The sequence below is a fragment of the Muscardinus avellanarius genome (assembly GCF_963383645.1).
Source record: "Muscardinus avellanarius genome assembly, chromosome: 2".
In the NCBI taxonomy this organism is placed as follows: Eukaryota; Metazoa; Chordata; class Mammalia; order Rodentia; family Gliridae; genus Muscardinus; species Muscardinus avellanarius.
In genome coordinates this window covers 111,344,693-111,416,781 of record NC_137787.1, presented here as the reverse complement: position 1 = coordinate 111,416,781, position 72,089 = coordinate 111,344,693, and the positions used below count along the sequence as shown (strand labels likewise).

At 41.8% G+C, this 72,089-nt stretch overlaps 1 protein-coding gene across 3 annotated transcripts; it reads right to left on the bottom strand.

Annotated features, from left to right (window-relative positions):
* Positions 1-26,644: 26,644 nt before the first annotated feature.
* On the bottom strand, positions 26,645-71,886 carry IWS1 (interacts with SUPT6H, CTD assembly factor 1; the record flags this gene model as incomplete). 3 transcript variants are annotated; one of them, XM_080689087.1, is made up of 14 exons in its annotated part: positions 26,645-26,776; positions 34,265-34,376; positions 37,698-37,754; positions 38,570-38,681; positions 42,731-42,848; positions 43,675-43,804; positions 44,441-44,523; positions 48,034-48,184; positions 50,113-50,210; positions 54,422-54,479; positions 55,209-55,398; positions 57,732-58,878; positions 66,621-66,739; positions 71,853-71,886. In XM_080689087.1, the coding sequence occupies 14 exons, from the start codon at positions 71,884-71,886 to the stop codon at positions 26,645-26,647; spliced, it is 2,541 nt and encodes an 846-aa protein (XP_080545213.1). The 3 variants fall into 3 exon arrangements, with proteins under 3 accessions (XP_080545213.1, XP_080545214.1, XP_080545215.1); XM_080689088.1 differs by having other exon boundaries at positions 66,621-66,736; XM_080689089.1 differs by lacking the exon at positions 26,645-26,776 and adding an exon at positions 33,646-33,774 and having other exon boundaries at positions 66,621-66,736.
* Positions 71,887-72,089: the final 203 nt, after the last annotated feature.

Below are 72,089 nucleotides of genomic sequence, written 5' to 3'. Positions count from 1 at the left end.
GAGATCCTGTTTCAAAAAATAAAAAGACTAAAAAAATAGGGCTGGGGGTGTAGCTCGGAGGTACAATGCTCCTGGGTTCCATCACCAGTAATGAAAAAAAAAAAGGGCTGAGGGTGTAGCTCAGAGGTAGAATGTCCTTGGGTTCAATCCCCAGTGCAAAAACAAATGGGGATGGGGGAGAATGAGAGGTGGATTTGTAATCCCAAGTACTTGGGAGGCTGAGACAGGAGTGTAGGTTCACGGCCAGCCTCAGCAACTTAGTGAGGCTTTCAGCATTTTAGCCAGATCCTCTTTTCTTTTTGTGGTACTGGGGACTGATCTCAGGGGCATTCTACCTCTAAACTACACCTCTAGCCCTATTTTATTTTTTAATTTTGAAGCAAGGTCTCACTGAGTTGTGGAGGGCCTCACTAAGTTGCTGAGGCTGGCTGCAAACCTGTGATCCTCCTGTCTCAGTTTCCCTCTGTTTACCAAGTACTGGGATTACAAGTGTGTGCCAATATGCTAGGCATGTGAGACCTTGTTTCAAAGAAAAAAGTAAAAAGACTGGTCTGGGGGTGTAGAATGCCTCTTGGTTCAATTCTCAGCAACACACACACACAAAAAAAATCAAGCCAGGCATGGTAGTCACCTCTGTAATCTCAGTACTTGGGAAGCTGCGATGGGGATTGCAGGTTGGAGCCAGACTTAGCAATTTAGCAAGACTTTCAGAAACTTAGGGAGACCCTATTTCAAAATAAAAAAAAGCTGGTTCAATCCCCAGTATTAAAAACAAAAATAAAAAGAATAAAAATGTGTATCAAACTGTGAGAAAAAACCTTTCTTAAGGCCATAGGTCCCAGAGCTGACAGGAGCCACTTCCCAGTGGAGCTGGGAGGCAGGTAAGGACCCGCAGGTTCCCGGGGCGGAGCTGAGGGTTCATTTAGGACTGCTGCAAAACCCAGGGATATCTCCATTCTGCACTGTTTTTGGAGGGTAGCAGGCTTGTCACCGCAGGGTATGGAGGCCATCCTCCACTCTGTGTGGGAGTGGAGCCAGACCCAATTCGGGGGGACTCAAAGGTTGGATGAAGACGCCATTCAAGAACAATGTTACAAGCCCAGGCTGCACCTGTAGTCCTGCGTCCAGCCATTGGGAGGCCTCACCTGAGTTCCAGAGTTTGGAAAAGGAAGGAAAAAAATAAAAAAGTCAGGTATGGTGGCACATGCTTGTAATCCCAGTACTTGGGAAGCTAAGACCAGAAGATTGCAAGTTCAAAACGAGCCTCACCAATTTAGCAAGACTCTATCATCTATCAACCAATCTATCTATCATCGATCTATTTATCTATCATTCCTTCCTTTTCTTTCTCTTTCTTTCTTTCTTTCTTTCTTTCTTTCTTTCTTTCTTTCTTTCTTTCTTTCTTTTTTTTTTGTGGTACTAGAAATTGAACCCAGGGGCATTCTACCTCTGAGCTACACCTTCAGCCCTATTTTATTCTTTCATTTTATTTTATTTTATATTTATTTATTTATTTATTTATTTATTTATTTATTTATTTATTTTTTGGTGGTACTGGGGTTCCTGGAAGCCCTTCTTCCTCCGGGCTACACTCCCAGACCTATTTTATATTTTTGAAACAGGGTCTCTTACGCCAGCGCGGCTGGCTTCGAACCTGCGCGATCCTCCTGTCTCCGCCTCCCAAGCGCGGGGATTACAAGCGTGTGCCACCACGCCTGGCTTATTCTTTCATTTTAAAATAGGGTCTCACGCCGAGCGTGGTGGCGCACGCTTGTAATCCCTGCTCTTGGAAGGCTGAGACAGGAGGATCACACAGGTTCAAAGCCAGCCTCAGCTATTTAGTGAGGCTCTCAGCAACTTAGAGAGACCCTGTTTCCAAATAAAATATAAAATAGGTCTGGGAGTATAGCCCAGAGGTAGAAAGCCTCTGGGTTCCACCCCCAGTACCACCAAATAAAATAAAATAAAATAAGGTCTCACTAAGTTGCAGAGGGCCTAAATTGCTGCAGCTGGCCATGAACCTACGATCCTCCTGTCTCAGCTTCCCAAGTACTGGGATTACGAGTGTGTGCCACCATGAATTTACCCTGGTTCACAATAAAAAATAAAGAAGGCTGGGAATATGGCTAGATGTAGAATGCCCCTGGACTTAATCCCTAATCCAAAAGAAACAAAAATTTTAAAAGGTGACTATTAGTCATTGTTAAAGCTAACAAGTCCAAATCCACAGGATGGAGACTTGGGGCAGATTTGCAGGACAAGTCCAGAAGCAGGTTGCTGGCAGAGTTCCTTCCTGCTTGGGGAAAGTCAGTCTGTTCTCTAAAGCCTTCTCACTGATGAGATGAGGCACACCACTTTCTGGAGAGCAACCTGCTTTACTCAAGGGCACACACATTCAAATGCTAATCTCATAAAAACAAGACAAAACAGAAAACATTCATAATTACTGCCTGTCTATCTGGGTATCAAGGCCCACCCAATCTGGCACAAACAAGAACCATTATGAAGTGTTATACATTGAACTGTGTTTCACCAAAGTCCAACACTATTCAGAATGTGACCTTATTTGTTCACAGGGCTGCTGCATGTTAGTTAAAACAAGGTCATTTTGGAATAGGGTGGGCCCCTAGGGTGATGTTCTTGCACAAAGGGGAGGTTTGGTCACAGACACACACAGGGAAAAGATGATGCGAACACATCAGGAGCATATGAAAAGGAGGGCAGAGGTCAGGGGATGCTCCTGCAGCCAAGGTCTACGAAGCTGCCAGCACACCACCAGCTGCTGAGCACAGGCACAGGCCACACTCTCCCTTGCAGCCCTCAGAAGGGACGAACCTTGCTGATCTGCAGGCTACAAAACTGAAACAATACCAAGTGTGGCAGCACAGAGCTGAAGTCCCAGCTACTGTGGAGGGAGGCTGAGGCAGGAGGATTGCTATCTTGGGTGATTTAGCAAGATCTTATCTAAAATAAAATTTGTAAAAATGGGCTGGAGATGTAGCTCAGTGATACAGTACTTGCTTAGCATAAGTGAGTCCCTGGTTTAAATTGCCAGCATCAAAAGGAAAAAAGAAGCCAGGCGTGGTGGCGCACGCTTGTAATCCCAGCATTCGGGAGGCTGAGACCGGAGGATTGTGGTTCACGGACAGCCTCGGCTACTTAGTGAGGCCTTCCGCAACTCAGTGAGATCTGGTTTCAAAATAAAGAACAAAAACTTAGGGCAGGTGTACCAGTATTGGGAAAAGACTTTAAGATGTATTAATTGTACTGGTATTGGGAAGAGGGTTTAAAATGTATTAATGTGTCAATACTGGGAAAGATGTCCAATCTTGAAATATATCTTCTTTACTAAGAAAGCCAGGGTTAGCTAACATGTCCTTGCATTCCTAAGAACAATTTAACACATTTTGGGGGAGAAGACAAAAGGTAAAAGCCTGTGTCTGGAGACAGAGATGCCTCTCTCTCAGGCCATAAATCTGGGCCTGTGTTTGGAGACAGAGATGTCTCCCCCTTTAGGCCATAAATTCGGCTGGAGAGATAACAGAAGCAGAGCAGGTGCTGGAGATAAGGGGTAACATGATCTCCAAAAATCAGAGGGACCTGCTGGACTTAGACAGGATAAAAACTCAGTAAACTGGAGTTCGTTGGCATTTTCATTCGAATTGCCCCCCTGTGCCCCGCTCCGGCACAGGGCTGTAACTATCTCTACATTTCTATCTTTTTAATAAACTTCTTTAAATCTTCAGCAGCTGTCCAAGCGATGAATACTTATTCTTAGCTTAGGACAAGAATCCACGGTTTTTCTGTTTGTCTGTCTGTGTGATAGTGGAGGGGGGGGGGATTACTTTTCCACACACACACCACGCACCTTCCCCCCCCCCAACCTATCCCCTGCAACATTAATGTACCAGTATTGGGAAAGATTTTCAATCTTAAAATATATCTTTAGTAGTAAAGAAAGCCAGGAGCTTCAGGAAAAAAGGGCCTTTTTACATTTCTGAGGAGAGGCAAGCTCCCTCCAGGATGTGAGGAAATCCCAGATTCCGGATAAGCAACTTAACACATTTTGTGGGTTTTTCTTTTCTTTTTTTTTCTTTCTTTTTTTCTTTTTCTTTTTCTTTTTTTTTTTTTTTTTTTTTTTTTTTGCGGTACTGGGGATGGAACCCAGGTACCATCTATCTCTGGGCTACACTCCCAGACCCATTTTATATTTTATTTGGAAACAGGGTCTCTTAAGCCAGCTGAGGCTGGCTTCGAACCTGTGCAATCCTCCTGTCTCAGCCTCCCAAGCGTGGGGATTACAAGCGTGCGCCACCACGCCCGGCTCAACACATTTTGGAGTGTAACAAAAAGTGTGGGGGTCTGTGCTGGAGACAGAGCTGCCCCCCTGCCCAGAGGGGATGGATCTGGCTGGGGTGGAGACAGAGCAGAATACCTGGGTTAGAGATAGGGCAGCACATCTACATATCAGAGGACCTGCCGCAGATCTGGTCAGGCTGGCTATAATAATGGTCCACATGTTATATCTTTGGTGAATTTGTTTGAACACCCCCCCCATGCCACTCCTGAATGGCATGGGGCTGTGACTGTCTTCTTTATTTCTATCTTTTTAATAAACTCCTTTAAATCTTCAGCAAGAGTCTGGGCTATTGTATATCTATCCTTGATGGAGGACATGGAAGAAACCTGAGGAACGAAAGGTTCCGAAAGAGTTAAGGCAGTTTGGCGAAAGGTCAAGCTTTCTGAGACTCTGGGTGACTTCTGGTCTTTCTGGAATTTCTCACCCCCAACCCACCGGTGAGAGTGGGAACTGGCTGCAATCATGCTCTTAATAATCTTTAACCAGGCCTCTTTGTTTCTTCTTGTTTTTTAATTTTACCTCCATGATTGTATTCTGCAAGCATATGACGTATGTTCTACATCAATCATTCTGTATTGTGTTTGAGATTGTACTTTGATGTTTTTCTTTCTTTTGAAGTTGTGGTTTTGGTGCAGGGAAAAAAAGATATAAAAACTTAGTTCTAGAGAATAAAGTTGTCAGTTGTCCAAGAGACAATTGTCCATGTCTTCATTTCAGGTCTCTCCCTCCCAAGTCCCGGAGAGGAATCTCCACAATCCTTAGCTCAGGACAAGAACCGTGGTTTTTGTGGGTTTTGGGGGGAATTATTCCCAGGGGTCTACCAAAGGTCCCTGGGGACAGTTTCCCAAACCATAACATCTTCTTCCAAACTGTAACAGTAGGAGCTGTAGCTTGGAGGTCGAATGTACCTGGGTTCCATCCCTAGACCCACACACACAAATAAATAAATAAAAGGAAAAAAGGAGCTGGGTGTGAGTGTGCTGGTGTACACCTTTAATCCTAGTACCTGGGAGGCTGAGACAGGAGGATCAAAGGTTTGAGGACAGCCTCAGCAAGTAGTGAGGCTCTTATCAACCTAATGAGAACTTGTTTGCAAATAAAAATAAAAAGGGATTGGGGTGCTGGGCATGGTGGCACATGCTTGTAATCCCCACACTTGGGAAGCTGAGGCAGGAGGATCGCTCAGTTTCGAATCCAGCCTCAGCTGCTTAGTGAGGCTCTCAGCAACTTAGTGAGACCCTGTTTCCAAATAGGTCTGGGAGTATAGCCCGGAGGTAAAAAGCCCCTGGGTTCTACCCCCAGTATCACCAAAAATAAATAAATAAATAAATAAATAAATAAATAAATAAATAAAGGGGCTGGAGGTGTACCTCAGTAGTAGAATGTCCCTGAGTTCAATCTTCAGTAACAAAATAAAGAAAGAAAGAAAGAAAGAAAGAAAGAAAGAAAGAAAGAAAGAAAGAAAGAAAGGAGAAGAATGAATGAATAAAAATAAAATAAAATAGGGCTGGGGTATAGCTCGGAGACAGAATGCTTCTGGGTTCCAGCCCTAGTACCACATACACAAAATGCACACACACACACAAACAAATTATATATATATATATATATATATATATATATATATATATATATATATGCAGGCAACTATTCCAATGTAAATTAACCTAGCTAAAAGCAATTAACCTGTCAATAGGAGAGGAGAACTAGGCCTGTCTCTATCTAAAGACAGATCTTAATTGAGGAGAACTAGGCCTTTATCTAAAGACAGAGCTACATGATTGGATAAGCTAGCTAAGATGGTAGGAGGGGTCGACCTTCATGAAAGGAGACACCCTGCCACACCTTGCTGAGGGAGGTACCTTACAGGGTTAAGGGGAAGTACCTTACAGGGATGTTCACTACCTCAGAGTCACGCAAACAATGGAGGTCAATAAAAGGCTGAGTCCATGTGTAATTCCTTTGGTGTATTCATTTCGAGTCACCCTCCCCATGCCATTTTGGCATGGGGCTGTATTTCTATTTTCTGTATTTCTATCTTTCTAATAAACTTCTTTAAAGCTTCAGCAACTGTCCAAGCTATGCATATTTATCCTTAGCTTACGACAAGAACCCGTGGTAATTTTCTGGGTTTTGGTCGTTTTTTTGGCTTTTGTTATGGGTTGGGGGAAAGTGTATGCGGGACCCTAGCAGGGGTTCCCGGGGAACAGTTTCCCAAACCATATTCTCCCAATCCGTAACAGTTGAGGCCCAGTGGGGAGCTGCACTCAAGTCCCCATCTCCTCTGTCAGCAGGAGGACCTTCAATTCTGAGACTCCACAGTCCCAGGGTGGATCTAGGCATCACTGTGCCTCAATTCGAAAGACCCACTCTGGTGGGTGAGGATGCACCTTCCGTTTCTGATGAGGTAGGCTGTACTTCAGCAAAACTTTTTAAACCCCAGTGTTACAGTGTCTGCTGACACAGCTTTTGGCTCATATCTATAGCCCTGCTCTCTGTAGGAGGACACCCACCTTCAAGTTGGCTGGGTCAGGACACACAAGGAATATAGCTTGCCTCCAACCCTGGATCTGCTTGGAAAGCTGGGCCTGCTGGCAGATGGCTTCTCTCATGGCAAGTTTTCTTTTGAATCTCCCATCATCTCTGAAAATGGGCCTCTGTCAAGGTCACGCCAGCCTGTTACACCTGTTGATAATCAAAATGAAAGACAGAGGTGGACGTGGTGGTGCACACTTGTAATCCCAGTCCTTGGGAGGCTGAGATAGGAGGATTGAGGTTTGCAGACAGCCTCAGCTTCTTAGTGAGGCCCTCTTCAACTCAGTGAGTCCCTGTTTCAAAATACAGAATGAAAAATAGGGCTCGGGGTGCCGTTTGGAGGTAGAATGCCCCTGGGTTTAATCCCTGTGGGGAACCATTAAGGTCTTCCCCTTATCTTTACTAAAAGAGTACTTCTGACTGTCCTTGGCCCACAGTCAACAAGGTGTTTGATGTTGATTGATGTTATTGTTCTGTCTGTGAGATAAGATTAGGGTGTGTTATACCAGGGTATTGTTTGGCTTGCCCACAAGGTTACATACTTTGTACTTGCCTTGCTTGCATTCTTGTGTAACCTGAAGCTAGAGACTGTATAAATACAAGAGAATAGACCCTGGGGCGCCCAGTAGAGACTGGTGGCCCTCTCACGCTTGAGTTCTTTAATCCTCACTCCTCTCTTCGGAACCTGTACTCTTGGCTGGTTCCAGCAAATCCCCACTATAGGGAAAAAAAGCCATGAAAGGCAGACAATAAGTTTGAGGTCTTCACCCTGGATCCTTAGCCCGGTGCTGGAGTGTTTGAAGATGATGATCACCTAACCAGACACCAGCACAGCTGAACCCCACCTGCTCCCAGCCAAGTCCAACCGGCTCTCTTCCTCAGTGTTATAAAGTGTACTGGTAGTGGGAAGAGGGTTTAAAATGTAGTAATGTGTCAGTATTGGGAAAGATTTCCAATTTTATAATATATCTTCTTTACTAAGAAAGCCAGGGTTAGCTAACAAGAAGAAGAGACTTGTAATTTCATTTGTAAAGAAAGGAAGGCTAGAAGCCAGGAGAAAATGTGTCTTTGCATTCCTAAGAACAACTTCACACATTTTGGTGGATAAAACAAAAGGTAAAAGCCTGTGTCTGGAGATAAAGATGCCTCCCCCACTCAGGCCATAAATCTGGGCCTGTGTTTGGAGACAGAGATGTCTCCCCCTTTAGGCCATAAATTCGGCTGGAGAGATAACAGAAGCAGAGCAGGGGCTGGAGATAAGGGGTAACATGATCTCCAAAATCAGAGGGACCTGCTGGACTTAGACAGTATAAAAACTCAGTAAACTGGAGTTCTTTGGCATTTTCATTCCAATTGTCCCCTGTGCCCCTCTGCGGCACAGGGCTGTAACTATCTCTACATTTCTATCTTTTTAATAAACTTCTTTAAATCTTCAGCAGCTGTCCAAGCGATGAATACTTATTCTTAGCTTAGGACAAGAATCCACGGTTTTTCTGTTTGTCTGTGTGTGTGGTGGTGGTGGGGGAATTACTTCTCCCCACACACACACCATGCACACATTTCCACCCGCAACCTATCCCGCAATATAAAGGACTCTGTTTATTTGAGGTGGTATTATGGTGAGCACTCACAGCCAAATATGGAAAATAAATGGACTTCAGACAGGGAAAGTTTAATGCAGTCCAAGGATAACTTGAGGTTCAACATAAAAGCTCTCAGCATACATTTAAATTTTAGTATTCCGTCCAGAAACCACCAGAGTATAATGGAGCCCAGGGACAGAAGGAGTTCACTCTAGATCCACGGTCTGTTTTCTCCTTCTTGTGTAGCTTTGGGTGGCTATACACACTAAACCCTTTTTTTTTTTTTTTTTTTTTGGTGGTACTGGGGTTCCTGGAAGCCCTTCTACCTCCGGGCTACACTCCCAGACCTATTTTATATTTTTGAAACAGGGTCTCTTACGCCAGCGCGGCTGGCTTCGAACCTGCGCGATCCTCCTGTCTCTGCCTCCCAAGCGCGGGGATTACAAGCGTGCGCCACCACGCCCGGCTAAACCCATTTTTTGACTTGTAAAAAGACACTGACAACTACTTTTTGTAAAACTGAAATAGGGTAATAAGAATAAAGGTCACAGTAGGATCTAACACCTAGTAGGCACAAGGCCAGTTCTACTTACTCTTTCAGTTGAAAAGCATATGGGAGCCGGGCTTGGGAGGCTGAGACAGGAGGATCGCGCAGGTTCGAAGCCAGCCGCGCTGGCTTAAGAGATCCTGTTTCCAAATTAAAAAATATAAAATAGGTCTGGGAGTGTAGCCCGGAGGTAGAAGGGCTTCCAGGAACCCCAGTACCACCAAAAAAAAAAAAAAAAAAAAAAAAAAAAAAAAAAAAAAAGCATATGGGATAGCCGGATAGCTGGGCATGGTGGTGCACGCTTGTAATCCCCGTGCTTGGGAGGCTGAGACAGGAGGATCAAACGGGTTTGAAGCCAGCCTTGGCTGCTTACTGAGGCTCTCAGCAACTTAGCGAGACCCTGTTTCCAAATAAAGTATAAAAAAGGTCTGGGAGTATAGCCCGGAGAAAGCCTCTGGGTTCTACCCCTAGTACCACCAAAAAAAAAAAAAAAAAAGCATATGGGATACTCGTGTGTGTGTGTGTGTGTGTGTGTGTGTGTGTGTGTGTGTGGTGTTACTAGGAAGTAACCCAGGGGCATTCTACCTCTGAGCTATAACCCTAGCTGTATGTTTTATTTTTTATTATTTATTTATTTATATTTTGTGGTACTAGGGATGGAACCCAATGACATACTACCTCTGAGCTATACCCCCAGACCTGTTTTTTATTCTTTATTTTGAAACAGGGTATCACTAAGTTGCAAAGGGCCTCACTGAGTAACTGAGGCTGTCGGCTAACCACAATTCTTTGGTCTCAGCCTCCCCAATGCTGGGATTACAAGTGTGTACCCCACCATGTCTGGCTATCTCCTAGTTTTTATTCCAGGGAAAAGCAAATGTTTCCTGGACTGGGCACAACAACAGGATATTGATAAAGTGCATGCTGGATTTGTGGGCTAGTACCCAGTTCTAATTAATCTAGATTACTTTGGTGGATGTCCCCCTTTCAAAAAAATGATTGGTTAACATCTTAGTGGGATAAAATTCTTGTTTTTGGCTTGGCATGGTGGCGCACGCCTGTAATCCTAGCGCTTGGGAGGCTGAGACAGGAGGATCAAGGCCAGCGAAGACCTTCCACAACTTAGTGAGACCCTTTAAGAAAAAAATTCTTGTTTCCTTGGCTGGTATACTTTGCATTGGGACACTCTTCTGTTGTCTGATTTACTGTTGTCAGGAGTTACTATCTGCTTGTTTATGCCTTCTTTTACAAAATATCAAAGAAGGATGGTTCTACAGCCAACAAAAATCCTGACCTCTCACGTCTCCTAAAGATCAGATAGGACAGACTTTTGATCCCAGGATAGGCAGGGCCTGCATCCCTGGTCAGCTCAGAAGCAGGTATAGAAGATGGAACTTCATCCTTCATGAACCCTTAAGATTAAGGGACCAAAATCTGGGAGGGGGGAAATGAGGTAAGATAGAAGAGATAAAATATTAGATAGAAAGGAGATTAATTGGTAAAAAAAAAAAAAAAAGAACAGTATAATGGGCTGGGGATTGGGTGGGGGCTGACAGAGCGATGTGTGCATGTATGTCTACACAAGTTTTTATCCCATTATGATGTATGAGTACGGTGCATCAATAAAAAATTTAAAAAAGAAAAGAATAGTATAGTTTTAAATTCTTATAGGGTATGTACTGTTTTAGGCAGAAGCCTCAATGAGCCTTAATTACAATGGCCCCCTCTCCCCACCTGAGATTCCTGAGATGCTTAATAAATAAAGAGCCCATGAGGAGAAGGACAAAATTTGACCACCAGCCACTCATCACTCCTCGTTGCCAGGGGAACCTGAAGACTAAGAGGAAGTCCAGACCTCCACTGTGGGACCCCATCCACCCTGGGACCCCACCCACCCTTCTCATGGAGGGTCTATAAAAGAACTGAAAAAGCCACAGAGAATCTCTCTTGCTTGGATGCTGTCCACCTCTTAAGATGGCCTGCCTTTCCCCTCTAATCCCTTGCTTTCCTAAATAAAACCTCTACCTTTTCTCTGAGTGGCCTGTGCTGAAATTCTTTTTGCCACATAAACCAAGAACCCTATAGAATTGTCATGTTTCCCCATGACATATTCTTTAGCTAACCCAATGTGGGGCTTCAGAGATTGTCATTTGTAAATCCACCCATGACAGCTACACCCCTAGCCCTATTTTATTCTTTATTTTGAAACAAGGTCTAAGTTGCAGAGGTCCTCACTATGTAGCTGTGGCTGGACACAGACTTGTGATCCTCCTGTCTCAGCCTCCCAAGTACTGGAATTTTAAGCATGCGCCACCTTGCCCAGCTTATTTTTTGTTTTGAAACAGGGTCTCCCTAAGTTACCTAGTGATACGTTGGGTCCCCTTCCCCTCTTCCCCCACGTGACCCTGCAGAACCCGTAAGCCAGAAGCAGAGCTATCGCAAGGATACAGGTGCCGCGAGACCCCAGGCATCGTGAGACAGACTCCAGGCATCGAGAGGCTCCAGATGTCGCAAGAGAATCGGCGTTCTCACACTGTTAGCACTCCCCGTCACCACCACCACCACCACCCCCAGCTTAAAACACTGGCACTTCTGCCCCGCCACTTGACTCCGCCAGCTTTCCGGGAATGAGTGAATGCGTGGCTCAAAGGTTCCTTCCTCCACCGCCAGCTGACTCCCCGAATATGCTGGGTTTTTTATTAAAGCCATTGTTGATAACCTGGTTGGTGCCTGCCTCCTTCGTGACTCCCCAGCTCAGTTTCTACGTTACACTTAGGTCCTAAGTTGCTGAGGCTGTCCTCAAACCTGTGGTCTTCCTATCTCAGCCTCCCAATCCTGGGATCACAGGCGCGTACCACCAAGCCCTGCTGCATTGTTGGTATTTTGACAGGTATTGCTTTGAATCTGTAGATCACTGTAAGTAGTAATGACACTTTAAACAATGTTTTCCAATTAACAGACTGTTTTCCAACTTATTGGTGTCTTTAATTTCTTTCAGCAACATTTTCAGTATAAAAGTCTTTTAACTCCTTGGTTAAGTTTATTCCTAAGCACTTTATTCTCTCTGATGCTATTGTAAATTGAATTTTCTTAGTTTCTGATGGAGGACACAGACGAAGCCTGAGGAACGAAAGGTTCCGAAAGAGTTAAGGCAGTTTGGCAAAAGGCCAAGCTTTCCGAGACTCTGGGTGACTCCTGGTCTTTCCGGAATTTCATGCCCCCAGCCCACCGGTGAGAGCGGGGACTGGTCGCAACCATGCCCTTAATAATCTTTAACCAGGCCTCTTTGTTTCTTCTTGTTTTTTAATTTCCCCTCGATGAGTGTGCTCTGCAAGCATATGACGTATGTTCTATATCAATCATTCTGTATTGTGTTTAAAGTTGTTCTTTGATGTTTTTCTTTCTCTTTGAAGTTATGGTTTTGGTGTAGCTGAAAAAAAGGTCTAAAAACTTAGTCCTAGAAATAAAGTTGTCAGTTGACAATGCCTTCATTTCAGGTCTCTCCCTCCCAAGTCCCGGAGAGGAATCTCCACAAGTAGAAGTGGGAGGAGGCCGCTGCAGAAAGAGGTAAACAGATGGGGAATCACGTAAGTAAGAATCTTTTTACAAAATTAGTACATCATCTTTTAAAGCAATATAAGATAAAGATATCACAAGAGGAATTTCAAAATTGTTATGACCTAGCCACAGAATATAATCCTTGGCTTCCTGATGAAGGAGCTTTAGATGAAGAAATATGGGACAGAGTTCGAAAAAATATTATGAAAGCATATCGGCAAGGGGAGAATATTCCCCCTCAATGGTGGGTCACTTGGTCTTTAATTAAAATGATCATCCAACAAATTGACGGCAAGGCTTTAGACATAGAGAGTGAAACTGAAAAATCACTTCAAATATATGAATTGTCGGAGGAAGATTTAGATCGAGCCAAAAAACAAAAGGACATAATGTTTGCCTCAGAAAGCCCAGGAAAAGAAGTCGGAGCGAGCATCTTGGTGCCCATGCCCGCTCCCCCTTCAACCCCTGTGGCAGAAAGCATAAATCCTTTAGAGCACTGGACAGATCCAGTTTCGCCTAAATCTATGTCTCTCAGACCTCGAGACTATCCTGCTCACTTAGCCTTCCCCTTCCCTGTCACTTTTAACCCCGGTCCGCCGCAGCTTCCTAAATGGAGAGGGCTTAAATTCGATACTATTTCTTCTTTCAAAAAAGCATGCATGCTTTATGGGCCTGTTTCTAATTACTGCGTTGAATTCTTGCGCTCTTGGGCTGAGAACTGGATCCCTTATGACTTCTATGCAGTAGCAAAGATGGTCCTGACAGGACAGCAATATTTACAATGGCAAATGTGGCTGAGTGAGGAGGCAAAACAAATTATGCGTGATCAATTGGCTCGGGGAAATCAGGCTCAGTTGTCTTATGAGTTACTCACTGGAACTGGGGCCTGGTCAGACCAAGCAGCTCAGATCCAAAATGTACAACCGCAGCATATATATTGGATTCGAGAAGCTGCTATTTTGGCTTGGAAAAAAAATTGATACAGGAACAGGAGAGCCATTTACAGAAATTTTACAAGGATCCACTGAAGAGTATAGTTCCTTCGTCGGGAGACTACAGGATTCTATTCAGAAAACCATAAATAATGCGGAATTGTCAGAAATGTTGACCAAGCTACTAGCTTTTAATAATGCTAATGAAGACTGTCAGGCCGCTATCCGGCCCATTAAAGAGGCCGGGAATGTTTTAAATTATATGAAGGCATGTCAAAATATAGGAACAGTGAAACACAAGGCACAAATAGCGGCAGTTGAAACCAAAAGAATACAGGATATAGATAAGCGAAAGTGTTTTAACTGTGGAAGACCTGGCCATATAAAGAGAGAATGTAAAATCCCCTTTCAGACAGATAACAATAGAAAAAAGGGAGAAAAATCAATACTCCCCGGAATATGTCCCAGGTGTAAAAAAGGGAGACATTGGAAAAATGAATGTAGATCTAAATTTGATAAGGATGGGAAGGAATTGCAAAAGAATCAGGGAAACTAATAGGGGGGTATTGTCTCAGCCCCAAACAAAATGAGGGACATTCTTCTGAACAGAAATCTAAAGAATTGAGAGGTCTTTTGGATGATATGACAATTAAGGATAAGACTATTCCTATAACTTTACAAAATATAATGACTCTTGCTACAGTCACTCTAGGAAGTGCTGCTATGTATTTACCAGCTCCCCGTTCTCAACGATTGTCAGTTGCTAATAATCCTTATAAATTAGATCTTGAATATGTAGGCCCAATTCCAAAGAATACTGTAGGGTTAATTCTTGGTCTCAGTGATAATATTTTGAAGGGCCTTCTGGTACATACTGGTGTAATTAATGATGATTATATGGGGGTAATTTCCATCCTGATCCATGTCTCCGATAATGTGGAGATAAAGAAAGGAGAATATATTTCTCAATTGTTGATCCTTCCCTACTTTAAATGTAATACTGAATATAAAAAACAGACAGAAGGGTTAAGAAACATTGATATCATAGGGTTAACCACCTTCTTACAAAAAAATAATAAACCTATTCTCACTATTACCGTTAAGGGGCGGCCTTTCACAGGAATGCTAGATACTGAAGCAGACATATCTATTATAAGAAAAATTGAATGGCCAAAAGGATGGCCTAAACAAAAATCCTCTACTACTTTAGTAGGTCTAGGAGTACAAGATGGTGTATATCAAAGTAAAGAAATTTTACCTGTTGAGACTGCTGATGGAACTAACATTTTGCTCCAGCCCTGTATTGCAGATTTGCCTATCAATCTGTGGGGCAAAGATTTTTTACAAGAAACAAAAGCCACCTTAGTTCTGAATGAGCATTTTTGATAGGGGCCATTGAGAAAATACAACCATTACCATTGATTTGGTATTCAGATGAGCCTGTATGGCCTCCTCAGTGGCCCCTTACAAAAGAAAAGTTACAGGCTCTTTATATTATTGTACAAGAGCAATTACAAAGTGGACATATTGAACCTTCTATGTCACCCTGGAACTCCCCTATATTTGCAATAAAAAAGAAAACAGGAAAATGGAGAATGTTAATAGATTTACGAAATGTTAATAAGACTCTTCAACCCATGGGTGCCTTACAATCAGGTATACCGGCCCCATCCATGATACCTCAGGATTGGGAGATTTCTGTGATTGACATACAAAATTGTTTTTTTCTCCTTGAATTCCCTTGAATTCCAAAGACTGTCAGAGATTTGCTTTTACTCTTCCCTCTCTCAATAATACTCAGCCTGCAAAACAATTTCAATGGATGTACTGCCTCAGGGCATGGCTAACTCTCCGACTAATTGTCAGTATTATGTTGATGCAGCATTACAGCCTGTTAGAGACTTGTACCCAGGGGCATATTTAATCCATTATATGGACGATATTTTGATCGCCCATCCTGAAAAGGAGGTCTTACTTAATCTTCTCAGAAAAACAGTTCGAGCCCTGTAGGCTCAAGGCTTAAGAACTGCCCCGGAAAAAATTCAAACAATGCCTCCTTATGATTATTTAGGTTATGTAGTGCGAAGACAGACAATAAAGACAAAAATTGCCCAAATAAACATCCCGGCTATTTGTACTTTGAATGATATACAAAAATTATTAGGCAATATTAACTGGATTCGACCCACTCTTGGAATTCCGAATTATGCCTTATAGCATCTTTTTGCCACCTTAAAAGGAGATCCTTCCTTAAATAGTCCATGGGTGCTTACTGCCCAGGCAAAGAAAAAGCTAAAATTAGTAAAACAAAGAATCTCCGAGGCATTTGTTCAACGATATCAACCTGATAAAAAAATAGGATTATTAATTATGAAAACTTCTAATACTCCTACAGAAATTGTAGTCCAAGAAGACAAACCATTAGAATGGGTGTATACCCATCATAAGGGGTCAAAAACAATTACCACTTATATTGAGCATTTGTCTACTTGGGCAAAAAAAGAATTATTTCTCTTTCTGGATATAATGCTGGGTTTATTACTGTGCCATTTAATAAACTTTCCATAACCTTCTTAATCTTTATACTTCATTACAAATTGCTTTGGATGATTTTGTTGGTGATATTACTTTTCATTATCCTCAAGGAAAGTTATGGAACTTTCTCACTAGATGTGATTGAGTTATTAATTCTGTTGTTGTCTCACAACCCATTCCTAAAGCTCCCACTTATTATATCGATACTACTAAACAACATAAGGCTGCCATCTATGGTCCTGGTTTAAAATTACAACTCCCAACCCCTTACCAATCTACACAGAAAGATGAATTGTTCGCTTTAATTGCATTATTAGAAAGATGATCCTGTGCTTTAAATGTGGTACCTGATTCAGCTTATGTAGTTAACTTATTTCCTGGTATTAAAACAGCATATATCCCTGATGGCCCTGCACCTATTACGCAACTTTTTCTCAGGCTCCAATTTTTAATCAGACGCCGATGGAGCCTTTTTACGTTACCCATATTAGATCACATTCCAATCTCCCTGGCCCATTAACACAAGGAAATGCCAGTACTAATGCCCTCTTGGGAGCTGTTTTTTCTTCACCTCAGGAGGAACATATATTTTTTCATTCCAATGCCAATAGATTACATGTAACATATAAAATCCCTTTCTCTCAGGCCAAATTACACGAAACTGCCCCATATGCCGGCCTTTTCATTTAACTGAACAATCTGCAGGTGTTAACCCTAGAGGCCTAAAACCTAATGATCTCTGGCGGGTAGACTTTACTCATATTTCTTTACCCCTTTACTCCCTAGCTTTGGTAATTATAGATACTTATTCTTCCTTTATATGGACAGTACCTACTAAAAGTGAAACTTCTAAGGCAGCAAGATTAGCATTAATAAACACTTTTGCAGTTATGGGAGTGCCTCTCCAAATAAAAACAGATAATGGACCTGCCTTTACCTCTAAACCATTTAAACAGTTCCTTATTAAATGGAATATTTCCCATGTCACTGGCATCCCCTACAACCCCCAAGGTCAAGCCTTGGTTGAACATGCTAATACTACTATTAAGCTTCTTCTTTCCAAACAAAAGAGGGGGAGTATGGACCCCAGAGAAGTTTTATATACAACCCTTTATACTTTAAACTATCTAAATTTTAAAAATTCTTCTAATATTACCAGAGCAGAAAAGCATTTTCATACAAAAAAAAGCCATTATTACATCAGGCAATTTGGGTTAAGAACCATAATAATGAATGGAAGCCAGGAAAATTACATTTCCTAGGCAGAGGTTATGCTTTTGTCTCCACAGAAAATGGCGAGCAATTTTGGATCCCCGAACGAAAACTCCGAAGGAGAAAAAAGGATGAAAAACCTACGGTTTCAGCTTCACTGGGCACAAATACCAGAAAAGAAACCCTACCTGACATGGGCACAAAGAAAGAATCTAAGTAGAAGCTGGAGGACCAGTAACACCAGACAGGATGTTTCTTAGCAATAATTGCCATATTGTCCTGTGCTTCAGGGGTGAGTGGCGACAATTACACTTATTGGACTTACATTCCTTTCCCTCCATTAGTAAAACTTGTTGACTGGACAGATAATGCGCCACTAGTGTTTATCAACAATTCAGAAATGATGCCGCCTCCCTGGAAGAAGTCACCACCGAGCCATCCGGCTGAAGAAGGAAAACTGATAAACTTTACATTGGGATATAAGACTTTACCTATTTGTTTTGGGGAATTGATATATGTCTCCCGATATTTCCTCGGTGGTGGGGATATAATGCTAACAATGGGACTGGATTGCATCTTGGACTTTTTGCTGCTTTTTCCTTCCTGCTCAACGCTACTGATTTAGTGGCTCCTCATCATATGAGTAATTATACCACTGCTTTTATGGCTCCCTCAGATTCACCATGTGAAGTAGTTTCTTGGTTAAAAAGAAACTATGCTCCATTACATTGGAATACATGTAGAGCAAAATTGGCCCGGGTTGCTATTCATAAAAAATTCACTTTTGTAGATTGGGGCCCATATGGGTATTTTACTGATTGTGATGAAGAGCATAATGATAATGTTTATTGTAATAACCATACTCCACACTGGAATGTTACTGAACCTGAACATCAAGGGAATGCCTTTTTTTGGCGACAAGCAGATGATATAATCTCCTGGCACAATGGAGGGCTGGCTCCGCCTAGGCCTTGCATTGTGGCTTCTGGCCTTGTAGGGCCGAAGGGAGCAGTGGCATAAATGGAAACTTGTAGCCACTCTGCATTCGTTAAAATTGGCTGGAGCCTACACTTCTGTAGTGACTCCCAAAAATATTTTATAAATTATACTACAGAATTCTGGATACAGGCATGTGTAAGACCCCCTTATTTGTTAGCCATAGGCACATTAATAGCTCAACAGAATAGTGTATCATGTTATAATTGTAGGTTATTTACCTGTATTAATACGTCTGAAAGCCTTATGATTCTCAAGCAGAGAACGCATATCTGGATTCCTGTTACTTTAAACTATCCCTGGGAGGAATCATCCTTTGTTCATTCTTTTCATATGTCCTTAGAAGGGGAAAACGTTTTATAGAATGGATCATTATCGGGATAATAGGACTCCTAACTGTTGCCTCCATGGGTGCTGTTGCGGGTATGGCATTGCATAATTCTATCCAAAACGAGGAATTTATAACTAATTGGCATAATCAATCCCATACCTTGTGGGAACAACAAGCTAAAGTAGATCAGCAGCTGTTAGATAAGGTGAATGAGTTTGGAGAAGCTCTGCAATGGATAGGGAATCAATTAGTAGAAACACAGTATCAACTATCCCTGAGATGTCATTGGAACATTAGTCAATTTTGTGTCACTAATCTAGAATACAATCAAACAAAATATAAGTGGGACTCTATTCGTCAGCACTTAGCCAGCATTTCTAGTAACAACTCTTTGGATATTGATGCCCTAAAAAGAGATATTAAGAAGACATTCGCTCATACACTCTCCTTTGATATGATGACAAATTTTTCAATGCTTTGGACAATATTATAAACAGTAATCCTCTGTCAAACTTGGTAAAAACACCAGCTGGAATATTACAATTGTTGCTTATAGGATTATGTTTCGTGCTTATAATTTCAGAATTCGGGTGGATCCGGGAAGCCTTGTCCGGATCAAAAGCCTCTAACCTCGCTCTCACCACGGCTGCCATTCAACTTAATAAAAAGGGGAGAAATGATGGAGGACATGGACGAAGCCTGAGGAACGAAAGGTTCCGAAAGAGTTAAGGCAGTTTGGCGAAAGGCCAAGCTTTCCGAGACTCTGGGTAACTCCTGGTCTTTCCGGAATTTCATGCCCCCAGCCCACCAGTGAGAGTAGGGACTGGCCGCAACCATGCCCTTAATAATCTTTAACCAGGCCTCTTTGTTTCTTCTTGTTTTTTAATTTCCCCTCGATGAGTGTGCTCTGCAAGCATATGACGTATGTTCTATATCAATCATTCTGTATTGTGTTTAAAATTGTTCTTTGATGTTTTTCTTTCTCTTTGAAGTTATGGTTTTGGTGTAGCTGAAAAAAGGTCTAAAAACTTAGTCCTAGAAATAAAGTTGTCAGTTGACAATGCCTTCATTTCAGGTCTCTCCCTCCCAAGTCCCGGAGAGGAATCTCCACAAGTTTCCATATAGGATTGGTCATTGTTAGCATGTCAAAATGCAGCTGATTTTCTCGCCACCACATCAACTGGGTATTTTCTACATGGAACATGCAGTAACTTTTATTATTCAGACTTTTCATCCATTTGGGTTTTATTTTCTGCTCTTTCCTAATTATTGCTATTTTGTCTGTATTGAAGTCAGAAAGCAAGTCATGAAATGCATCCAGCTAGTTAAGGGTTTCTCCAGAATATAATATTCAAAATAAAATAAGAGGAACCAAGTACAAAATACAGCATAATTATATTAGTCTTAAGAGTAGAATTCAGAATAAAATCAATCTTATATAGCAACCAATTTGTGTGGGGTGTGTGTGTGTGTGTGAGTGTGTGTGTCTGTGTGTGTGTGTGTGTGTGGTACCGAAGACTGAACCTAGTAGGGGCATTCTGCCTCTGAGATACACCCCCAGGCCTTTTTTTTAAACTCTTTATTTTGAAACAGGGTGCCACAAACCCATGATCCTCCAGTTTCAGCCTCCCAAGTACTGGGATTATAAGCATGTGCCATCATGCTCGGGATTTTTTTTTTTTTTTTTTGTGCTGGGGAATGAACCCAGGGGCATTATACCTCTAAGTAACAACCCTAGTCCTCTTTTATCCTTTATTTTGAAACAGAGTCTCACTAAGATGCTGAGGTTGACTTTGAACTCGCAATCCTTGTCTCAGCTCCCAAGTCCTGGGATTACAAGTATGTGCCACTACGCCCAGATCCCCAACCTGATTTTATTTAGAAACAGAATCTCACTAGGGTTGCTGAGAGCCTAAGTTGCTGTGGCTGGCACTGAATCTGAGACCCTCCAGTCTCAGCCTCACAAGTACTGGGATTACAGGTGTATATCACCATATCCTGCTATTTTATTTTTTATTGTGAAACAGGGTCTCACTAAGTTGCTGAGGCTGGCCTTTCTCTAATCCTCCTGTCTCAGCTTCCCAAGTACTGGAACTAGAAGTGTGTGCCCACCATGCCAGGAAGACTGTCTTGGGGAAACATGACAGTTCTATAGGGTTCTTGGTTTACGTGGCAAAAAGAATTTCAGCACAGGCCAGAGAAAAGGCAGAGGTTTTATTTAGGTAAGCAAAGGATTCAAGGGGGAAGGCAGGCCATCTTAAGAGGCAGAGGATGTCCTAGCAAGAGAGTCTCTGTGGCTTTTTCAGTTCTTTTATAGAACCTGCTTGAGGGGATGAGTGGGGTCCCAGAGTAGAGGTCTGGACTTCCTCTTAGTCTTCAGGTTCCCCTGACAACCAGGAGTGATGAGTGACTGGTGTTCAACCTTTGTCCTTCTCCTTATGGACACTTTATTAAGCATCTTGGGGAGAGGGGCCACTTTAATTAAGGGTGTGGCTCACTGAGGCTTCTGCCTAAGACAGAACATACCCTATAGGAATTTAAAACTATACTATTTCCTTACCAATTAATCTCCTATCTACCTAATATTTGATCTCTTCTTCCTACCTCATTCTCCCTCTCCCAGACTTTGGTCCCTTAATCTTAGGGACAGATGAAGAATAAAGTTCCATGTTCTATAGCTTCTTCTAAGCTGACCAGGGATGCAGGCCCTGCCTATCCTGGGATCAAAAGTCTCATCCTAACACATCTAAAGAAGATGTGGGAGCCGGGCGTGGTGGCGCATGCTTGTAATCCCAGCATTTGGGAGGCTGAGACCGGAGGATCATGGTTAGCGGACAGCCTCAGCTACGTAGTGAGGCCCTCTGCAACTCAGTGAGACCCGGTTTCAAAATAAAGAATAAAAAATAGGGCAGGGGGTGTAGCTCGGAGGTAGAATGCCCCTGGGTTCCATCCCCAGACCCGCAAAAAAAAAAAAAAAAAAAAAAAAAAGAAGATGTGGGAGGTCAGGATTTTTGCTGGCTATAGAACCATCCCATATGCCTATAATCCCGGTACTTTGAGAGGCTGAGACTAGAAAATTGCAGGTTCAAGGACAGTCTCAGCAAGTAGCAAGACTCTCAGCAACCTTGTAAGGCCCTGTTTCAAAATAAAAATCAGGCTGGGGTGTAGACTGCCCTGGGTTAAGTCCCCAAGCACCCCCCACCCCAAACACACGCACAAAATCAAATAAGCCAGGTGGCTGGATCTCAACACCCCCCTACCCCACCAGCCCAAGGTCTGATGACCTCAGAACTGCCAAGAAGCCCACCATTAGCCCCCACATAAGCATAGCGAAGAAAATCCTACCATTCCAAAAGTCCAAGATGTACCAGTATTGGGAACGGCCTAGGAAGATTTGAGAAAGCTCTGATTATTATATTTCAAAAATTGATGAAGACTTGGTTTCTGCCAAAAAAGCAGGCAACTATTCCAATGTAAATTAACCTAGCTAAAGGTAATTAGCAAGTCTATAGGAGAGGGGAAGTAGGACTTCCCTATCCTCATTCTTTTTTAAAATGTACTTATTTTTATTTATTATTATTATTATTTTTTTTTGTGGTACGAAGGGGAGGGTGGAACCCAGAGGCTTTCTACCTCCAGGCTATACTCCCAGACCTATTTTACACTTTATTTGGAAACAGGGTCTCACTAAGTTGCTGAGAGCCTCACTCAATGGCTGAGGCTGGCTTTGAACCTGTGCAATCCTCCTGTCTCAGCCTCCCAAGCACAGGGATTACAAGCACAGGGCTTCTCAGCCTCATTCTAAACACAGGTTTACATAATAATCGGATAATCTAGCTAGGATGGGAGGAGAAGGTCGACCTTTGACCATGACCTGAAAAGAGACCTAAGCAGGGAAAGTACACCTTGGAGGGAAAGTAAGGGGAGGTACCTTAAAATAAGCTTTTTTAATCTCACAAAATTTCCTTTTGTTACAAAATAAAAAACAACTTTAGACCAGCACACTATATCTATTGTTGTTACATACAAGCAAATAATAAAAAAAATACCATTTTATAATGTTGTTTAGATACAAGCAATTTAAAAACCCATTTAAAAGACGTGTTATTTTAAACCTTATGAAGAGCATTCTAATGCATTACATTTTGCATTTTCCCAATGTAATAACTCAATTATAGATTATCATGGAAAGTTAAGACAGGTAAATATCAGTAGCACCATAACACCTTACTTTTACAAAAGGAATAAAAAGACAACGCATATCATATTTTATAATCACGTCACAGGGGTCTAATTACACAGCTTTTTAGAAATTACCATTTTAGCTGAGATTGGTTGAAATAAAAAAAAAAAACTTTGAGTAGTAACTTTAATGATGCCAACAAAAAGAAAAAAAATGTTGGTTTCCTGAGAGGAGCTGAAATCTCTAGTTTAACTGAGAATGGGAGAACTGGAGGTCATTCTGGAAGCTGCAGGCCGAGTATTGGGTAAAAAAATAAAAATAGTTTGGGGGCTCCTCTCTTCCTAGCTAAGCTTTTGGACCTTGGGCTGGGAAAGGAGGGTAACAACTTAAATCTGGCCTTGTCTGAGATCTCACTGTGATCTCCTAAGGCTCTTAAGTCTTAACTCAGGTGGTGGGAGTTGGGAGGAATCACTTGGGACCTAGGTCTGGGGACCCCAGTTCCCTCCAGAACTGAGGGTGCTCAGCCATTTAATCGTACCCCTTGTCCTATGAGCCGGGCCTCGGAAGGCCCTTTTTGGCCTTGTGGTCGAGGGCATTTACACCAGATATGCCCTTGTTCTCCACCCCTAAAATAGACTTGAGCCTTGGCTTCTGTGCTCAGCCAGAATTATTTCATGGCTTTTGCCCGTCTTTCCCTTTTCAAGATCCTATTAAACTGAACTGGCAGCCTGCAGTAGTAGACTTTGTCTGAGGATGGCCTCCCCTTCTACCGGATTTAAAAAATTGACTAGACTGCCCGCACCTATTGTTTGAGTTGATGATATAGCTTGAAACTCAGCCCGTAAACTCTTATGGATAGATCCAACTTAACTCCCTTTTCCCCATTGAAGGCTAATCTGGGTGGTCTTGGAGGTTAAAGAACAGCTACTTCAATCCATCTCTCCTCCTTTTATACAAAATAGATCTAGTTGCCGAATAGTGTTATAATTTAAACCTCCCTCACGGGGCCGCATGTCTCCGTCCCCCAGTGCATACTGTGGCCATACCTGGGTGCAGAAAAAAAAAATGAGAGCTTTCTTTAGCATTTTGGGGTCAAACTTTTCCCAGTTATGGAGAACACATGTGAGTGGAGATCCGGCTTCCACTTTGGACTGCTGGGATCCCATCTGAGAAAGGGTGGGGTTTTAGTGGCCTGTCTGGGCAAGGTCGCCCCCCTCCCCAGGGCTTTACAGTCTAAAACCAATTACCCTAACATTTAGGATATTGCTGGAATCCCATCTAAGACAGAGAGGTATTTTGTGCTCAGGTCGTCTTCCAGTCCCTGCACTGTGTGTGTGTGTGTGTGTGTGTGTGTGTGTGCGTGTGCGCGCGCGCGCTGGCACGCGCGCCTTGAGGGTGGCCTCATTTCCCACCAGAAAGGCACTGCAGGCTTGAAGTTTAGCCACCCTCCCTTCTGCCCTGCATCTGACCCCTCCTACCTGTCCCTTCTCTCAATGAGGTTTTCTAGCTGAAAATATTGCTGTTTTAAAAAAATAATAATCTTATTAATTTTCCTCCCTGAAAATGTTCTCCAATTTCTGAGGGGCCTAAGAATCCTGAGCCGCCAGTGGTTGGGCATGGCCTCCTCCTGAGCTTCCTCCCCTGAAGGCTTTCTTATGCAAATGGAGCTATAACTGCCTGCTGAATGTGGAACAAAGCCTCCTGGGTGTGGCCATTCACCTAGCAGGCCTGCCTGGCAGTTTTTACAGACCCACAGGGTGCACATGTCCGCAGTTGCTAATGGCAATGCTTCCTAGATGCTGCCACTAAAAGCAAGCTACCTTATCTCCCTAGAACCTGTTTCCAACTACTGAAAGAAAAAAAAACTCACCATTTTAGAAATGGGTGCTGGTTGGCATCTTCTGTTTGGGGAGCTTTCTGGAGGTGGGATATGGGCCTTTCTTTTTAGATTTAACTATGTATAGGGCTTTTAAGAGTGTCCCATCTTTAATGTGGGCAGAATGGACAAGCACTCATTGGGACTAATAAGACAATAGCTGGTTTCCTTGAAGCCTTAATAAGGACTAAGCACTGGCCCTGCTCCCCTTACATGAGCATAAGCAGTGAGGATCTTACCCCCGAAGGGTGCAGATCCCAAATCACATACTGGCCACCACTAAGCCTTCGAGTAAGCCAGGAGGAGGTTCAAAGTCCCCTATTGTCCCCTACACTATTTAAAGGGGAATTTTCCCCTCCCCTGGAGATTCTGCCGTAGATAGTCCATGGTAGGGGGGTCTCCACAGTTCCAGAGAGCCTGTTGGCACCGGCAATCCAGTCATCCACCAGGATCTGGTCCCATTTTGGGGAGGATTACTGACCTTCAAGATGCAGTGGCTTTCGGGCCACTGTTGGCTGGAGTCACCTTTGGCTCGAAAGATAGCCTCATGTGGGCCCCAAATTATTATGGTTTGGTGCCCTTAGCATGAGGGAAAGCTAGAGCTTGGAGTAAAGCACCATGCCACAGAGTGACATAGTGGGATAACCCAAAACAGTCAGCCCCGCATGGGTGCCAAATTAAAATATGCTAAGGTTAAAAAAAAGATGGAAATACATAAGACAGTTACAGCCCTATGCCATTTAAGAGTGGCATGGGGGGGGTGGTTCCAGTGAATCCACTGAGATATAAAACACAGAACAGACATTTTATACATGACACCCTCCATCTTGTTCACATAATTCTAACGTACTAAAAGCCCTGTAAGGTACCTCCCCTTACTTTCCCGCCAAGGTGTACTTTAAGGTCGACCCCCTCCTCCCATCCTAGCTAGATTATCCAATTATTATGTAAACCTGTCTTTAGAATGAGGATGAGGAAGTACTAGTTCCCCTCTCCTATAGAGTTGCTAATTACCTTTAGCTAGGTTAATTTACATTGAAATAGTTGCCTGCTTTTTTTGGGCAGAAACCAAGTCCTTTCACCAATTTTTGAAATATAATAATCAGAGCTTTCTCAAATCGTCCTAGACCATTACCAATACTGGTACACAAGAGTTTAAGATATTACTTTCTCAGGGACAAAGACCAGGTAAATTTCTTTCTTTTTTTTTTCTTCTTTTCTTTTTTTTTTGGTGGTACTGGGGGTGGAACCCAGAGGCTTTCTACCTCCAGGCTATACTCCCAGACCTATTTTATTTTACATTTTATTTTGAAACAGGGTCTCACTAAGTTGCTGAGAGCCTAAGTAGCTGAGGCTGGCTTTGAACCTGTGTGATCCTCCTGTCTCAGCCTCCCAAATGCAGGGATTACAAGGGTGCGTCACCACACCCAGCTTCCAGGTAAATTTCTTATGCCACACTTAGGCAGAACTAAACTTTGAAGTGTCACAAACCATTACAGGATCTTAAGATTTTTTTCACTCACCAAGAACCAATTTTAATCCCAGTACTTGGGAGGCTGACACAGAAGGATTGCAGGTTCATAGCCAGCCTCAGCTACTTAGCCAGGCCTTCTGAACTTAGTGAGACCCTGTTTCAAAATAAAGACTAAAAACAGGGCTGGAAGTATAGCTCAGGAGGAAGAATGCTTCGAGTTCAATTCCCAATACCACACACATAAAAAAAATATATATATATATATAAAAAAAATATATATATATATCCTCTAAGACAGTAAAGGGCCAGCCCCAACAAAACAGAATGAAATTTTATTGTGTAAAGGATGACTAGTATTCTGTACAAAGTACACAACAATTTTAAATACAACTGAGAAATGAGTCCTATGACAACATCTGATACAAGCTGAACCATTTACAGACACACTAAAAAAATTTTAAAATCTCCAAAGAGTCCATTGTGCATTTCTCAGGGCAGAGACAGGACACACCCCAGGCAAGGTCACAATGGCATCTTATTGCCCTCGATGCTGATTTTCACTGCATGTGCAGATCTGCTCTTTTTCCTGATATCTGTGAACTTTCTCATCTGTTTATCCAGTCGGCTGATACCTTTCTTGGAGGATGCCTGAAACTAAAAGTGGGGGGAAAAAATCAAAGAGTAAATTATTCAAATATGCCAATCTAAATGTGTCTTTCACTTTATATTTGAAAGTTAGCAGTCAGAAGAGCTCCTGGCTCTAGAATAACCAAAATATGCTTTGATACTTTCAGGAAAAGACCAAATGTTAGGCAGCAATATTAGAAATACCCATTAAACTTTCTCAATGAGGACTGTGTTACTATCTGTGCCTTATTTTTAATCTTGCCGCAATCCATGAGATCTCAAAGAGAAAGGGAAATTGAGACAAGCCTCCCAAGCCATTGATTTACATGCCATTTGATTGTGTGATTTCCTTCTCAAAGACAAAATGAAGAGCTGACCATTCGACATACACTTTCAAACAGTGCTGGTATAAAAGAGAATATAAAGCAGAGTAATCTAAAAATAAAGTCTTAGGCATTAAGAACAAAGGTAGACAGAGGATTAGTAAAGCCAACTCATGCATGCTGGACCTTCAGAGTTTCAGGATTGGGATGAGTTCCTGCACTGTCTCTGATGTTCTACAATTCTGGGAAGAGTCCTGCACCCCTTCCAGGACTCTTCCCACCTGCCCCATTTGTTTAAAGGTTCAGCTGTTATTTCATATATATGTAGAGGGGGGACACATACATATACCCATGGGGGTAGGGGGAAGGAGGAGGGGGAGAAGGGGAAGAGAGGGAGGGAGGGAGAGAGGGGTGAGTGTGTGTGTGTGTGTGTGTGTGTGTGTGTGTGTGTGTGTGTGTTGTGTTGGGGACTGGAGATGGAATCCAGCTAGGGGCCTTCTACCAATGAGTTATTAGTTATTAGGTATTCTACCTCTAAGCTACACCTCCAGCCCTATTCTTTATTCTTTATTCTTTATTTTGAAACAGTGTCTCACTAGGTTGATGAGAGTCTCACTACTTGCTGAGGCTGTCCTGGAACTCCTCCTGTCTCAGCTTCCTAAGTACTGGAATTACAAGCATGAGACACCAAGCCAAACTTTTCCTTTATATTTTTAAGATTACATGTCTATGGTTTCCAAGAAGTTGACACTTTGATTAAAAAGTCAGGATGAGCCGGGCGTGGTGGCGCACGCTTGTAATCCCCATGCTTGGGAGGCGGACACAGGAGGATCACACTGGTTCAAAGCCTGTCTCCAAATTAAAAAAAAACCCTGTCTAAAATAAAAGGTCTTCAAAGAGACCCTGTCTCCAAATAAAAATATAAAATGGGTCTGGGAGTATAGCCTGGAAGTAGAAGGGTTTCCAGGAACCCCAGTACTAAAAAATAAAAAAGTCAGGATGAACTCTTCTTGCTGACTGTGGTGCTAACAATTCAAAAGTTTAAAGATGGTGAGTAATTGCATTTTTTAAAAAATTTTCTTCCTACATGTTTTCTGAAACTCAACTCTAAAGAGCACTGACTTGCCAGGTGTGATGGTGCACACTTGTAATCCCAGCATTTGGGAGACTGAGACTGGAAGATCGCATTTCGTGGACAACCTCAGCTATTTGGTGAGGCCCTCCCACAACTTAGTGAGACCCTCAAAATAAAGAATAAAAAATAGGGCAGGGGGTGTAGCTCAGAAGTCAAATGCCCCTGGGTTCCATCCCCAGGCCCACACACACACAAAAAGGATACTGATTTAAGGTAGGGGCAGGAGACTCTCTGGGGCAAGTCTCAGTGGGGTAGAGTTTGGAATCCTGGGCACCAGGCAAGAAATTCTTTATTCAACAAAAGCCATGCTGACCATCCATCCTAGACTTTTTAGAAGTATCTCAGTTACAAATATACAAATATCACTATATATTCATCTCAGTACTTGGCACTAGTAGTGAGTTAGCATAAAAACTCTCAGATGAGAAGGGGTATGTCACCACCTCACTATCCCTAAGGATTTCCGTGGTGGTCCCAAACATCAGACTTCCTTTCAGATGAAGCACCCTGATTTTAGTAATTGGGAATCAGTCCACATTAGAGGTGCTACCTGCTGCTGGACGTGGTGGTGCACGCTTGTAATCCCAGCACTTGGGAGGCTGAGACAGGAGGATTGTACAGGTTTGAAGCCAGCCTCGGCTACTTATTGAGGCTCTCAGAAACTTAGTAAGACCCTGTTTCCAAATGAAATATAAAATAGGTCTGAGAGTGTATCCCAGGGGTAGAAAGCCCCTGGGTTCCATTCCAGTACCGAAAAAAAGCTTTACCTGCTTGGATCTCTGATAACTACCCAACTCTCAGAAGCTCCTACACCATGCTGGGCTTCTCTCTGCCTACTCCTGGAACTTTCTCTACCAGCATGAACCCTGATTGGAGCTGTTTAACCTCAGCCTCAAGGGTACTCTCAGGCCAGTGCTGATCCACTCCCAGTGAGCACGGATGCAGCTGGCAGATGCCTGAAAACACCGACCCACAATACCTGACGTGACAAATCCAGTCATCCCCCTCATCAGCTCTACAACATACTTTCCCAAGACACTAAAGATGTACACTGCACTATTTTATCAGAGGGGGGGGGGGACCCAGAAAAAAATACAAGTACACTTTTAAACAGTAAGGTCTGTTTGCTTTAAAAAAAAAAAAGTGTGTGCAACTGTATGGTTATACAATATCAAATTACATTAGAATGGTTAGTCAAATGGAGTTTTACCATATGCAGTAGAAGGCAAACAAACAAAACAAAGTATAAAAGAATCATAGCTGCCCATGGTACATGCCTGTAGTCTCAGTACTTGGGAGGCTGAGATAGGAGGATAACAGGTTCTGGGCCAACATGCAGTAGCTTATTTAGACCCTGTTTCAAAATAAAAAAAATAAAAAGAGCTAGCTGGGTGTCGTGGCACACGCTTGTAATCTCAACATGCTTGTAATCTCAGCATTCGGGAGGCTAAGACAGGAGGATTGCAGTTCACCTACAGCCTCAGCTACTTAGTGAGGCTCTTTGTAACTCAGTGAGACACTGTTTCAAAATAATAAAAAAAAATAGGGCTGGAGGTGTTGCTTGAAGGTAGAATGCCCCTAGGTTCCATCCCCAGTATCGGAATGAATGAATGAATGAATGAATGAATGAATGAATGAATGAATAAAGCAAGCAAGCAAGCTAGCTAGCTGAGGCTATAGCTCAGAGGTAGAATATCCCTGGTTTCAATCCCCAGTATTAAAAAAAAATCGTTATTTGAAAAAAGGGTAATAATTATATATACACATAATAAGAACCAACCCCCCAAAATCCAAAGTGTAAATATTAAGATGTGGGACTAAGGCAGGTGTGGTGGTGTACACTTTAATCCCAGCATTTGGGAGGCCGAGACCAGAGGATCATGGTTTGTGAACAGCCTCAGCTACTTAGTGAGATCCTCCACAACTTAGTGAGACCCTGTTTCAAAAATAAAGAATAAGCGCCAGGCACTGTGGTGCATACTTATAATCTCAGAGTTTGAGAGGCCGAGACAGGAGGATTGCACAGGTTTGAAGCCAGCCTCAGCTACGTAGTGAGACTCTCAGCAAATCAGTGAGACCTGTTTCCAAATAAAGTATAAAATAGGTCTGGGAGTATAGCTTGGGAGGTAGAAAAGCCCCTGGGTTCCACCCCCAGTACTACAATGAATGAATGAATGAATGAATGAATGAATGAATGAATGAACAAAAATTAGGGCTAGGGGTATAGCTCAGAAGTAGAATGCCCCCGAGTTTTATCCCCAGTCCACACACACAGAAAAAAGTGGGACTATATTACAGATAACATGAAATTTGTGCTTTCTGTATTTTTTAAAGGTGTATACAAAAATGTGCATAGTTTCTATCATTTTAATGTTATTTTTAAGAAGTATTCTATGAAAGCCAGGAATGGTGGTGCACACTTGTAATCCCAGTACTTGGAAGGCTGAGACAGGAGGATCTCAGGTTCGTGGCTACCCTCAGGTACTAAGATCCTGTTTCAAATTAAAGAATAAAATGGGACTGGGGGTGTAGCTTGGAGGTATGTTCTTGGGTTCCATCTCCAGTAACCCTCACCCACCCACACAAGACACTCCGTGGAACAGATGAATAGATAAAAAAATACAGTACAAGTTTCTGCATTACTTAAGAGTGAAAAAACACCACCAACCAGAAACCAGAGGAATGAATAACCAAACAACTATATATTCATGTGATAGTCACATAAACTATTATATAGCCATTAAAAATGATAAATCTAGCAAGGCATGGTGGTGCATGCTTGTAATCCCAGTACTTGGGAGGCTGAGAAAGAAGAATCACAGGTTTGAGGCCAACCTCAGCAACTTAGTGAGGTTCTCTGGAACTCAGTGAGACCCTGATTCAAAATAAAAACTACTAGGGGTATAGCTCAGAAGTAGAATGCCCCTGGGGTTCAATCCCTAGTACCACACAGACATCCACGTTAAAGTGTATATTAAAAAAAGCAATAAACATAGCTGGGCGTGGTGGTACATGTTTATAATCCCTGCGCTTGGGAGGCGGAGACAGGAGGATCACGCAGGTTCGAAGCCAGCCACACTGGCTTAAGAGACCCTGTTTCCAAATTTAAAAAGTACAAAAATAGGTCTGGGAGTGTAGCCTGGAAGTAGAAGGGTTTCCAGGAACCCCAGTACCACCACCACCACCACCACAAAAAAAAAAAAAAAATATATATATATATATATATATATATATATATATATCAATGCAATGTGCTTTGATCATGGGTAATTTTTCTTTTTATAAACTCAAAATTTTCTACAATTATAAAAGCTAAGTTTGAGGCATAACTAGAAATACATTTAAAAACATTAAATTTTTTCTTCTTTTTTTTTGGTATTGGGGATAGAACCCAGGTAGATTCTACCTCTGAGCCTCTGGGCTCCATTTCCAGCCCTATTCTATTCTTTTTATTTAGAAACAGGGTCTCACTAAGTTGCAGAGGGCTTCACTAAGTTGCTGAGGCTGGCTGTGAACCTGTAACCTTCCTGTCTCAGCCTCCCAAGTACTGGGATTACAAGCATGCACCACTACACCCAGCAAAACATTAATGTTAATGATGACTTAGTGGAAGAACAGAATACGAGAATGAGGATTAATCTATTAGTGTTTTAAATTTACTTATGTAACTTCAAAAATAACAATGACTCATCCCAGGTTTCTTTCCTATTAGTTTCTGTGCACTATGAGCCTGGAGTAAATGCACAAGAAACCTTTCTAAACAGGGAAACTGGTCAGGTAGGTTAAGGATAGTAGGAAAGTAACAGCATTATCAGTCCCCAAAACGTAATTTTGTGTCTGTGTGTTGTGGTACTGGGAATTGAACCCAGGAGCATTCTGCCTCTGAACTTCATCCTAGACATATACATATACATATACATACATACATATATATATATTTTTTTTTTTTGAGGGCCTTGCTAAGTCACTGAGGCTGATCTTGAACCTGCGATCCTCCTGTCTCAGCCTCAGAGTAGTGAGATTAAAGATGTGTGCATGATTCTTTTTTGGTCAGAGCTGTATAGGCCAGAGCAGAGCCTCACTAGCACGTCATAACCTATGGAGTGCTGGGAACAAGGGAAAAGGGCTCTCGTGGAGCTCCCCTCCCTTCTCCCATTCTAGCAGAGCTCAGGCGGCTCACCTATCCTCCAACTACAGGGAAGTCGGCTAGAGCCAGCAACTACAGCAAACAGGTGCATGGGCCCTGGGATCACAAGGTGTGGAATAAAGCAGAATGAACACTGAGTTTTAATTGCATTTTCTTGAGCATATTGTAGTTTCCAATTCTCAAAAACCTAAAAGGTGTGAAGAAAATATGAAACAAATGGCTAAAAAAAGGAGAGAGGAGACTGTAAGAGAAGGTTAAAAAAAAGAAAAGAAAAATGAAGTGGGAGGCGGAAAGAAAAATATGAGGAAGAGGCAGCCAAGGGACATGGACATGGTCCAAGTTAGAAAAAACAAAGTACAAGCTGGGCGTGGTGGCACACACTTGTGATCCCAGCATTTGGGAGGCTGAGACAAGAGGATTTGAGTTTGTGGACAGCCTCAGCTACTTAGTGAGGCCCTTTGCAAATCAGTGAGACCCTGTTTCAAAATAAAGAATAAAAAATAGGGCTGGGGGTATAGCTCGGAGGTAGAATGCTCTGGGTTCCACCCCCAGTACCAATATAGACAGAAGTCGTCCTTGACATGGAACTAATCTTCCCCTATGCTTTATTTATTCTCAATTACATGAAAGGTGTGTTTTGTCTTGATAATGTAATAACAGAGTGGAGTTCGTGGAAGTAGCTGTCAAAACAGAGGTGAGAAGGGAATGCAAAGGCAGGCAACACATATCAGCTAGGATGCAGCAGCATGGAGGCACCGAGAATCTAAAAGTGCAGAGCATCCATGAGTCTGGCCTACAAACTGCCCAAAAGTCTTCACTTCTGACACAAACTCCTAATATTCAGTATAGGGCTTTATGTAATGAGTCCTCAAATGTGTGTTGCTGAGCCATTGACAACAGGAAACTAAGCCATCTCCCTTCCAAGAAGCCAATGGCTAGTTTATATGCCTGAAAAGCAGAGCATTATTAGTTCTGGGCCCCAACAAAAGCCTTTTAATAAAAATAGGTACCAGTTAGGAAGAACAAAGTGACTACCATAGAAATGATGACCTATTACTCTCAAGGTTACTGACAAAGGAAAGGACTTCCAATGTCAAATTCCAGATACTGAAGATGCTTTGAATGTCCGAAGGCACCCACTGGGGTCATTTTTTCAGAAACGTAAGAGCAGGCTAGGCCTCTTATGGTTAAGAAAGCACACGCACACTTGCTTTACTCTGACAATTCAAACCCATGCACAGCCCATGCTTCCTTGAGGATACCTCTTAGGTACACTCTGGGAAGACCAGAACTACAATGGCATCCTGTTGCCTTCAATGCTGAACTTGACAGCACGGAGCACTTTGCTGAGTCGTTTCTGTTCTGCAAACCGCCTCTTATGCTTTTCCAATCTGTTGAGGCCCTTTTTAAGAATACCAGGCTAGAAAGAGTGGTTTGATTGGAGAATACAGAAAAATTACAAAGAAATAGGGTGTGAGTAGTGTCTACAAGGATGGCAGAGAAGTGTCTACCCTAATGACTTCACACAGAATTCATTAAACAGCTGTATAGAAAGGGAGGGGGAGACTGTAGAAGCAGGTAAATTCTGTTTCTCATGGTTCTTAAAACCACAATGTAACAACATTCAAGGCTTCAAAATGTACTTGAAATAAAGCGATTAAGAAGATATGCTCTGACTTGATAATATTTTAAGTCTGTAGAAAAGTTCATGAGCAATGAACTTTAATTTTGGTGATGCTGTTCCCTTTTTCTGCCTGATTTGTGATTTGGCTACAGAAAGACCAAAAAATCACATCTCTGTAAACTAGATAAACCTTAAAAGGTACATTGGTTTTTAAAAAAAACATAAACTAACAAGTCCAATGGCCATCTGCATCTGAGATCCACCTTACTCTTCCTCCATCCCTTACCCTGGAGGACTCCATTTCCACATTCCATTTGGGCCTGACGACATAGTCCTTGTTTGAGGGCATCGGGACCCTTGCGCGGGCACAGAATCCAGGATCTCCAGGTCTGAGAGCCCTGAGAAAGGGAAAAGGAGAACAGGCTGCTTATGTGATCAGCTACAGTGGAGCTCACCAGCAACTTCACGTTCCCATTCCTGGAGCCACCCCATTTGGCTCCAGTATTTCAAATCTCTGCCAAAGTCATCAAATATCAAAGTCACCTAAATTATCCTACTGACCTCTCTTAGAAGAGCCATGACAACAGACACGTGGCTATAAGAATTCCTCACTTCCCCAAAAGCCAACTTCCCAGGCCTATGGAAAAGGAGTCTTGCTAAGTTGCTGAGAACCTTGCTAAATTCTGAGGCTGGCTTTGAACCTGTGATTCTCCTTTCTCAGGTTTCCAAATGCTAGGATTAGATTATAAGTGTGTACCACCATGCCTGGCCCCCAGTCTCTCTGAATCCTAACGTGTCTAGTCTAGTGGAGTCACTCTGGAGTTCACTTATGAGGTAGAGCCAGGCATTGGGAATAGCCTCCAGAAACTATGAGCATGCCCGCAATCTACATGGTTTCACATGTGTGACTCTATAGTAATTTTTGTTTTGTAGAAAACTTCAAACTTAACAGGGCGTGGTGGCGCACGCTTGTAATCTCTGTGCTTGGGAGGCTGAGACAAGAGGATCACAAAGGTTCGAAGCCAACCTCAGCTACTGCTTCCAAATAAAATATAAAATAGGGCTGGGAGTGGGAGTGTAATCCCCAGGTAGAAATCCCCTGGGTTCCATCCCCAGCACCACAAAAAAAGAAAACTTCAAATTTATATGTAGTTATAAAAAATAATACCAAGAGAGACCCAATGTCTCTCCCTTTGTTAACAACTGCAAAACAACCAGGATATCGATGTCAATACAATGCATCAGTTTCCCAAGTATTACTTGCACTTATTTGTGCAAGTAATGAGTATACCATTCAACCTTGAGGTAGCTCCCTCTAGTTGTGAGTGGAGTGGGTGGATATGTCTATAGGAAGTGGGGCAAGAAGGTTAAAAATTAAAGTTGTTTCTATACCTGTGTACAGTCTGCCCCCTCCCCTTTTTGGGTGGTACTGGGGTTCCTGGAAGCCCTTCTACCTCCGGGCTACACTCCCAGACCTATTTTTACATTTTTTTATTTGGAAACAGGGTCTCCTAAGCCAGCGCACGTGGCTGGCTTCGAACCGGCGCGATCCTCCTGTCTCTGCCTCCCAAGCATGGGGATTACAAGCGTGCGCCACCACGCCCGGAGAGTCTGCCCCATTTTTAACATTAGGCCTCTATAGCCTTCACATATGCATGAACAGATTAACCTACCCAAAGAAAATTCTTTGAGGTGTGTGCTACCGTGCTCAGCTCCCAACCACATCTAATGGCATCATGTCTAGCTCAAAAATGCTGAATGGACTCATGCAAAAGTAAACTTCATCTTGATTTTAGCCCTTCATCTGTCCATATCTACATGCCCACTCTCGCGCTCCACCACCCCAGCTCCACAATGTTGCCCAGCCACTTTAGTCCACCACCATCTGAAAGCAGGCTTCACATACCAACCCCACATCCCTGCTTCATCTCTTCCTTTGCCTACCAACCCTCTACAGAATTATAGTTTTTGAGATCATTAACATTTTTTTTTGTTTTGGTGCTGGGGATCAAACCCAAAGGCATTCTACCTCTAAGCTCTACCCCAGCCTTATTATTTTTTTAAACAGGGTCTCACAAAGTTGTGGAGGACCTCATTAAATACCTGAGGCTGGCCTTGAACCTGCAATCCTCCTGACTCAGCCTCCCAAGCACTAGGATTACAAGCGTGTGCCATCACACACCTGGCTTGACAATTTTTAATTTGCTCTTGTATTCTCAAAACTTAACAAGGAACCCAGCATTCTGCAAACAGCAACATAATTTATTTTATTTTATTTTTTTGGTGGTACTGGGGTTCCTGGAAACCCTTCCACCTCTGGGCTACACTCCCAGACATCATATACATACATACATACATACACACACATATATATATATATGTATGTATGTGTGTGTGTATATATATATATATATATATATATATTTATTTATTATTGTTATTTTTTTAATTTGGAAACAGGGTCTCTTAAGCCAGCGAGGCTGGCTTCGAACCTGTGGATCAGGCTCCTGTCTCTACCTCCAAGCACAGTGATTACAAGCGTATGCCATCACACCTGGCTAACAACATATAAGTATTTATTTGTGCAATTATTGTGATACTGGGTACTGAACCCAGGGGAATTCTACCTATGAACTACAGCCCTAATCTTATTTTGTTATTTTATTTTGAAACAGGTTTCACTAAGTTGCTGAGGCTGCCTTCAAACCTGCAATGCTTCTATCTCAGCCTCCCAAGAACTTGGATTACAGACATGCAGTACCACTCTCAGCTAACAAAATCTTTTTTGAAATTTAAATTTTTAAAAAATTATTATTATTATTATTATTATTATTATTATTATTATTATTATTATTTGGTGGTACTGGAGTTTCTGGAAACCCTTCTACCTCCAGGCTACACTCCCAGATATCTAATTTTATACATGTATTTTTTATTTGGAAACAGGGTCTCTTAAGCCAGCAAGGCTGGCCTCAAACCTGTGCGATCCTCCTGTCTCTGCCTCCCAAGTGCGGGGATTACAAGTGTGCGTCACCATGCCCGGCACAAAATCTTTTTATTTATTTTTAATTAATATTTTAGTGGTACTAGAGGTGGAACCCAGGAGCTTTTTACCTCTGAGCTATACTCCCAGACCTATTTTATATTTTATTTGGAAAGAGAGTCTCACTAGGTTGCTGAAAGCCTCACTAAGTAGCTGATGCTGGCTTCGAACCTGCTTGATGTGCCTATCTAAGCCTCCTAAGTACTGGGATTACGAATGTGTGCCACCACGCAGTTTAACAAAATATTTTTATTATTTATTTATTTGTTTGTCTGTGTTTTTGGCGCTGGTGATGGAACCCAGGGGCATTCTACCTTCAAGCTACACTCCCAGCCCTATTTTTTATTCTTTATTTTGAAACAGGGTCTCACTGAGTTGCAAAGGGCTTAAGTAGCTGAGGCTGTTCTCGAACCGCTATCCTCCTGTCTCAGCCTCCCAAATGCTGGGATTACAAGCATGTGCCACCACACCCGGCAATAATATCTTTTTAAAATGAACTGTCTACTTAATTTTCCAGCGCACCCAATGCAATTCTTGTGGACAGTAAATAAACTTTAAGCTGAAAAGCACCCCCTGACAATGTGAATACAACATTGTTTCATTTACTTTTTCTTAAAATGAAGCAAAAATAGATATTCTCTATATATGTTAAGAGAATTTAATACAAAACCCTTACTTTTCTTCTCCTGTCAACACCTTCTCCAGGTCTCTTCGTGGTGTCTGACCACCAGTGCTGGTGAAAAAGTAGACAGTGAGATAATGGAAATCTTAGAATCTTTTAACCAAGAAAAGAGCAAATCAAATGATCAAACTTAGACCATAACTATCTCTTCTACCTTGGATCAGGGAAAATAAATCCTAGTCATTTTGAGGGTACTATTTTTTTTTTTTTTTTTTTTTGATGGTACTAGAGATTGAACCCAGGGGCATTCTACCTCTGAGGTACAAGCCCAGCCCTGTTTTATTTTTATTTTGAAACAGGGTTTCACTAAGTTGAAGAGGGCCGAAGTTGCGGAGGCTGGCTGTGAACCTGTGATCCTTCTGTCTCGGCCTCCTAAGTACTGGGATTACAGGTATGTGTCACCATGCCTGGCTGTGCTATTAATTTTAGCATTCATTTGCATAACAGGTTTCTTTCTGAGTGACCTATAAGTATCATAACTGTAATTAATAACTCTGCCTTCTCTGGATGCAACTGAATCTTAGTACATTAATACAAACTGAACCAATAATTTTTTCTCCCATAGGATTTTGGAGATAGGACAGAGAAAGTTATTTTCTACAAGTGGCTGGAACTGTGAGGGGTCATATTTTGCCAAACTGACCCAGAAAGGTCACATGTAGGGGGAAGACCATCACCATATACTATCACATTTAAACTAAAAGGATACCATGAACCATATGTTTTCTTCTCAGACATTAAAGCTAAGAGGAAAGACAAAATTCCATCATTCTACATATGATGTTAAGATTCTTATGACTTGATTTACTAGAGAACCCTGAGTTACCGGCAATGACAGCAGTTACTCTTATACCTGTCCCTCCTACCTGCTCATTCTCCGCCGCTGGGGCATCTGTTCCAGATCTCTCTGCTCCCTTTCTTCTCTCGTCATCCCTTTGTAGTTTGAGGTAAGGCCAAAGATAGGTCGAGACCATTCATCTATAACAAATATAAATTTATTTAGCCCACAAAATAGTATTTTCTCCCTACTAGACTTTCAGATAATTGTACAATACTACAATTTAGAATTTTTTGGGGGAAAGAACCACTGGGGGTTCAGCTGAGGGCCATTCTGCCTCTAAGCTATACCCACAGCCCTATTTTTATTTTGTGTGTGTGGGACTGGGGGTTAAGCTCAGGGGCATTCTACCTCTGAGGCACACTCCCAGCCCAATTTTATTTTTGTTTTGAAACAGGGTCTCCCTAGGTTGATGAGAGTCTCACTACTTGCTGAGGCTGCCCCTGAACCTGTGATCCTCCTGTCTCATCTTACCAATCACTAGGAATACAGGCATGTACCACCACCCCCAGTTTCATTTTTAATTTTTGAAACAGGGTCTAAATTGCTGAGGGCCTAAGTTGCCGAGGCTGGCCAAGAATATAAAATCTGTCTGTCTCAGCCTCCAAAGTACTAGGATTATAGGCAGTACTACTTTTTTAATTTTATTTTTTGTGGCACTGAGAGTGAAACCCAGGGGCTTTCTACTTCCGGCCTACACTCCAGACCTATTTTATATTTTATTTGGAAACAGCATCTTACTAAATTACTAAGGCTGGTTTCTAACCTGTGAGATCCTCCTGTCTCAGACTCCCAAGTACTGAGATTTCAAGCATATGCCATCACACCCAGCTCTAGGCATGTACTATGCCTGGCTTAGAATATTATTTTAAAAACAAAACAAAACCTTTTGTAATGCCTAGAATCAAACCCAGGTCCTCAAACATGTTAGGCAGCACTTTACCATTGAGCTAAATCTCTAGCCCAGAATAATCATTTCCTTAATTAAGTTTCCATTATTTTTGGACCATTTACTACAGCATATTATCAGTATCATAACTAAGGCTGGTTGATTCAGGAAAGTAGTATAATAAGTTTAACCAGTAATCACCACTGAGATTTAAAGAAAGGAACAACTGATACACTCTGATTATCATGAACTAGGTGGGTGACATTAAGACAGCCCAATTTTAAAAATAAATAAATATTTATTTATTTATTTGTGATACTGGAGACTGAATCCAGGGGACATTCTACTTCTAAGCTACACCCAGCCCTATTTTTTATTCTATATTTTGAAACAGAGTCTCTAAATTGCAGAAGGCCTAAGTAGCTGAGGCTGGCCACAAACCTGTAATCTTCCTGTTTCAGCCTCCCACGCACTGAGATTACAAATGTTTACCATGACATCCAGCCCTTTTATTTTTAAAAGGTAGCCTAAAAGCCACGCATGGTAACACACACTTGTAATCCCAGCATTTAGGGGCTGGGACAGGAGGATCGCAGTTTGTGGACAGCCTCAACTACTTAAGTGAGGCCCTTTGCAACTCAGTGAGACCCTGTTTCAAAATAATAATAGCCAGGTGTGGTGGCACACGCTTGTAATTCCTGCTTTCGGGAGGCTGAGACCGGAGGATCACAGTTTGCGGACAGCCTCAGCTACTTAGTGAGGACCTCTGCAATTCAGTGAGACCTGGTTTCAAAATAAAGAATAAAAAAAAAAAGGGCAGGGGAGGGGGGTAGCTCGGAGGTCAAATGCCCCTGGGTTCCAACCCCAGACCCGCAAAAAAAAAAAAAAAAAAAAAAAAAATAGGTCTAGGGGTGCAGCTCAGAGGTAGAATGCCCCTGGGTTCCATCCTCAGTACCACCAAAAAAAAAAAAAAAAAAAAAGTAGCCTAAAGCCAGGCATGGTGGTATATACCTGTTAACTTCAGTGCTTCAGGAGGCTAAGACAGAAGAATCATAGGTTCGAGAACAGCACTCAAAAAGTAGTGAGACTTTCATCAAACTAGCAAGGTCCTATTTCAAAGTAAAGATAAAAAAGAGCTGGGGGGCAATTCAGAGGCAAATGTCACTGGATACAATCCCCAACACCAAAGAGGGGAGGGAGTTAAAAGACATCCTAATTTCTGAAAATCAAAAATTTTGAAATAATTCTTCTTTATTACTTGTCAAATTAAGTGTAATAAAAATGCTCAGGTGACTGAAAATAAGTGCTGTGTGCGCACCCTAGAGGTGCCATAAGTGATGTTTTTGCTCTGAAATAAAGGACCTTTACAGACAAAAAGAGGAAAGGAGGACTCCTCAGGAAGTCTAGATTATCTTCTGATACTGCCCCAGCCACCCACCCACGGACCCAGAACCACTGCAGTAGTAAATCACGGAGACCAAAGGGAGTATTTGTGGCAAAAGCCACAAATCATTATTTAAGAGCCATAAGGAGTTTATAATTCAACAGTCAGTAAATTGCACAAAGTCAAAAATGGCAAATGTTTCTGGTTTATAAAAGTTTACATTTCTCTAAGAGCTCTGGGTAATCTTAAAAATGCCACAGAAAAATAACTGCTGGCCGGGCATGGTGGCACACGCTTGCAATCCCCGTGCTTGGGAGGCGGAGACAGGAGAATTGCGCAGGATTGAAGCCAGCCGTGCTGTCTTAGGAGACCCTGTTTCCAAAGGGGGAAAAAAAAAAGTATAAAATAGGTCTGGGAGTGTAGCCCGGAGTTAAAAGGGCTTCCAGGAACCTCAGTACCACCAAAAAAATAAAATAAAATAAAAACAAAACAACAACAACAACAACAACAAAAAAAAAAACACATCCTGTATCCAATTACTCTCACAGGTGGAACACAGGGCAGAGTTCAGGAGAACTCTGTTCAGAGTTCAGCAAACTCTTTGTGTTGTATGTGTGTGTTAACTGGGGACTGAACCCAAGGCATTCTACCTCTAAACTCTGACACCAGGCCTAGTTTTTCATTTTGAAAGTCTTATTAAGTTGCAGAGGGCCTAAGGAGCTGAGGCTAGCCTTGAGTCTGTGATCCTCCTGCCTCAGTCTCCCAAGTACTGGGATTACTTGTGTGAGCCACCAAGTCCAACTGGACTTCATTCTTAAAACTGAAGGGTTTCATAAGCAGTATGGTACTTGATTACATGTATTTTTTTTAATTTTTTATTGGTGCATTATATTCATACATCATATTGGGGTAAAAAACTTGTGTGTACAGACATGTACACATCACTGATTTAACCCCTACCCAATTCCTACCCCGTCCCTCCTTCCCTTGCTTGGCTTAGTGGTTGACTTCGATATGTTTAAGTAAGTACATTGTGTGTTTTAGAGATTTTCCTCTTCCCCCCTCCTTTCTCCTCCTTTAGGTTGCCTTGTTTGCTCCTCTATAGAATTTCCTTTTTCATCTACAGTTCCTCCTATGACCCATTTCTCCCTAACTCTCACATATTAGGGAAAGCATCTGATTTCTTATTTTTTGTGACTGACTAATCTCACTTAACATAATATCCTCCAGTTCTATCCATTTCCCTGAAAATGATGTAATTGAGTTTTTTTTTTAATGGCTGAATAAAATTCCATTGTGTACATATCCCACAGATTTGTAATCCATTCATCTGTTGATGGACATGATTACATGTATTTCAATTAGACTTTGGATTTCTCTGGCATTATAAAAGGTTCTGAAGACATTATAATTGTAACAATAGTGGCTGTGGTTAACATTTCTTGACTTACTATGTGCTAGGCACTGTGCTTTACACACATCCTCTCATTTAATCTTTATATTGAAACGAAACACATTATCTCAATTTTACAGAGGAGGAGACCAAGCCTGGAGCTTAAATCACCAGCTAAGGATATTCAGGGAGTGTAGGTGGTGAATCCACCAGGTAGATGGACCTGGTAGAGCTAATTCAGGACCTGCATTCTAATCCTTCCCACTCTGCTCTTGACCTATGTATGACTAGGAAACGCATGCTTTTACTTGCTATATTTAATACTGAAGAGCATACTTAAATATACTAAGAGGCATTTTAAGGATAAGAGGAAATTGCTGGTAGCAGTAAGAAGTTACTAAAAAAAAGTATCTATTCTACTTTGCTGACTGTTTAAATGAATCTGGTAAAAATATCAATTTTTATATACACGTCTCTCTAAATATAGACATAAAACAACAAACAAAAAGCAAAATTTACATACTGATTAATTTCCCTGCCATGTCCTTGTTGGCCCTTGACTCCTTGGGGTGTTTATAGAGATACATCACTGCTCGTCCAATCCCACTATGCTTCAGGGTCTCCTGGCTCACACTAGGTAGCTGGGGAACACAAACACATACACACATATTAATCACTCAGAAGCCAGAGGCTTGCTAAGCTACTCTACAGGACCTCCAAGACCTGGCTCGTTCATGTTACAACAAATAAAAAATTCCATTTTCAGGATCTACAGACATTGAATAAAAATCCTTGTTTCCACATCAAAAGTTAAGAATTCAGTATTACTGCTGAGTTGAAGTATAACCTAACAATAGGAGAAAGTATGAACTAAGCATATTATGTAGAAGTTAGTTTAGTACAGGAGTCAGCACAGGCCTCAGAAGTCAACAGACCTAAAACTGAACCCAAGCACAGCCACCTGCTAGCTATGTAACCTTGGACAAGTCATTTAACTTCTCTCTGGGTCTTAATTTCCTCATCTGTAAAATGGAGACAATACACCTACCTTACAGATTTACTGTGAGGGATAGATACGCTAATATATATATATATACAGGACCTAGCACAGTGCTTGGCACATAGGAGGTTCCTCGGCAATTTCTTTAGAAGTTAAGCAGCTTGCCCAAGGTGTCACAGCCACTTAAAGGGGGCCCAGGTCAAGATTCCAATGTCAGACTGCATTTGGTGCTTTTCTACTTCAGGAGCCTCTCCAGAACACATCATCTACTGGACTATTCTCAGATACACCAAAACTACCCACCATCTTTTTCCTTCAATATAAGGTGTTTTATGTTGATTTTATTAGGTATGGTCATATTTTCCAACTCTTTCCTGGCAAACTAGCAGATTGAACATAAAAATACATAGGTCAGGACAAAAACACTTTAGATAATTAATGAAGAGCAGACAGTCTGAGCCACTAACCTCTTGCAGAATCTTCAACAGCTCCTCCCGAATTTTCAGTGCTGGCAAACTCCTATCTGGTAGAGGTGAGAGCCATTCTTTGATGGCAGACATCACACCACTGTCAATAAATGTCTCTTTAAGGTCCTGCCTGAAATAATAACCAAAGTAATAACAACAGTCTACAAATTGTAGTTCCACCTTATCACCATCACTTTTCTTACATATTTAGTGATGTTTCAAAAAATTGCTTTAAAGAATTACTAATATAATTTGGTTTTTATATTCCAAAAACAAACTTGAAAGCAAAGATGACTTGGTAAAACAAAGCAGAATAAACTCAAATGACAAAAAACAGAAGAATGCACTCATATAAGCAAACTAATGAAAGAATTTCATTATAAGGACCTAATAAGGGCATCATTATTAACAGAAAGACAAATGATTGTGATGTAAATCTTGTACAACATGTGTTTTAAGTAGAATCTCCCAAGATATGCCATAATCAATCCCCATGGAAAAATGAGATGCAATTTTACCAGACCCCAAGTGGTCTATAAAAAATAAAATGAATAGTAGTCTCCAAGTTTTTCTTTCATTAAAATCAGTTTACTATTTGTTCTGTTTGCATCAAGCATCAAGGTTTAAGAAAATTTTATAAAGAAATATAATTTAGGAAATGTTACTATTATTTTTCTGTACTCTGATAGAAAATTCATTATTTAATATTCCTATAATACCAGAGTAGTTTGAATATCATTTCCTTTCAAGAAAACAAAATACTTACTTTTTTAGGTGCATAACCACAGTAGGCAATAAAGTTAACTTTTTCAGTGCTGGCTTTTTTTGGTTGTTCAACTGTCTATCTTCCTATTCAGAAAAAAGACAAAAAAATAATAAAAGTTTCTTGTTTAAATATTAGGAGCTAAACACAGGGACATTCTATCTCTGAGCTATAGACTCACCCCTGTTTCACTTGTTTTTGAAACAGGGTCTCACTAAGCTGCCGAGGGCCTTAACTTAGTGGCTGAGGCTGGCCACAAAACTGAAATTCTTCTGTCTCAGCCTCCCAAGCACTAGAGTTACAAGTGTGCACCACCTCACCCAGCTGTCTGTTGTTGTTTTTTTTTTAACAATACTGGAATTAAACCAAGGGGCAATTACCCCTGAGTTATACCCTAGCCCTTATTATTATTTTTTTAACCTAAAAATGGGGTCTTGCTAAATTACTGGGGCTATTCTTGAACCTTCAATCCTCCTGGCTCAGCCTCCCAAGAACTAGGATAACAAGCATGTACCAACATGGCTGTCCCAGTTCTTTTTTGTTTTCTATTTCTGTAATACTGGGTATTGAACTCAGGGGTAGTCTACCTTTGACCTTTGAGCTATACCCCTAACCCTATTTTATTTTTATTCTGAAACACAGATTCACCAGGTTGATGAGAATCTCACTACTTGCTGAGACTGTCCTTGAACCTACAATTCTCCTGTCTCAGCCTCCCAAATACTGTGACTACAATTGTGCACCACCATGCTCAACTGGCCCAGCCCTTTTGTTTTGAGACAGTCTCACCAAGTTGTATAGGGTGACCTTGAACTTGCAATTCTACTGCCTCAGATTCTTGAGTTTCTGGGATTATAGGTGTGCACTATCATACCTGACCAGTACTAATTATCAATAGTGAATTGCAAATGCTGTGATTTTGAACCCTAAAATAAATCAGTAGTTCTCTAAGCAACTATAATTTTTTCCTACAACAAAGGATGGAATTTTGTACAACAGCAAACTCTATGTCAGTCAAACCCATATAACTGTTAGAATAATCACCTATAACAACTACAAATTGAGGGCCACAATTTTAATTTAAACTATGGGCATAACTGTCAAGTTTCCAGAGATCATTCAAGGGGTAACTACAGCTGGAAAATTTTGGTTTATCTTTAGGAATCTTCCAGGTATATGATACCAGGTTTATAATGTGTACAACATCAAAGAAGAGATTCAGTATTTACTTAAGAAATTTCTTTCCTTTCTTCCTCCTCCTTCTCCTCCTCCTCCTCCTCTTCTTCTTCTTTTTTCTCTCTCTCTCTCTCCCCCTCTCTCTCCCTCCCTCCCTCCCCCCCCCCTCTCTTTAGCAGTACACTCCCAGCCCTATTTTTTATTCTTTAATTTGAAATAGGGTCTAAGTTGTAGAGGGCCTCACTAAGTAGTTGAGGCTGGCCACAAACCTGTGATGCTTCTGTCTCAGCCTCCCAAATACTGGGATTAAGTATATACCACTATGCCTGGCTCTACTTGAGACATTTCTACTAAAAACAAAACATAAAGCCAGGCATGGTGGTTGGTGGACAGCCTCAGCTACTTAGTGAGGCCCTTTGCAATTCAGTGAGACCCTGTTTCAAAATAAAGATAAAAAATAGGGCTGGGAGCCGGGCATGGCTCCCAGCATTCAGGAGGCAGAGACAGGAGGATAGTGGTTCACAGGCAGCCTCAGCTACTTAGTGAGGCCCCCTGCAACTCAGTGAGACCCTGTTTCAAAAATAAAGAATAAAAAATTAAGGCTGGGGCTGTAGCTTGGAGGTAGAAAGCCCCTGGGTTCCATTACAGTACCGCCAAAAAAAAAAAAAAAAAAAAAGGCTAGGGGTATAGCTTGGAGGTAGAATGTCCCTGGGTTCCATCCCCAGTACTGCAAAAAATAGAAAATTATACACACACACACACATATATAAAATTACGGGGGCTTTATATATGGGAGTTACAGGGGATTGAATCCAGGAATATTCTACCTCTGAGTTATAACCCTACCCTCTGTTTCTTTTTGAGGTACTGGGGATGGAACCCAGGGGCATTCAACCTCAGAGCTACTCCCCCCTGCCCTTTTTATTCTTTATTTTGAAACAGGGTCTAAGTTGCAGAGGGCCTTACTAAGTAGCTGGGGCAGTGATCCTCCGGTCTCAACCTTCGGAATGCTGGGATTACAAGCATGTGCCACCACGCCCAGTTCTCACCCTCAGTTTTGAAACAGGGTCTCACTAGGTTTCTAAGAGTCTTGCTAAGTTCCTGAGGCTGGTCTCAAATCTTGATCCTCCTGTCTCAGGCTCCCAAGTACTGGGATTAAAAGCGTGTGCCATCACACCCAGCTTATTTTTTTTTTTTAATTATGAAACATTTCAAAGACTATAAATTCAGAATATACACGTCATGTACATTTCAACAATTAAATACACAGGGCCAGCCGGGCGTGGTGGTGCACACTTGTAATCCCTGCGCTTGGGAGGCGGAGACAGGAGGATTGCGCGGGTTTGAAGCCAGCCTTGCTGGCTTAAGAGACCCTGTTTCCAAGTAAAAATATAAAATAGGTCTGGGAGTGTAGCCCAGAGGTAGAAGGGTTCCATCCCCAGTACCACCAAAATAAATAAATACACAGGGCTAGTCCTATTTTAGCTAGATCTAAACCTGTTTCCCCTCCATCCTCAACTGTTTTAAAACAAATTCCTCAAGTCAGGCGTGGTGGTGCACGCTTGTAATCCCCATGCTTGGGAGACTGAGACAGGAGGATCGCACAGGTTCGAAGCCAGCCTCAGATACTTAGTGAGGCTCTCGGCAACTTAGTGAGACCCTGTTTCCAAATAAAATATAAAATAAGTCTGGGAGTATAGCTCAGAGGTAGAAAGCCTCTGGGCCCCACTCCCAGTACCCCCTTCCCCCCACACAAATTCCCCAGATACATATCTATGAATCCATTCAGCAGGTATATCTCAAAAGATCAGACCTTGGTTTTTTTTTTTTTGGTGGTATTAGAGATTGAACCCAGTACCTCCAATTCTACCTCCAACCTATACCCCAGCCCTGTTTTTTTTTTTTATTATTTATTTTAAAACAGTATCTAAGTTGCAGAGAATTTCATTAAATAGTTGAGGCTAGCCTTAAACCTGCAATTCTCCCATTTTAGCCTCCCAAGTACTGGGATTATAAGCATGCACCATCACGCCCAACTTAGACCTTGTTTTTTAAATACCTGGCAAATTTTTACAATTTGGGTATATACTTAGGATGCAATCAGTTAAACACAGTCTCTTGATCAGGGGCAAGAGAAAGACACATGAGTTTATGGCACTTTTTAGATAAGAGAACAAAATCATTTCTCCATAAAACTAGCAAAGGGTATTTACCTAAAAAGATTCATTTTACTTACTACTCTTCACTGTTATCTAAATTTAGTAAACTAAATTAAGAATTAAAATTATTTCTATGCTTAACATTTTAAATAGCAAATCTTTACACAAAAAGCCAAATATTTTTAACATTGTTTAAGGATAAGGCATTAACAAAAAAGTCACCCAACCAATTCAGTGAGGGAAAGAAGTGACTCAACTTACCTCCGCAGCTTCATTCATCTTGACAATCATGGCGCTCACTACATCGTCTGCATCACTAATAAAGGTGCCCCCATCACGATTACGCCTGCGCTTTCCACTCATGCTCTTTTTCCGTTGCAACATCATCTCAAAATCTGATAGAAAGTCCATACTAAACAGTAACACAAAAGCAAGTAAAATATGAGTTCTTTTATTACACATTTATCAAAAATAAGAACACCAAATTGGCCAGGCATGGTGGCACAAGCTTGTAATCCCAGTACTTGGGAGGCTGAGACAAGAGGATCGCAGGTTCGAGGATAGACTCGGTAAGGAGTGAGACTCTCATTAACCTAGCAAGGCCCTGTTTCAAGAAACAGAAATAAAATAGGGCTGGGAGGTTAGCTCAAAGGTGGAATGCCCCTGGGTTCAATCCCCAGTAGCAAAAAAACACCAAATTGTCATTAACACAAAATCAAGTAAAATATGAGTTCTTTAAGAACATCAAATTGTCTAACTCAATGAAGTGCTCAAATACTTATACTACAGAATAGCTGATCCCAGGCTTTAGTTCCAACCATTCTCTCCCCAACTACTACACATTAATCACTAAGAGGTAAACTTTTCAAACAGTTCCAGGACTTTCAGCCCTCAGGGACTCATTCAGCTTTAGCTGCACTGTCTTTTTGTTTTCGTTTTTTTAAATAAAATAGTGTTCAAAATTTTTAAAGTTTTTTCTTAAATAGCATGAGCAGAACAAAACTTGTTTTGAGTGCTAAAAATCACGATTCAACGTGGCTGAAATAAACATGGAAATCTATAGACTTACTTAGCTTAGCACTGTATAGCTTTCATCAGAATCATTACATCTAAAAGAGAGTTAACTCACTCTGCCACTATTCACATAAATTCAAATTTCCAAAAGTACTGGTGAACTCATTTAATTTTTGCATATTACTAGAAACTAAAAAGAAAACTTCTGCCGGGCGTGGTGGCACACGCTTGTAATCCCCGCGCTTGGGAGGCAGAGACAGGAGGATCACGCAGGTTTGAAGAAGCCAGCTGTGCGCGCTGGCTTAGGAGACCCTGTTTCCAAACAAAAATGTAAAAATAGGTCTGGGAGTGTAGTCCGGAGGTAGAAGGGCTTCTAGGAACCCCAGTACCACCAAAAAATAAATAAATTAAAAAAAAAAGAAAAAAGAAAAAAAAAAAAGAAAACTTCTTTGAGGAATTATCTTTATAACTGGCAACAGAAACTAATCATTGTATGTGTATATGGCACCTGTCACAGAAGCAGACTTTTCTGGTCATGGATCCCAACTATCTTTTTTTTTTTTTTTTGCGATACCGGGGATGGAACCCAGGGGGCATTCTACCACTGAGCTACATTCCCAGCCCTATTTTGTATTCTTTATTTTGGAACAGGGTCTCACTGAGTTGCAGAGGGCCTCACTAAGTAGCTGAGGCTGTCCGCGAATCGTGATCTTCCTGTCTCAGCCTCCCAAATGCTGGGATTACAAGTGTGCGCCACCATGTCCAGCAGATCCCAACTATCTTAACAAAAGTAAGTGAAATGCAATCAAATAATATATTGTTGTTAAGACTTCAAAATTATTCTTCCTGTCCCCCCAAAACAGCTCTTTTCTCAAAAAAATATTTTTTTCTTATTTTCAGTTTTCTTAACCATAAATGAAGACAACTAGCACAGAGCAAATAAGAAAGTAACAATAGCAGCAATTCACTGAGAACACTCTAACTATATAAGCTGAAGAGAGAAAATTTGGAACAAATTCTCTCCTAAATGTAGCAATCAAATGAAAAACAAAACAGGTTTTAAGAGTTTCTTGTAATCCCCGCGCTTGGGAGGCAGTGACAGGAGGATCGTGCAGGTTCGAAGCCAGCTGCGCTGGTTTAAGAGATCCTGTTTCCAAATAAAAATATAAAATAGGTTTGGGAGTAAAGCGCGGAGGCAGAAGGGCTTCTAGGAACCCTAGTACCACCAAAAAAAAAAAAAAAAAAAGTTTCTACCTTGTTTTAGTTTTCCTTCAACCAACCAACCAACCAACCAACCAACCAACCAACCAACCAACCAATACTTACTGTTTTCCTCTCTTTATGTTATCATCAGAATCCGAATCATCTGCTTCTTTTACCTGGATCTCACTTTTTTCTTCTTCCAAATCTTCTTGGTTAAAACCCTGAAAACAGAGTGAATAGGTCAGGATTATCACAATCTCCATTCAGAGTTTCTTATAATTGCTCTTATTTTTTATTTATTTTTTGCATCCTAAAGTAATATATCCACATGAAACAGAAATTAAACAAATATCAAAAAGAATGTGGCCGGGCATGATGACACACGCTTGTAATCCCAGCACTTGGGAGGCTGAGACAAGAGGATTGCCCAGGTTCAAAGCCAGCTTCAGCTTAGTGAGGTTCTCAGCAACTTAGTAAGATCCTATTTCCAAATAAAGTATTAAAAATATAGCAAAAATTCCATTACTAGCCACTAGGATTACTTGTTTAGGGTTCCCTTCCAGAAATATTCTGCTTCTCTAACTACTTTTACACATATGTATTATTTTAAAAGTGGCAGCATACTATTCACAATGGATATGAGATACCACTATGTACTTTCCACACGTAACACTGGAATCTAGACACTGACTCACATCACCACAAAGTATCTTTTTTTTTTTTTTTTTGCTGTACTGGGTTGGAACCCAGTCCAAGCTACACCCCCAGCCCTATTTTTTATTCTATATTTTGAAACAGGGTCTCACTGAATTGCAAAGGGCCTCACTAAGTAGCTGAGGCTGACTGCGAACCCAAATCCTTCTGTCTCAGTCTCCCAAATGCTGGGATTAACAAGCGTGCACCACCGCTCCCAGCTTCCACATTTCTTTTTAAAGACTCTATTTCACCATATAGCTGGGATTACAGGAATGCACCACCACGCCCAGCTTAGAAGTTATTTTAAACTTCTAAATGTATTTAGTACATTTATACTTAATGTAATTTGCTATCTATGTTTAAATCTGCTATCTTACTATGTTTGACTTTTTTTGTTTTGGTACTGGGAATGGAACCCTGGGGCATTCTACCTCCGAGCTACACCCCCAGCCCTATATTTTATTCTTTTATTTTTTGAAACAGGGCCTCACTAAGTAACTGAGGCTGTCCATGAACCGCAATCCTCCTGGCTCCACCTCCTGAATACTCCCAAGTACTGCGATTATAAGCATGTGCCATCACACCTAGCTATGTTCGACTTTCTAATTTCTCCTGTTCTTCTACTTTTCCTTTTCTCTTTTCTTGATTCCTTAAGGACTAATTAGCTTTTATTATCCCATTTTTTCCCTTTATTAGTTTGGACATTAGTCATTTTAGTGATCAGTGTTTTAGATGACAACATGAATCCTAACTTACTGAAGTCTACTACTGTACATTTAGATTAATTTGCAAAGACCTATGAACACTTCAATTTCATATATATTCCCAATTTGTTATTGTCACATTCTATCTGTATTTATTTCCTTTAGACAGCACACTGTTAATTTCCTCATCCCATCTTAATTCCTGAAAATTATTTTCTGTCGAATATAAGAGAATCCTAAGTTTGCAGTTATTGTATTCTGTTTCTAATGAGAAGCCAGCTGTTAGTTCAGTTGTTTTTGTGGTTTTTTTTTTTTTTTTTTGTGGATCTGGGAATGGAACCCAGGGGCATTCAATCTTCAAGCTACACCCCTTGCCCTATTTTTTAGTCTTTATTTTGAAACCAGGTCTCACTAAGTAGAGCTGAGGCTGTCCACAAACCTCGATCCTCATGTCTCAGCCTCCTGAATGCTGGGATTACAAGTGTGAGCCACCACACTCGGCTTAGTTGTTGTTTTTCTGAATGTAACTTTTTCCCTACGACTGCTCTAAGACTTTCTCATTTTCTTTGATTTCTTAAAGTTTTATTATACTAATCATATTTATATATAATTATAATACATTTTATTTATCCTGCTTGCAATTTGTAGGATTTCTATAATTTGTAGTTTTATGTATCAATTCTATACATACCACTTCTGCTATAGATGTATTTTTCCCTCTCCTCTGGTACTCCAATTTGTTATGTTAAACTTTCTCCTATACATCCCATGCTTGTAATCCCAGTACTTGGGAGGCTGTGCCAAGAGAATCACAGGTTTGCAGACAGCCTCTGCAACTCCCTCTGCAACTTAGTGAGACAGTTTCAAAATAAAGAATAAAAAAGAGGGCTGAGGGTACAGCTCGAAGGTAGAATACAACTGGGTTCAATCCCCAATCACCCCCCCTAAAAAAATTCTCTAATAGTCTTTTATTTTATGTTTTCCATAGTAATATCTCAATGCTTCATTCTAGATACTTCCTTCTAATCTGTCTTCCAGTTCATCAACTTTCTTTTAAAATATGTCTAATTTGTGTTAAACTCATCCACTGCATTTTTCTGAAATTTCTACTTGGCTTTTTCCAAATCTGCTTTGTCTTTTTTAAAATCGTTTACTCTGATAAAATTTTTAATCTTTTCTTATATCTTCCTGAACATATTTTTATTAAAGTATCATCTAAAATTCCTATATCAAGCCAGGCATGATGGTACACACTTGTAATCCCAGCATTCAGGAGGCTGAGACAGGAGGATGTGGATTCAAATACAGCCTCAGTTACTTAAGTGAGGCCCTTTGCAACTCAGTGCGACCCTGTTTCAAAATAAAGGATAAAAAATAGGGCTGGAAGTGTAGCTCAGAGGTAGAATAAAAAATAGGGCCAGGGGTGTAGCTTGGAGGTAGAATGTCCCTGGGTTCAATCCCCAGTACCAAACAAATAAATGAGTTACATGTAAAAAAAAAAAAAAAAAAAAAAAATTCCTGTATCAAGAGCCCCTAGCCAGGTATAGTGGTGCACACCTATAATCCCAGTACCTGGGAGGCTGAGACAGTATTGTAGGTTCAAGGACATCCTCACCAATATTATCACTCTCAGAAACCTAGCAAGACCCACTTTCAAAACAAAAAAAGGGGTTGAGGGCATAGCTAGAATGTAGAATGCTCCTGAGTTCATTCCCAAGTACCACTACTACCACAACAAAAGGATCCCTAGGGGACCCTCTTGGCTTCCTATTGTCCCCTTTTAATGTTATGCTTATGTACCATACTGTATATATAATAAACTTAAATCATAAAAGTTCCTGAGACTGAGGTTCTCTAGCTTGCTAGATGAATCAAAGATGGCCTAAAATCTGAATGAAGGCTATCATACTTTCATACTTCTAGTTTACCCATAAGCTAAAGGTGCTGCTCTCTGGAGTCCCAATCCAAGGCATGGGGTTTCCAGGGCTCCTAAATTCAGTAGGCCCTGAACTTCAAATTTTGTCCCCAAGCCTTGAAGCTATAAAAAACATGAACAGCCTCTGAATTTGGGAGGCATTCCCTACCACTACCATCACACCCCCCTCCCCCATACACACACACATACTCTCCTTCTCCCTCTCCCTCTCTCTCTCTTTTTTTTGTGGATCGGGGTATGGAACCCAGGGGCATTCTACCTCCAAGCTACACCCCCTGCTCTATTTTTTAATCTTTTTTATTCCCTTTTTTTTTTTTTTTTAACAGGGTCTCACTAAGTTGCAGAGGGCCTCATTAAGTAGCTGAGGCTGCCCGCAAAACACGATTCTCTGTTCTCCGCCTCCCAAGCGTGAGGATTACAAACATGCAAAACCACGCCCGGCTCTCTCTTAAAGCAGTTCTCAACACTGAGTATTTCTATAGATTTGTCTTCTGGCTTAGTAATTTTTGCCACCCGATTCCTTGAATGAGGAGATTTTCAAATGCTCTTCTAGTTGTTCATAGAAGGGTTAGTACAAACTACTAAGACTACTCATGCCAGAATCAGAAGTTCCATAATTACTGTGACTTTTAACTTTTAGGACAGTGCCTTTCATTGTGTCGTAATGTATTCTATCACATTAATTCAATTGCTTGTTATTTTCTTTTTATGCCTCTGTAGACCCTTTTATTTTACTTTTTTTTGTGGTAATGGAGGTTGAACTCAGGGGCATTCTACCTCTGAGCTATATCCTCAGCCCCATTTTTATTCTTTTATTTTAAACAGGGTCTCATTAAGTTGCAGAGGGCCTCACAAAAGGGCCCGAACACCTGCGTTCCTCCCGTCTCAGCCTTCCAAATACTGGGATTACAAGTGTGCACCACCATGCCTGGTTCCTTTTTATTTTACTTTTTGAATTATTTTCTTCTAGATTTTTCCTCCCAAATACATTAGAGTCGTTTATTCCTACATGTCAGAATCCTGTATTAGAGAACCACTACCATAAGTGTAAGGAAAAATAAACGGTCAGAAGGAAAAACTACCGTTTTATACTTACTGTAAATTCTTCTTCCTCTTCATCACCAGATTCTCCAAATATGTCAGCAATAAGATTTCTAGAAAAGAAACAAATATAAACTCATTTTAATGTAATTTTTTACTACAGGGTATAATTTATACACAGTAAAATGTGCATGTCATTAAGTGTCCAGTTCAATGGGCTTTAACAAATATATACACTCACGTACCCAGTACCCTAACAAAATGTAGAACAATCCCCAGGAAGACCCCTTACCCCCACCAGTCTACCAACATCAACATCTCCTCTGATTTCCACTACTATAGATCAGTGTGCTTGTTCTTAAATTTCATGTAAATAGCATCATATGTCTTTTTTGCTTCTTTTTTAAAAATTAATTTATTTACTTTTTTTTTTTGGGTGGTACTGGGGTTCCTGGAAGCCCTTCTACCTCCGGGCTATACTCCCAGACCCATTTTATATTTTTTATTTGGAAACAGGGTCTCTTAAGCCAGTGCAGCTGGCTTCGAACCTGTGCGATTCTCCTGTCTCTGCCTCCCAAGCGCGGGGATTACAAGCATGTACTACCATGCCCGGCTTAACATAATATTTTTGAGATACATCCTATTACACAGTATAGCAGTTCAGGAACTAGAATCCTAAATGCCCCAAATCATACAATTAGTCAGGATATATGGCATTATACCTCACCACACAATCTTGGGTTCCATCCCCAGCACACACCACGCGCCCCCTAAAATCTGAAAGCAAACTCCTCTCTACTATAATAAAGACCCTTGAAAATTCATGTTATGCTGTCACTTACTCTTCCTCATTGCCTGACTCACTATCACTTCCAAATAGATCTTTCTCTTCATTTTTCTTATCAGATAATTCTTTCCCCACTTCTTCTTCACTGTCAGATGCTACAGTCTTCTCTCTTTTGCTTGACTTGTCTGATACAACATCGCTGTCAGAATCATCACCATCAGAGACAACACGACTCTTCTTGGCGGCTGTTGAAAAATACCATCATTAATTTTACTGTCATGGTTGTTGTGTTACTAAACATAACAGGTGCTTTAAAATGCCACTATATGATTTAAAAAATCTGGTAGTACTGGGGCTTGAACCCATTTTATTCACAGCTTGTTCTTTTTTTTAAGTCTTTTTGGAACTGAGGATCGAACCTGGAGTGTGACACTTGCAAGACAAGAGCTCTGCCACTGAGCTACATCCCAGCCCTTTGAACCCATTTTATTTATTTATTCATTCATTTATTTATTTATTTGGTGATACTGGGGATGGAATCCAGGGGCATTCTACCTCCAAGTTATCCCCCCAGCCCTATTTTTTATTCCTTCTTTCTTTCTTTCTTTCTTTCTTTCTTTGTTTTTGGTGGTACTGGGGGTGGAACCCAGAGGCTTTCTACCTCCAGGCTACACTACCAGACCCTTTTTAAAAATTTTAATTTGGAAACAGGGTCTCACTAAGTTGCTGAAGCCTCACTAAGTAGCTGAGGCTGGCTTTGAACCTGTGCAATCCTCCTGTCGCGGGGATTACAAGCGTGTGCCACCACGCCCGGCATTTTTATTTTTTACTTTGAAACAAGGTCTCACTGAGTTGCAAAGGGTCTCACTAAGTAGCTGAGGCTGGCTGCAAACCACAATCCTCCTGTTTCAGCTTCCCGAATGCTGGGATTATAAGCGTGCATCACCATGCCTGGTTCTGAACCCATTTAAAAAAGAAAAAGAAAGCTGGGTTTGGTGGCACAGGCCATTTTACTACTTGGGAGGCTGAGACAGGAGGATCACAGGTTTGCAGCTATCCTCTACAATTTAGTGATACCCTGTTTCCAAATTAAAAAAAAAAATTAAAAGGGATGGACATGTAGCTTGGAGCTATAATGCCCCTGGGTTCAATCCCCAGTACCACAAAAATATTTTTTAAATGAAATTAGCTGAGATGTAGCTCAGTAATGAAGCTCTTGCCAAGTATATGTAAAGCCTTGGGTTCCATCCCCGGCATTCACACACATACATACACATCCCCAGTACTCACACATATACTTAAACATGCATGTACATGCACAAAAACTAAAAGGCCCTTCAGAGTTGTCTTGTAAATTTTCTGTTATTTTGCTCAGGAAGGTGGCCAAAAGATGAAGAAATCATCAGCATAAAATAGGCGTTAAAAAAAAGCCACCTTCCCTTTGCAGAATAAGGAAAATTAAGATTAGCCTGATGGGCAGTACTGGCATCCTTTCCATGCTAAAGTCTTAGAAGCTCAAAAGACTGAGTGGACATTCCTCTTAGGAATACTATCTATGTTCTTTAACTGTAGGTTCAGTGTGCAGTTTCTCATTTTACTGATAAGCTGGCAGTGTATACTGGTTCCTTCTCCTATGGTAAGGATCAGGTTACAAGGGAATGTCTCTTCCAAAAGAGAAGTTCCATAAAATTGCCATCAAGATGGGTGTGGTGGAGCAAGCCTACAATCCCAGTACCTGGCAGGCTGAGACAGGAAGATGGCAGGTTCATGGCCAGCCTCAGAAACTTAGTGAGATCATTTCAAAATTAAAAAAGGGCTGTAGATATAGCTTAGAGGTAGAATGCCCCTGGGTTCAAACCCCAGTAACTAACACACATACACAGTAATCAAGTAAAAATTATTGTCTGTGAAAGAGTCCCAGGTAGCAAAGACTAGAATATTCTGCAGAGATAAGGTTTCTCAAATAGGAACCCACACCCCCCCCCCAAAAAAAAAACCCTGATTTTGAGTACTTGACAATGTTTAACAAATAGAGAAAAGTTATTTGTGAAAGCTGTAACTGCTGGGATGGGATCCAGTACATTTATTGTCAGAACTCTAGATACAGCTGGAAGTTTTCATGTTAACTCATTTCTCTGAAACACCCTTCCTGGTAAAGAAAATCTAAGTCTTATTTTTATGGTACTGGGATCAAACCCAGGGACATTCTACCTCCAACCTACACCTCCATCCTTTTGCCTAAGTTGCTATAGCTGGCCTTGAACCCTTGATCCTCCCATGCATCCTCCCAAGTACTGGGATCAAAGGAATGGGCCAAAGTACAGCCTAAGTACTGTATATTCTCATTGACTCCAGGTCTAGGCTTTGAGGCAGTGGAAATTAATAACTGCTTCTAGAACAACGCTAAAAAAATTTAATACTAAGGTTGGCCAATCATCTAGAGGAACGAGTATTTTAGTTATATTTTCGAATACCAAGTTGAAGACAAAATGCAGATGTAAACATAACTGAAAAAGACAGTTTCACAGCTATAAACTTAGGCAAAAGGAAAGCTTCTATCCCTTAAGCAACTCCTTACATGTTTTCTCTTCATCTTCACTATCAGAAAGTACGGCGGCTTTCCTCTTCGCTACTTTTTCCTCCTCACCCTCTTTCTCTTCATCTTCATCACTGTCTAGTTTTTGCCTTTTGGGTTCTTCCTCCTCACTGTCAGAACTGTGAAGCCTCTTTTTGGCTACCTGGCTATCTGTGTGAAAGGAGTCATTTGGCATTTCCAGATCCTCTCCCTTATTCCCCCCATCGCTCTCTTCATCTGATGCTGGCTTCTGTTTGTGCCTGGAAGCATCCTCAGCTTCAGAGTCGCTAGCAGGTCCTTTCTGAGGCTCCTCACTCTCGGAGTCACTGACTCGGGGCTTGGGGAGCTCCTCGTTTTCAGAATCACTGGTCCGATGCCTTGGGGGATCCTCACTCTCTGAGTCGCTGATTCGAGGCTTGGGGAGCTCCTCATTTTCTGAGTCACTGGCCTGGTGTCTTGGGGGGTCCTCACTTTCTGAGTCACTAATACGGGGCTTGGGGAGCTCTTCGTTTTCTGAATCGCTGGTCCGATGCCTTGGGGGGTCTTCACTCTCTGAGTCGCTGATTCGAGGCTTGGGGAGTTCCTCGTTTTCCGAGTCACTGGCCTGGTGCCTCGGCGGGTCCTCACTTTCCGAGTCACTAATCCGAGGCTTGGGGAGTTCCTCACTCTCCGAGTCACTGATCCGAGGCTTGGGAGGCTCCTCGCTCTCCGAGTCGCTGGCCTGGGGCCTCCGGGGATCCTCACTCTCTGAGTCACTGGCCTGAGGTTTTAATGTGTCCTCGGTTTCAGTATCACTGGCAGGACTCTTCTGGAGCTCTTCGGCCTCAGAGTCACTGGCAGCATGCTTCCTGACCTCGTCATTCTCAGAGTCACTCGCATGCCCGTTAAGCAGCTCATTTTCAGAGTCACTCCCAGGCAACTTCCTGGTCTCCTCACTCTCAGAGTCACTCCCTTGCTGGTTGGCATCCTCGTTTTCAGAATCGCTTGCAGGGAGCTCTGCATGCTCCTCAGATTCGGAGTCACTGTCCTTTGGCCTGTGAAGCTCCTCACTTTCAGAGTCACTAGCATTAAGATTGGAGGGCTCATCATTCTCAGAGTCTGTTACATGATGTCTTTTGGTGAGGCCATCTTCTCGATCACTAGGTTCATTCTGAAAAAGTAAGAAAAAACTAGCGATGTGCAAGAAAATTCAGTAGTAAAGTGTTAAATTTTTTTCAATGATTCTTTAAATGTAGGAATGTGTACTTAAATGTATAATTCTTGTCCTACACGTATACAGAAACATTCCACTTTAAAGGTCCATCTGTGCTGGTGTGGTGGCACACACTTGTAATCCTAGTACTTGGGAGGCTAAAACAGGAGGATTATAGTTCGCAGCCAGCCTCAGCTGCATGGTGAGACTCTCCACAACTTAGTGAGACTAGGAGACTCTGATCCAAAATAAAGAATAATGAATTTGGCTGGGGGTGTAACTTAGAGGTAGAAGGCCTCTGGGTTCAATATTCTGTATTTAGTCTGTCAATAAATATATGTATGTATGTCAATCTTACCATGGTTTGGATCTCCAAAAGGGGGAAGATAACCACAACCTGGTAAAGCATACTCCTGGATTTTTTTTTGTGTGTGTGTGTGGTACTGGGGATTGAACCCAAGGTGTTCTACCTCTGCTACATGCCCAGCCTTTTGCTTTTTATATTGAAACAGGGTCTTGCTGAGAGTCTATGTTGCTGAGGTTGGCCTAGAACCTGCAATCCTGCTGTTTCAGCCTCCCAAATACTGGGATTACAGGTGTGTACCATCAGGCCTAGCACCCCCAGATTATACAGGAATGACTTTGTGTGTGTGTGTGTGTGTGTGTGTGTGTATAAAATTGGGGATTGAACCCAGGGCATTCTACATCTGAGCTATACTCCCAAGCCTATTTTATTTTTTATTTTGAAACAGGTCTCACCAAGTTGCTGAGGCTGGCCTTGAAGCTGCAATCTTCCTTTCTCAGCCTCCCAAGTACTCACCTGTCATATTACCTGGAATATTACAGGTGAGTGCTACTGTGCCTGACTGGAATCTCAACTTTTGATAATAATATTCTACTTTTAAAAAGTGAAGATTTGCCAGGTGTAATGGCGCATGCTTGTAATCCCACCCCCCTTGCTTGGGAGGCGGAGACAGGAGGATCGCACAGGTTTGAAGCCAGCCCTGCTGGCTTGAGAGACCCTGTTTCCAAAAAAATATATAAAATAGGTCTGGGAGTATAGCCCGGAGGCAGAAGGGTTTCCAGGAACCCCAGTACCACCAAAATATAAAAAAATAAAAAGTGAAGATTTTTCTTTTTCTTTCTTTCTTTCTTTTTTTGGTGGTACTAAGGATGGAACCCAGGGGCCTTTTACCTCCAGGCTACACTCCCAGACCTATTTTATATTTTATTTGGAAACAGGGTCTCTTAAGCCAGATGAGGCTGGCTTAGAACCTGTGCAATCCTCCTGTCTCAGCCTCCCAAGCGCAGGGATTACAAGCGTGCGCCCGGCTAAAAGAAGATTTTTCTGTTTGACAGTTCTCCCTTAAAAATCTACTCAGCCAGCTGGACAGGGTGGTGCATGCTTGTAATTCCAGTACTTGAGAGGCTAAGACAGGAGGAACACAGGTTTGAAGCCAACCTCAACAAGTCAGTGAGGGTAGTCAGGAGGTAGAAGGTTCCTGGGTTCCACCCCCAGTAAACAAACACACGCTCTCCCCCTACCCCAGGGGTGTAGCCTGTAGGTAGAATGTTCCTGGGTCTCATGTCCAGTAACACACAACACACACACACACACACTTCTCAAGCATATATTTCTCTTTAAAAAAAAAAAAAAAATTTTTTTTTTTTTTTTTTTTTTTGCAGAACTTGGGATGGAACCCAGGGGTATTCTACCTCCGAGCTACATTCTCAGCCCTATTTTTTATTCTTTATTTTGAAACGGTCTCATTCAGTTGCAGAGACCTCACTAAGTAGCTGAGGCTGTCCATGAACCAAGATCCTCCTCTTTCTGCCTCCCAAATGCTGGGATTACAAGCATGCGCCACCATACCCAGCTCTCTTTAGAATATTATGACTGGCCTGGCATGGTGACACAAGCCTGTAATCCTAGTATTTGGGAGGTTGAGATGGGAGAATCTCAGGTTCGAAGACAGCTTCAGCAAGTAATGAAGCTCTTATCAACCTAAGAAGACCCTGTTTCAAAGTAAAAATAAAACAGGGTTGGAGGTAAAGCTCAGAAGTAAAATGCCCCTGGGCACAATCCCCAGTACAACACACACACACAAAAAAAAATGTAAAATTATGACTCAAGCTATGTGAACTTACCACAGATAACTGCCACAAAGCAAATTTTGCAAATTCCAAAGTAGAATATTGTTAAATAGAAAACTTTATTTTTTTAATTTAATTTTTTGTGTAGTACTGGGGATGGAACCGAGGGCCCTTCTACCTCCAAGCTACACTCCCAGACCTATATTTTTATTTGGAAACAGGGTCTCACTAAGGTGCCGAGAGCCTCACTAAATAGCTAAAGCTGGCTTCAAACCTGTGTGATCCTCCTCCTCGGCCTAAGTACTAGGATTATAAGCATGGGCCACCACGCCCAGTAATTAGAAAGCTTTATAAAGAAGCAAACTCATGACACTTGTTTCTTTACCCACCAGAAGTATCAAACTCAAAACAGTTGAACTTGGCTGGGCATGGTGGCACACGCTTGTAATCCCCAAGCTTGGGAGGCGGAGACAGGAGGATCTGCACCTGTTTCCAAATAAGAAATATAAAATAGGTCTGGGAGTGTAGCCCGTAGGTAGAAGGGCTTCCAGGAACCCCAGTACCACCAAAACGAAAAAGAAAAAAAAAAAAAAAAGCTGAACTTGCATACTACCTTATTGTTTTTTGTGGGGTTTTTTTTGTGGGTCTGGGGGGTGGAACCCAGGGGCATTCGACCTCTGAGCTATACCCCCTACCCTATTTTTTATCCTTTATTTTGAAACAGGGTCTTACTAACTTTACAGGGGGCCTCACTAAGTAGCTGAAGCTGGCCACAAACCAGGATCCTCCAGTCTCAGCCTCTCAAATGCTGGGATTACAAGAATGTGCCACCACACCCAGCATACTACCTTATTGTGAACCAGCAAAAAACTCAACAGTAAGTAACACCATGAATTCCATGAGGAACTAACTATAAGAACATTATTAAAAACATGTTTCACTGGACTCTAGTTCCAGAAGATATCCTCATACTGGAGTTTGTCAATGCATATCAATTCAATTTTCAGTGAAAAAAATCTAAGAGGAGATGGGATGTTAGCTAAGTGGTAAAGCAACTTACCTAGTATGTGGAAGGTCCTGGGTTGGATCCCCAGAACCATACAAATAAACATTGAGAGAGGACAAATAAATGAACCAGCAATAAAATAACAATGCTATTAATCCAGTATAGCTCCTGGGAAAAGTGGAATACTTTGAGAAACTTGAGTGTTCCTTGTTTCCCGCTGAGCTCAGAGCTGGGTAGCAATCCCAGGAGAAGCCTGCCATTTTCTCCACCACCAGGTCCAGAGCCCTGGCTCAGGCATTTTGCCTAGAGACAACACAGGCTGTAAGCCAGACAGCTCCTAAACACTTTCTAAAGAGACTGACTTCATTTGCAATCAGATCCTTGGGGAGTTTTGGCAGAAGGCACTTGTGAAGCGACTCTAAGTACAGGTTAAAGTGTGGGACAGCTAATATGCTGGAGAAAACCATGGAATAAGACAGCTGCATTAGAATACTATCAAACCCTGTTCTCATTCTTTTGCCATGGAGCATACCTGTAATCCTAGTACATGGGAGGCTGAGACAGAAGGATCACAGGTTCAAAAACAGCCTGGGCAAGCAGTGAACTCAACATGAGACCCTGTTTCCAAATAAAAACAAAATTGGGCTGGGGTATAGCTCGGAGGTAGAATACCCCCTGGGTTTAATCCCCAGTACCAATAAATAAATAAAATAAAAAGGTTGGTGCTGAGGATTCAACCTAAGGCTTCACACATGCCAAGTGCTCGCTCTGCCACTGAATTGCACCTCCAACCCTTATTCCATTTCAGGTAAGGGATATGAACAATCTCTAATTCTGGTATTCACTGGGGAAGGGGAAAGTCCTGGAGCCAATCCCCATGAACACGGAAGGATGAGTATAATGCTACATTTGTATTATGAAACCATACACTTGGTGAGATTCTTTAATGACATGGGCAAACAGGATAATCATTAAATGAAGAAATAAATACACATACACAAAATATACATAACAGAATTTCAAGAAACTTTATACATATTTTACATACATGGGGAGAATTTATATGTAGGAGAAATAATGTCAAAAGGTTGTCATTTCTGCGATAGCAGTATGTTAATTTAAATTTTTATTTAAACTTTTTCATCATTTCCAAATTTTCAATAAATGCACACTTATTAGGAACCCATACTATTACAAAAAGGTAGTTGCAGATGCTTAAAGGCAAGCCTACATCATATATTAACAGACACAAAAGGCCACGAGATCTCTACCCTAAGAGGTTCTAAGCGGACACTGGTCAACACCAAATGCTGTTTCTAAGGTGGAAACTTAACATATCATACACTAGCCAGGAATGGTGGTGCACGCTTGTAATCCCAGCATTTGGAGGGCTGAAACAGGAGAATCAAGGTTCACGGTTAGCCTCAGCTACTACTTATAAGATCTTGTGTCAAAAATAAAGAATAAAAAATAGGGCTGGGGGTGTAGCTCAGAGGTAGAATGTCCCTGGATTCCATCCCAGTACTGCAAAAATAAATAGTACACTAAATATACTGTAATAATGTTTTCATTATCACATAATTCCTACCTATCATTAATATATTAAAATTTAGCCCAAATATTGAAGGACCTAGAAAAAATGGAGTGAAACTGAAGTAACTAAAGACAAGCTATCCCTGCACCTGTGTTGAGCTCTGCCATCCCTGCCCCTTACTGACTCTACCCAGCCACACTGGCTCCCTGGAGACTAAGTGCACTCTCACCCTGGGGTGCTGTGCAGAAATGCTCTTCCCCTACAGACACATATCCACATGGCCATTCCCTCACCTCACTTTCTGCCTTGGCTCCAACATCTGTCTTTTGTGTGTGGGGGTGGGTGGGGGTACAGGAATGGAACCCAGGGGCTTTCTATCTCCAAATCACACTCTAACCCTATATTATTCTCTTAATTTGAAACAGGGTCTTGCTAAGTTTCTCAGGCTGCCTGTGAACCTGTAATCCTCCTGTCTCATCCTCCCATGAGTGAATAACTGTAAAAATGACATGACTCTAATGACAGTCCAGTTTCCAAGAATTATACCCACTACTTAAAATTGGACAATTTTATGCATGTGTAATAAAAACTTTTTTGAAAATCTGCCCATCTTATCATTTCTATTTATTTCAGTTTGTGACTTACTGAAAAAAAAATAACCTAATTTTATTTTGTTAACACTGTGCAGGAGAGACTGAGTAACCAGGAAACAAATTGAGTAGCTTTAAAAATATTTTTCAGGGCCAGGCATGGTGGCACACGCCTATTATCCCAATACTTGGGAGGATGAGACAGAAGGATGGCAGGTTCCAGGACAGCCTTAGCAAGTAAGAGACTCTCATCAACCTAGTGAGACCTTATTTCTGAATAAGAAATAAAATCAGGCTGGGGGTGTAACACTAAGGTAGAATGCCTGTGGATTCCATCATCCCCAGTACACACACACACACACACCACACATACATCTTCAGGCCAAGTATGCTAAAATGTATATGGGATCCAAAACAACTCTGTTTCAAAATAAAAATAAAATAGGACTAGGGGTATAGCTCAGAGGTAGAATGCCCCTAAATTTAATCCAAAGCACCACACAGACACACAAAAAGCTGCTTTTGGGCCTCACTAAGTTGTTGAGGATGGCTTCAAACCTGCAATCCTCCTGTCTCAGCCTCCCAATTACTGGGATTACAAGTGTGTGCCATCATGCCTAGCTAAAAGCAGCTTTTAAAACTACACTTGCAGCCAGGTATGGTGGTGCACGCTTGTAATCCCAGCGCTTAGGAGGCTGAGACAGGAGGATCGCACGGTCCGAAGCCAGCCTCAGCTACTGAGTGAGGCTCTCAGCAACTTAGTAAGACCCTGTTTCCAAATAAAGTATAAAAAATAGGTCAGGCTGGGAGTGGTAGCGCACGCTTGTAATCCCCACACTAGGGAGGCGGAGACAGGAGGATCGCGAAGGTTCGAAGCCAGCTGCCCTAGCTTAAGAGACCATTTCCAAATAAAAGAATATAAAATAGATCTGAGAGTGTAGCCCCCCCCCCCAAAAAAAAAACATCTGGGATATAACCCAGAGGTAGAAAAGCCTCTGGGCTCCACCCCTAGTACCACAAAAACAAACAAAACCTACACTTGTTTTGTTATTATATACATTTAAACAATTTCAAAATGAGAAAAAATAACTCCTGACAAATTCAAATTTGGTAAGTTATATACTTATAACTTTTTTTCAGATTAAAATGCTCACTGTCAGCTGGGCGTGATGGCGCACGCTTGTAATCCCCGCGCTTGGGAGGCTGGGACAAGAGGATCGCACAGGTTCGAAGCAACTTAGTGAGACCCTGTTTCCAAATAAAATATAAAATAGGTTTGGGAGTATAGCTCAGAGGTAGAAAGCCTCTGGGTTCCATCCCCAGTACCACCACCACCAAAAAAAAAAAAAAAAAAAGAAAAAAAAAAACTCATTGTCCCAATAAGACATTATTTGTGATAGGGAAGCCTGGTTCATTTCCTGAATAGATATGCTTAGTTGAAAACTGCCTAATATTTGAAATTTGACCCCATTGGCACTTACTCCCATATAATTTCATCAGAAATCAGACTATCCTTAATTTAAGTCAGACTATTATTTATTTATTTATTTATTTATTTATTTATTTATTTATTTATTTATTTATTTGAACTGGGACTGAGCCCCACAGGCATTCTACCTCTGAGCTACACCCCCAGCTATATTTTATTTTTATTTTTGAAACAGGGTCTTGCTAGGTTGAGAGAGTCTCACTACTTGGTGAGGTGTCCTTAAACTTATGATCCTCCTCTCTCAATGTCTCAAGTACTGGTATCATAGGTGTATACCACCACTCCCAACCCCCCCCCCCCAGCACTGGGGATGGAACCCAGGGGCATACTACCTCCAAGTTACACCCCCAGCCCTATATTTTATTCTTTATTTTGAAACAGAGTCTAAGTTGCAGAGGGCCTTACTAAGCAGCTGAAGATGACTGCAAACTTGGGATCCTCCTGTCTTCGCCTCCAATATTAGGATTACAAGTGTGTGCCACCACACCCAGCTGTTTATTTTTTTTAAAGGCAGTTTTCTATTAATGTATACCCCCCCTTTCCTCTCAGGGATTAAAGCTTAATGCAAAGGACCCAAGGTGGGAGTACACTCAGTCTCCAGGGAGCACCAACTAGCCAGTGTGGCTGGAGTAGTCAGTAAGGGGCAGGGAGAGCAGAGAGCTAAACAAAGGTGCAGAAGCCGGGTGTGGTGGCACATGCTTGTAATCTCCACGCTTGGGAGGCTGAGACAGGAGGATCGCGCAGGTTCGAAGCCAGCCTCAGCTACTTAGTGAGGCTCTCAGTAACTTAGTGAGACCCTGTTTCCAAATAAAATAGAAAATAGGTCTGGGAATGCAGCCCAGAGGTAGAAAGCCTCTGGGTTCCATCCCCAGCAACACACATACACACACAAAAAATAAGTAGAAATCTTAATGCTACAACTCCTAAATAAAATAGACCTCATAAAACTAAAAAGGAAAAGCCTCCCCAAAGATGATTAGCCAATACCTCTGAATGTCGTTCTACGCTTCCAGTTTCTGATCCAGAGTGTTGTTCATTTACATCATCCTCACCGTCTGACCCAGAATCCCGTTCGTCCTGTACTGGAGTAGCACCACCATCATCTGCTTGAAAATAAAACAAAAACCCACTTTTGGTGTAAGATGGATGACATCTACAGCTAAGTGAATGAAGAATATCAGAGCAAGAGTACCCAATGACAAAGCAAAACTAATGATGCTAATATTCTGAACAAAGCAACACAATAGTCATACAAATATCAACAATCAAAGCCGGGCGTGGTGGTGCAAGCTTGTAATCCCAGCATTCAGCATTCAGGAGGCTAAGACAGGAGGATCACGGTTCGCGGACAGCCTCAGCTACTTAGTGAGGCCCTCTGCAACTCAGTGAGATGGGTTTCAAAATAAAGAATAAAAAACAGGCGGGGGTGTAGCTTGGAGGTTGAATGCTCCTGGGTTCCATCCCCTGACGAATGCAAAAAAAAAAAAAAAAAAAACAACAATCATTAACATACACTATGGTACACAGGGCAGCAGAAATACTCTAAAACAGGAATGTAGCCATGTGTGGTGGCTCACACCTAAAATAGTAGTACTTGAGAGGCTAAAACAGGCGGATCACAATTTCTAGGACAGCCTCAGCAAATAATGAGACTCATCAACCCAGCAAGAGCTTGTTTAAAAAAAAAAAAAGGAGCTGGAGGTGTAGCTTTGAGGTAGACTGTCCCTGGGTTCCATCTCCAGTATCACCCATACACAAAAAGACTGTAAAGTTTAAGAAGCATCATTAAGCTGGGCATGGTGGCGCCATTTGTAATCTCCGCGCTTGGGAGGCAGAGACAGGAGGATCACGCAGGTTCAAAGCCAGGCTCTCTGGCTTAAGAGACCCTATTTCCAAAAAAAATAAAAAATAAAAATAAATAAAATACACACACACACACACACATATAAATAGATCTGGGAGTACAGCCTGGAGGTAGAAGGGTTTCCAGGAACACCAGTACCAAAAAAAAAAAAAATCATTAAATACCAAGTCAATAACTTCTAAGTAATAGTGTGTTATTTGAAAATTTCAACTTTATGTTAAAAATTGTCTTTCTTGCTGGGCGTGGTGGTGCATGCATGTAATTCCAGCATTTGGGAGGCTGAGACAGGAGGATCGTGGCTCACGGACAGCCTCAGCTACTTAGTGAAGCCCTTTGCAACTCAGTGAGACCCTGTTTTAAAATAAAGAATAAAAGCCGGGCATGGTGATGAACGTTTGCAATCCCTGAGCTTGGGAGGCGAAGACGGGAGGATCGTGCAGGTTCAAAGCCAGCCTCCCTGGCTTAAGAGACCCTGTTTCCAAATAAAAATATAAAATAGGTCTGGGAATATAGCCTGGAGGTAGAAGGGTTTCCAGGAACCTCAGTACCAAAAAAAAAAAAAAAAAAAAAAAAAGGCTAGAGATGTACATCCGAGGTAGAATGCCCCTGGGTTCCATCCCCAGCACTGAAAAAAGACAAAAGTCTTTCTTGAGCTGAGCTTGGTGGCACACACCTGTAATCCTAGTACTTGGGAGACAAGACAGAAGGATCACAGGTTCAAAGCCGACCTCAGCAACTTATCAAAACCCTGTTTCAAAAATAAAAAATAGAGCCGGGCCTGGTGGCGCACGCTTGTAATCCCTGCGCTTGGGAGGCTGAGACAAAAGGATAGCACAGGTTCGAAGCCAGCCTCAGCTAGTGAGGCTCTCAGCAACTTAGTGAGACCCTGTTTCAAAAATAAAATATAAAATAGGGCTGGGAGTATAGTTCGAGGTAGAAAGCCTCTGGGTTCCACCCCCAGTACCACAAATAAATAAATAAATAAATAAATAAATAAATAAATAGGCGGGTGTAGTGGCACACTCTTATAATCGCACACTCTTGTAATCCCTGCGCTTGGGAGGCTGAGACAAGAGGATCACACAGGTTCAAAGCCAGCCTCAGCTACTGAGTGAGGCTCTCGGCAACTTAGTGAGACCGTTTCGAAATAAAGTATAAAAATAGGTCTGAGAGTATAGCCCGCAGGTAAAAAAGCCTCTGGGTTCCACCCCCAGTACCACAAAAATAAAATAATAAAAAATAAGCTGGGCATGGTGACGCACACTTGTAATCCCAGCATTTGGGAGGCTGAAGAGGAGGATCCCGGTTCGTGACAGCCTCAGCTACTTAGTGAGGCCCTCTACAATTCAGTGAGACTCTGCTTCAAAAAGATAAAAAATAAGCCGGGCGTGGTGGCGCACGCTTGTAATCCCCGCGCTTGGGAGGCGGAGACAGGAGGATCGCGCTGGTTCGAAGCCAGCCTCGCTGGCTTAAGAGACTGTTTCCACATAAAAATGTTAAAAAATAGGTCTGGGAGTGTAGCCCGTGGGAGTGTATCCCAGAGGTAGAAGGGCTTCCAGGAACCCCAGTACCACCAAAAAAAAAAAAAAAAGATAAAAAGATAAAAAATAGGGTTAGGGGTATAGCTCGGAGATAGATGCCCCTGGGTTCCAATCCCAGTACTGCAATAAACAAAAAAAAACAAACAAAACAATAGCCAGGCACTGTGGCACACACTTGTAATCCCAGTACTTGGTAGACTGAAACAGGAGGACTGCAGGTTTGAAGCCAGGCCCAGCAACCTGGTGAAACCCTGTTTTCAAATAAAAAATAAAAGACATCTAGGGGAGTAGCTTGGAGGTAGAAGGTCCCTAGGTTCCATCCCCAGAACCAAAAATTAATTAAATTTTAAAATTTGCAAGTAAAAAGAGCTGAGGGTATACATTAGAGGTAGAATGCCTCAGCGTTCAGTACCCAGTACCACACAGAGACACACACAAAAAAACAAGTCTTTCTCAGCTAGGCATGGTGACATATGCTTGTAATCCCAGTACTTGAGAGGCTAAAACAGGAGGATCATACATTCAAGGACAGCCTCACCAAGCAGTGACTCTCTCAACCTAGAGACACTGTTTCAAGATAAAAATAAAATAGCACTGGGGGGGAGGGTGTGGTTCAGAGATAGGATGTCCCACAAATAGAAAAAATCTTTCTCTCAACAGCACTTACCACCTTCTTCTGACAGACATGAGTTTTCAAGTTATTTGTTATCATTTTTGTGTGTGTGTGGTGTTGGTGAATCCAGGGGCATTCTACCTCTGAGCTACACCCTCAGCTCTATTTTATTGTTTTGAAAGAGGGACTAAGTTGAAAGTCTCACTAGTTGCTAAAGCTGTCTTTAAATCTATAATCCTGCCGGGCGTGGTGGCACTCGCTTGTAATCCCTGCGCTTGGGAAGCAGAGACAGGAGGATTGAGCAGGTTCGAAGCCAGCCACGCTGGCTTAAGAGACCCTGTTTCCAAATAAAAATAGGTCTGGGAGTGTAGCCCGGAGTTAGAAGGGCTACCAGGAACCCCAGTACCACCAAAAAATAAAAAAATAAAAAATAAAAAAAGTAAATCTATGATCCTGCCAGGCATGGTGGCGCATGCTTGTAATCCCAGTGCTTGGGAGGCTGAGACAGGTTGAAGCCAGCAGCAGCTACTTAGTGAAGCTCTCAGCAACTTAGTGAGACTCTGTTTCCAAATAAAGTTATAAAATTGGTCTGGGAGTATAGCCCTGGAGGTAGAAAAGCCCTGGGTTCCACCCTCAGTACACACACACAAATTTATGATCCTTCAGTCTCAGCCTCCCAAATACTAGGATTACAGGTATGTGCAACCATGCCATTATTTTGTTTAATGTGAGTCTTTCAGTTCACTGCTGAATCTCTGAAGCCCAGAACATGATATAAAGTGTCTGTTTATGAACCAGAACTCAAGAAACCAGAATTAAAGAAACCAGAATTCAGAAATAGTGAAGATTCATTAAAGTAAAACATATACTATATTACAAAATTAGCTATAAATATAAATTTCTATCTAACTTTAACCAATACTTAAAAATATAAAGTAAAACTGTTCTTAGAGGAAGTAGGCCAGTTGAAGGATATAAGGAAAACTTAGCTTAGTAAAAATAAGATTTTTAATGAAGCTGCCAAACATAGGAAAACCAAAAAGTAGTATAAAAATGAAATCACTATCATACTGATGAGCCACAATTCTTAGCTAAAGAGTAAAATATATACAATTATAATAAAAGTTAACAGTTCTTGAAGTTTAGCAATTATGCTAAAACAATGGGAGGGCAGATGATGAGAAAGACAGACACAAAGTAGTTAAAATACTGTCCTGGCCTAATAGGGAATCATTACAGAATGCTTAAAAGTGATGCAGGAAAGGACGGCATAAATTAGTAACAAAGAGGTAAAAAGACAGCTAAAAAATGTAAGTAGGGGGAGGGGGCCAAGAAACTTTTATTTCATTTTTTGTTACCTCTTTTAACACAACCTATGTAGTATAATACATCCAATTATTTTTTTCAAAAAAGAGTAATTTTAAACACATGAGTTGGAAAAGCTATTTTGAAAACACGAGAAAATGTTTTAAGCAAAACAGCAGTGCGTTTAATAGTAGCAGTCGCTACTATTCACTGTCACCAGTAAGAAATCAAGTGAACTCAAATCAGAGAGGAGCTTAAACTACTGAAGGACTTTTAATACCAAATGCTCAAATGGCACTGGGATACAAAGGGAAAGGGAGCTCAAGCTGTTTTCTCTCGCTATACCCCACCTTATTCCTATTGTAATGCGGGCGCCTGGCACTGTGCTGGCAGGTAGCGCCAAGAGGACACCATAAACAGGAAAGAAAGAACACCAAACTCCAGTGAGGGGAGGGAAAGGTCTCAAGGCGAAGGAAAGGCACACAAGTCACCAGTAAGTGCTACAGGTGCCCTCCTTACTCTAAAGTATTTATGCGACCCAAACAAGGGTCCTGCATTTTCTTCCCCAGAGAACAGAGTGTGGGAGGCGAAGTTAACCTGGCCCTAACTCGGAGTGAAGTCTAAGAAGGATCCTCGGCCTCCGACTAACAGTTCCTTTGGATTTTCCGAAAATTCGCAGCTCCTTTCTTGTGGAAGGTGAAGTCCTTAGTAGAAAGAGACTCTTACTCCCCAGCACCGGGAACAGTAGGTGCCTAACATGGAAAACGCCCCCAACTTCAGCAGCACCTCCTTCCCGCCAATCCCCTCTGCTCGGGCTCTGCCCACCGCCGCGCCGGGCACTTCGGGCCGGTCTCCGAGGCCGCCCTCCCGGCCGGTCCTCTCGGCCTCGAACCCACCTGACTGGTCGCCGCCGTAGTACTCCGAGTCCATGGCGGGCGGGCTGCCGGCGGGGAGTGTCCGCGCCCCGCGCCGCCCCCGTCGCCCCCTCCCGCGCGGTGACCTCCGACAGCGCGGCCCGCGGCTCCGCCGCCCCTGCCGGACCCCAGTGTTGGCGAAAACGAAAACCACAGCAGCAACGGCGGCGAACGCTCGGACCTGGAAGCCCCAGCCGATAAGGCCGGACCCTCGAGGCC